The 72089-nt window shown below is 40.4% G+C and overlaps 3 protein-coding genes across 4 annotated transcripts; 2 read left to right on the forward strand and 1 right to left on the reverse strand.

Annotated features, from left to right (window-relative positions):
* Window positions 1–12289: 12289 nt before the first annotated feature.
* LOC121991728 (probable sugar phosphate/phosphate translocator At1g48230) lies at window positions 12290–22090 on the forward strand. The gene is made up of 10 exons (XM_042545747.1): window positions 12290–12718; window positions 13898–14178; window positions 15258–15365; window positions 16967–16998; window positions 17065–17115; window positions 18041–18102; window positions 18189–18450; window positions 20911–21176; window positions 21262–21359; window positions 21627–22090. The coding sequence occupies exons 2-10, from the start codon at window positions 14092–14094 to the stop codon at window positions 21768–21770; spliced, it is 1110 nt and encodes a 369-aa protein (XP_042401681.1). The 5' UTR covers window positions 12290–12718; window positions 13898–14091; the 3' UTR covers window positions 21771–22090.
* A 13272-nt stretch (window positions 22091–35362) lies between these two features.
* Window positions 35363–40688, reverse strand: LOC121991729 (probable phospholipid-transporting ATPase 7). 2 transcript variants are annotated; one of them, XM_042545749.1, is made up of 11 exons: window positions 40518–40688; window positions 38341–40190; window positions 38146–38256; window positions 37755–38031; window positions 37590–37678; window positions 37399–37486; window positions 37087–37296; window positions 36881–37006; window positions 36667–36765; window positions 36388–36579; window positions 35363–36222 (listed from the first exon to the last, which is right to left on the reverse strand). In XM_042545749.1, the coding sequence occupies exons 2-11, from the start codon at window positions 40152–40154 to the stop codon at window positions 35563–35565; spliced, it is 3666 nt and encodes a 1221-aa protein (XP_042401683.1). In that variant the 5' UTR covers window positions 40155–40190; window positions 40518–40688; the 3' UTR covers window positions 35363–35562. The 2 variants fall into 2 exon arrangements, with proteins under 2 accessions (XP_042401683.1, XP_042401682.1); XM_042545748.1 differs by having other exon boundaries at window positions 37087–37326.
* A 2777-nt stretch (window positions 40689–43465) lies between these two features.
* LOC121989874 (dof zinc finger protein DOF1.7-like) lies at window positions 43466–44662 on the forward strand. The gene has a single exon (XM_042544178.1). It carries the CDS (start codon window positions 43809–43811, stop codon window positions 44361–44363), a length of 555 nt encoding a protein of 184 aa, XP_042400112.1. The 5' UTR covers window positions 43466–43808; the 3' UTR covers window positions 44364–44662.
* Window positions 44663–72089: the final 27427 nt, after the last annotated feature.

Here is a 72089-nt window from a genome sequence, read left to right on the forward strand (position 1 = left end):
CTCTTGGAGCTAGATATTAATTAAGTGAGTTGTCAGTAATTTACTTAATTAGTGGACATTCGTTATCTTAAACACAGGGAGACTAACACACTCATGATAAGAAGAAGCCCATAATGTAATTTGGGATTGGTGCGGTAGTGCGATAATAACACTCTAGTGGAATGAGTTATTATCGATGAACTTGAGTTGTGTGTTCGGGGCGAGCACGGGATACTCAAGCTCATCGGAAGGCCAAAACCAATTTCTTCTCTAGGTCCCTGTCGTAGCCTCATTATAGCTTCAAGTCCATCCAAATATAAGTCCATCTTGGTGTCCAAGAAGGGGGTCGGTCCAATGCTTGGTAACCAAGCAAGGGTCGGTCACATCCTCTTCCAATAGGGGTCGGCCCTATTGTTTGATGAACAATTTAGTAGGGGCTGGCCACATTAATCAAACAAGAAGGGTTGTTTTGAATTTTTAAAATCTTCTCTTTGTAGAAAACTATAAGTTTTAAAAGAGATATTTTAATTTTAAAAACTTTCCTTATTTGACTTAGGTCACATGTTTTAATAGAGAGTTTTAAAAGTTTTAAAACTTTTCTTTTTTAACCATCCTCATGGTTTAGGAAAAAAGGAAGATAAGTTTTAAAAATTTAAATTTTCTATCATCATGTTAAAAAATAAAATTTTATAAGAGAAGTTTAAAATTTTAAAACATGATTTTAATTTTTAGAACTTTCCTTTTTTAACTCCTACTTTAGGAAAGAGAGCTTGTAAAATTTTATAAGAGTTTTTCTTCTTGTAAAATTTTATAAAAAAAATAAAATTCCTTTCCTCTTATGGGGCCAGTCACCCTTTCTTGGTGCTCAAGCAAGGTGGTCGGCCATATTATAAAAAAATAAAATCATCAAATTAATTTTTGGTGATTGATTCAATCAAGAGGAAAGAAAAGGAAAATAAAAAGGGAAAAGGAAAAACTAGAGGAAAATTTTAATTTTTGTAAAAATTCTTCCCTTATTTGCCTTGGGCAACAAATATAAAAAAAAAGGAGTGAGGAGGCTTCATGAGACACAACTCTTATTCTCTTGCTTGGAGATCTCTTGGTGGTCGGCCCTCTCTCTTCTCCTTTTCCCTTTGCTCTCTTATCCTTAGTGGTGGTGGTGGTCGGATTTTAGAGGAAGAGGAAGGAAGATTTTGAGTGATGTTCATCTTGGAGGATCGTCGCCCACACGACGTCCAAGACGAGACGAGGAATACGGCAGAAGATCTAGAGGTCATTAGCATTCAAAGAAAATGTATAATTAGCAATTGTTTTCCGCATCATGCTAGTTATATCTTTTTGTAAGAATTCCAAACACAAGAGGCATTAGATCTAGTTTTTCGAATTAGTTTTTCGAGTTTGTGTTTTCTTCTTTTTCGAATTTGTGATTCGATTGTTTTTTTTTGTTAACCTAGAGTTATTTAAGAAAATTAAATATTAGCTTTCCTTAAAAGACTTTGTCTAGGCGGTGGTGGTTGCTCCCATATCCAAGAAGGTCATGTGCCTCGCCATGTAGTCATAGAAGCCAATTTTGGAAATTAATATTTAATGGAATTAATAACATAGGTGGATTTGAATCAATAGTGTTAACTTCCGCTTACGATTCAAATCTAAACCATTAAGAATAGATAAGTTAAATTTGGAATCAATGATTTTAAGTTCTGTCTGTGATTCCTAATTTAACTTCTAAAGAACACAATAGGTTATTTAAGGAAATGTTCAACACTTGTACAAAAAAAAATTTTATATAATAAAATCGGTACATTTTTTTAAGACTAACCAACAGATAGATCTCACCTTTTAACCTCTACTTTCACTTCCTAGTTTACTTCGTTTACAATTGTTTGTGAATGGCCGTTTCAAGACTATTTTGTTTCTTTAAGATAAGGTTGTCAACGAGCCAAGTTTTCATATTGTTAAAGTTTGTTTGATTAAGATAGTCGAATCCAAAATCAGCCAAACTTTTAAAATATTTAGTTTTTGTTTATGAGCTTCAATTCGCTTCAAATTGATTTCAAATTGATTGATTTATTTAGATATTATCAAATTTTTCAATTCATGTTTATGATTTAAATTTAATTTATTTAGAGGTTATCAAATTTTTAATTTAAGTTTATTTAATTTTATAAATTTTATATTTTTAAGGTTAGTGAGCTTTCTATTACAAGTTTATTTGTTTGTTATGAGAATATTTTTTTAATCTATTTATAAGTTTTATTGAATCCATGAATTTTGTTTGGGGATATTTTTAGTTAATATTATTTATGAAGCATTTATAGTCTTTATTCATCAACATTATTTCAAAATTTAGTTTAAGAAATAATTTTATTCAATTGATCTTATATTTATTCAATCAAAATAGATTCTAAGCACTAAATTTATTTATAAACCATTTAATTTATTTATAATCCTTTTAGAATAAGTATTGATTATAATTCTCTTATGATATATAATATTAGTAGTCGTCCGTGATTTACCTCCTCCGTATTGGCCTTGGGACGGATTGGCGGGGGCGCTGGGGGCGAGCGTATTCACCTTTTACCACAATAATAAAACAATTGTTGATGAAAAATTCGGGGAGTTACTATCGGGTTTTGTACTTTTGGATTTACTCCGTAGATGGATAAACGAGAAGAAGGCCGCCTAAGATTAGTTGAATTAAAAAAAAATGTTAATTATGCCAGATAATGTTTAATTTGGGATGATCAATTCAGTCTCACGAGATTTTTCATCGGCCACTTACAAGGACGTATATTGACGATAGAATTCACACATATTATTAATGATAACATATGATATATATAAATATCATTACAAGTGAAAATAGGAAAATACATAAATTAGGAAAACAATAAGTATTTCCTAATAATAATTATTCTCTAATAATTAGGAAACAAATAACTATTTTCTAATAATAATTATTCCCTAATAATCAAGAAATAAATAATTATTTACTTATAATAATTATTTCCTAATACGCCCTCTCAAGATGGTGTCCCAGAAATGACACCAATCTTGCTGCAAATAGCAAACAACCGAGGTCGAGAAAGCGACTTTGTAAGTGTATCAGACAACTGATCCTCAGTAAGAATATGAGTAACTCGTAGTTTGGATACCTGCACCAGATCATGAACAAAGTGATAGTTAATAGCTAGATGCTTCATCCGAGAGTGAAAAACAGGATTAGCTAAAAGATACGTGACACCCAAATTATTATTAAAAAGCACAGCAAGTGTGGTAATCGAAAGAAATAGATCTGTCAAAAGTGACTTAATCCATTGGATCTCAGTTGTTGCAGAGGTAATGGCACGATATTCAGCCTCAGTCGAAGAGTGTGCAACCGTGCACTGTTTGGTCGATTTCTAGGAAACCGGATTAGCACCTAGAAAAATAATAAATGCACCCGTAGAATACCGATCAACTGGATCTCCTGCCCAATCTGCATCAGAGAAACCATGAAGAGTAAAAGGTGTATCTGCAAGAAAACGAATGTCAAAATCCCTAGTACCATTGAGATACCGAAGTAGACGCTTCACAGCACCCCAATGCGTCTCTGAAGGAGCATGCATAAACTGTGAAAACTTGTTGACCGCAAAGGAAATATCAGGACAAGTCATACGAAGATGTTGTAAGCCTCCAACCACTTGTCGGAACTTAGTCGTATCAAAAGATGAAGACCCATCATGCAAAGTAAGACGAGAGCCAGCAGCAATAGGAGTGGAGATTGGCTTGGAATCAAACATGTTGTGTTTGGAGAGAAGATCAGTGACATACTTTTGCTAAGACAAGAGAAGACCATTTGAGGTTGGGTGAACTTCAATACCGCAGAAGAGGGAAAGAGCCCCTAGATCTTTAATCACAAATTTTCCATGAAGTTTACCTACTATAACGTCAACAGAAGAAGCATCACTCCCTATAATGATTAGATCATCAACATATACAAGAAAATATATAACAGTATCATCCCGAGAATAAACAAATAAGGAGGTGTCAGCTCGGGATGTGATAAAGCCAAGAGAGACCAAGAAAGTGTGAAGCTCCAAATACCAGGCGCGCGGAGCCTGCTTGAGGTCATGAAGCGCCTTATGCAAACGACACACATGATCCGGAAACTCAGCACTGCGCTTACCCGAAGGTTGCACCATATAAATCTCCTCTGCAAGATGACCATTAAGAAACACATTGTTTACATCAAGTTGGCGAAGACACCACCTCTGATTCCTAGTAAACTAAGAACAATGTGCACTGTTACTGGATTAATAATAAGGCTGAATGTATCATGAAAGTCAACACCAGGGCACTGATGAAAACCCTTGGCAACAAGGCGAGCCTTATACCGATCAATTGAGTCATCAGAATTACGCTTAATGTAAAACACCCGGACCCACTTATTACCCACAAGATCTTGATCTTGCGAAGGTAGGACAAGAGTCCAAGTCTGATTACGGAGAAGAGCATCATATGTTAGAGTGTATACTAAAAGTCTAGCTTTTTGTATAAACATATAAGAATCACATTAGTCAAAAGTCTACATTTATATGCTAAGTGTAGTTGTTCAATTAATTTATATTGTAAATAACATGGTGTGTGGTGTCACACACAGAAGATCATGTTATCAATTCTTTATAAATTATAAACAGTAGGTCACGACTAAGATGGATAAGAACAAATCATTGGAATAGTCGTAGTGTAATTTGGCATTAATTTATCTTGACTATAAAATTACACTAGTACACTCTGAGTGTATTGAGCAGGATCATTTAAGGTAAGTTCTTTTTATACTGACTACATAAAAGAACAAGACATTTGTTATTATGGAAGTGTGTGCTTTTAATCCTGATATAATAACAAGCGCATATATTTAGTATTTATTTCTTTAATTTATCAGAGGATGTGATTTAGCTTGATAAATCAAGAGGCCTGATAAGTTGGGAAATAATATTATTTATAGTGTGTTTTGTTGATTACAGAAGGAAACTGTGTCATAGAAATCTAGGTTGATAATGTCCCCAAGAGGAGCTCATAAGGATTGTCATGTAAACCTTGCAGGTGAACTTAGTCCGACATGATGATAAGGTTGAGTGGTACTACTCTTGGAGCTAGATATTAATTAAGTGAGTTGTCAGTAACTCATTTAATTAGTGGGCATTCTATATCTTAAACACGGGGAAACTAACACACTCATGATAAGAAGGAGCCCATATAGTAATATGGGATTGGTGCGGTAGTTCAATAATAACTCTTTAGTGGAATGAGATATTATTGATGAACTCGAGTTAGGTGTTCGGGGCGAACACGGGAAGCTCAAGTTCATCGGGAGACTAAAACCAATTCCTCCTCTCGGTCCTTGTCATAGCCTCTTATTTATAAAGTGTTATACCCACTCATACCCACCTTCTTACCCACCTTAAGGTGGCCGGCTAAGCCTAGCTTGGAGCCCAAGCTAGGGCCGGCCAAACCAAGGTTAGATGGGTCAAGTAGGTGGCCGACCCTAGCTTGAACCCAAGCTTAGGTGGTTGGCCACAATAAATTAAAAGGATTTTATTTTTTAAAATATTTCCTTATATGGAAGCCATGGATTTAAAAGAGAGTTTAAAATTTAAATCTTTCCTTTTATAACTTTCTACAAAAGATTAAGAGAAAGGTTTGATATCTTTCCTTATTTGTAGTTAAAAGGAAGATTTTAATTTTTGATAAAACTTTCTCTTTTTTTTAACCATCCTCATCGTTTTAAAAGAGAGTTTTAAAATTTAAATCTTTTCTTTTATAGCTTTCTACAAAAATTAAGAGAAAGGTTTGATATCTTTCCTTATTTGTAGTTAAAAGGAAGATTTTAATTTTTGATAAAATTTTCCTTTTTATAACCATTCTCATGATTTTAAAAGAGAGTTTTAAAATTATAAATCTTTCCTTTTATAGTTTTCTACAAAAGATTAATAGAAAGATTTGATATCTTTCCTTATTTGTAGTTAAAAGGAAGATTTTAATTTTGAAGAAAACTTTCCTTTTTTAATCATCCACATGTTTTAATAGAGAGATTTTAATTTATAAAAATTTCCTTTTATAACCAACCATGAAGGAAATTTTTAAAGAGAAATTTTTATTTTAAAAATTTCTGGAAACAAATTAGGAAGTTTTAATTTTGTGTTTAAAACTTTCCTTCTATGGAGGACATGTAGGGGTCGACCACATTAATAGAAGAAAAGGAAATTGTTTTATCAATTAAATTTTTCTTTCTATGGCAAAGAAAATAAGGAAGTTTTTATTAAAACTTTCCTTATTTGTCAAGACCAAGGAATATAAAAGAGAGGGTAGAGGTGCCTCACCTCATAACATATCTTCTATTATTCCTCTCTTCCTTGGTGGTGGTCGGCCCTCTCTTGTTCCTCTTCCCCTATTCTTCTTCTTAAGTGGTCGGCGGCATTATCTTCTTGGAGAGATCTTGGTGGTCAAATTTTTCTTGGAGAAGAAGAAGAGATAGGAGGAATTGTTTCCTAGCATCCCTTGGAGGTTGGTTGGTGGCCGAAGTTCTTCATCTCTAGGAGATTGTTGGTGGCCGAAACTTGCTTGGAGAAGAAGGAAGCTTGGGTGGATTCTCGTCTTGGTAGATCGTCATGCACACGACGTCTGAGATAAGAAGAGGAATACGACAGAAGATCGTGAGGTCTATAAGTTATAAAAGGTATAACTAGTTATTAGTTTCTGCATCATAACTAGTTCATCCTTTTATTTAGATCTTGAAATACCAAACACAAGAGGCTAATGAATCTAAGTAATCAAATTTATGTTTTTGATTTTGTGTTTCTTTTGTTTTTCGAACTTGTGATTCGATTGTTCTTTTTGGTTAAACTTAGGGTTACTATAAGGAAATTAAATATTAAATTTCGTTGAAAGGCTTTGTCTAGGAAGTGGTGGATGCTCTCATACCCAAGAAGGTCTAATGCCTCGCTATGTTTAACCTGGAAGTCGATCTCTGAAATTAATATTTAATTGAATTTGTAACATGGGTGGATTTGGATCAATAATGTTAAGCATCGTTTGCGATCCAAGTCTAAACCACTAAGAACAGATAAGTTGAATTTGGAATAAATAATGTTAAGTTCTGTTTGTGATTCCAAATTTAATTTCTAAAGAACACAATAGGTTGTTAGGAATGGTTCAGGACTTGTACAAAATTTGTGTACAGGGGAACCGGTACGATATTCCGAGTAGCTACCAACATCATACTCTTCATGCATGGCCTGTACCCAATTTGGATCTTTGAGCGCCTGCGTGACAGAGGAGGGTTCACAAGGTTATGGAAGACTAGTATGAAGAAGATATTTTGGATTGGGTTTGTAGATGGCATTTTTGGAGCGAGTTTGCATGGGATGTTGTTTAGAGAAGCGAGAGAGGGAGAAAGAGTCGGTGGGCTAGAGGGTCGGTTGCCACTAGGCAGCGTGGAATACCCAATAACAAGAGGTGATGATGGCGGTGATGATGGCAGCGGTGAAGAAGTCACTTGCAGACGACTACGGTTAGTGGCAGATTGCGGCATCAGTGATAGAGGGTCCCATGAGAGAACTGGTGCAGCAGAGAGCTCAGAGTCAGTATCTATTACTGTGGAATCCAAGGAGGAGGTGATGGCAAATGAAAAAATATGCTCCATAAACTTAACATGACGAGATACAAAGACTCTTTTGAGAGCTACATCACAGTATAGGAAGGCACTCTGGGTGAGAGAATAGCCAAGGAAGACATAAGAGGTTGACTTGGGATCAAGCTTGTGGTGAAAGTAGGGGCGCAACCACGGAAAGCATAGACACCTGAAAACTCGAAGCTTAGAAAGATCAGGAATGGTGATGAACAATTTTTCAAAAGAGGACATATGGGAGAGACCGACCTTAGGCATCCGGTTAATCAAATAGACTATCGTAGCAAAGGCATAAGGCCAGAAAGTGAGTGGAATAGATGCTTTGTGCAACCAAGTGAGACCAGTTTCGACTATATGGTGATGATGATGTTCAGAGTATCCATTGTGTTCAAGAGTGTGTGGAGGAGTGGTAAGATGACTAATACCATGAGTAGTAAGAAAGGAGCGAATGACTAAGAATTCACCTCCATCATTAGTGAATACTGTTTTGATAGTCATCGAGAACCAATTTTCAACAAAAGTTTTGAATGCAATAAAGGTAGAGTATACATCCGATTGATTACGTAAAGGATAAAGCCATATATACTTTGTAAAATGATCAACAAAGATAACATAATATTTGAGTCCATCAAATGATGATATAGGAGATGTCCAAACATCAAAAAAGATAATATCCAAAGGAGCACGAGACGAAATACTAGATTTATGAAAGGGTAATTTATGACTTTTATTAATATTGCACGAAGTGCATGAAAAATTAGACAAAGTTATTCGCAAGAAACGAAAGACCCAAGGATAAAAAAAACATCACAAAACATCTAATGATGGATGACCTAAACGACTACGCCATAAGGAAATGGATGACGAGACAGACATAGAAAAGGCGGAAGGCGATGATAGTGTAGACATAAATTTTGGGCAGTGATAGACACCATCTCTATGGACCCCGCTGACCAGTGTCGCTCTTGTACAACGATCCAACACCTGAAAATAGGAATTAAAGAAAAGAAATGTAACATGATTAGTAGCATAAAGTGCTACGACAGAAATCAAATTTTTTGACATAGATGACACAAATAAAACATTGGAGAAAACTAAAGGGAAAGATGGAGTAGAGAAAGAGAAAGAACCAGTGTGTGTAATAGGTAGTCTAGAACCATCACCAATGACGACGCTATCATTCCCAGAGTAAGGCCCATGCAACGAGAGAGTAGCGAGATCAGTGATGACATGATGAGAGGCGCCAGAGCAACAACTCATTCTCGAGAATCAGACGAAGGTGTATAATGAACGACAGTATGTGCAAACGGCGCTCTATACGTAGGACGCGGAGCACGCAGAGGAGCCGGCGGAAGCAGAGCAAGCATCGAGGCAGTCATATGACCGCATTGGCGAGCAGAGTGACCTTGGACACCACAAATCTGACAGCGCCCAAGATAACGATTGGGACTGGACACAGCTAGATGTGTAGGAGGACGCGCAGATAGCCCAAGAGTAGACATGCATGGTTGATGGGATATAGGCGGAACCTACTGGCGACCACCACGATAGTTTGAATACCGATTACGAGAATTCCCTATCGAAACCACAAGAGTAGTCATTGGCATTGAAAATGGAGATGGTGTTGAGACTTTTAACTGGGCTTCATAGCTGAGGAGCTGCTCGAATAGCTTATCAAAGTAATAGGAACGTCACAAACTTGCAGAGCATGTGAGATATTGCAGTAATCTTGGCTAAGACCATTCAGGACACGAATAGAGAGTTCATCAAAGTCAACTTTGACATTCATAAGTGCAAGAGCGTCAATATTTCTTTTGATATTCTGCTATAATCAGTGATAAACATGTTACCCTGTTGATGGCTGGCAAGATTTTGACGATGAGTCATAATCCTGCCACATGAGGGAGTGACGTAGGTTCTCTCTAGTGTCTACCATGCGTCTCTAGATGAAGTTGATGAAGAAATAAATTGCATAAGAGTAGGAGACATCGAACCTATAATAGCATTGAGGAGAAGTTGATCTTGACGGAGCCAGAGAATATGATCAGGATTCGCCTGAGAAGCGTGACATCTGTAGACATTATCTGCGTAGGGGGCAGGGACGTGAGTCATCAACAAAACCCAGTAAGTCATATCCAAATAGAAGAGACGTGAACTACAAGCGCCATGTAGAATAATTGGAGGTGGTGAGTTTCAACGATGCATGAGCATTGATGTTGAGAACCACAAGAGAGACAGAAGAATCAGGAGTATTTATAAGAGATAGTCGGTGGGTGATATCATCGTCAACAACCATTGTAGAAGGCGGCTGGAGCCGACGGTTGATGTCGTCGGCGGCAGCCATTGTAGAAGGCGACTGGTAGGTATTGTGGAGAAAAGAAAGAAAGAAAGAGAAGAAAAAAAAGATTGATGTTAAACTTAGAGCTCTGATACCATATTGACGATAGAATTCACACATATTATTAATGATAGCATATGATATATATAAATATCATTACAAGTGAAAATAGGAAAATACATAAATTAGGAAAACAATAAGTTTTCCCTAATAATAATTATTCTCTAATAACTAGGAAATAAATAACTATTTTCTAATAATAATTATTTCCTAATAACCAAGAAATAAATAACTATTTACTTATAATAATTATTTCCTAATAGTCAAGATTTAAAATTATCCAGGGTTGATTGTTGGCGTTGGTGTTTTGGCAATGATAGTTGAGGCAAAGTTGTGACGACAGGGCGGAGTCGACGTCGCTTGTGGCAAGGAGAGCAGTGATGACAAAACTATCAACGGGGATAGCAATGAATGTGATATCATGGTAGTCAGGGAGGAAGGTAGCAACGATAGGGTCGCAGTTGCGGCTACGACAATGTCCCACGAGATAGCGCGCTAATAAGGAGAATGTTTGTCATGGTTGTGCTAGTAAGTCACGGTTAGACGCATGCAAGGAGGGACAAGGAAGACGGCAACACTGACTATTACACGTAGGGAGGTGAAGCGACAAATAAGGGAAAATTTAGATTTAATTAAAATTTTTGACAATTCAATAGGTAGAAATGAGGACCGAAATGAAATTACTATAAATCATATGGGCTAAAATAAAATTAGGATGAGACTGAAATAAAATTTTACTTGTAAATTTTTAAAAATGGGTTGGGTTGGAGCCCACTTAGCCCAAGGGTGGCTCCGCCCCTGGCCACTTGGATAAATCAGAAAAATACACATGGAAGGATGCCCATCCTAACAGCTAGTATCAATCTATTCCTAGGTCAACACGGAGGAGATAAATCACGGGTGGTTATTAGCAATTAGTGCAGGGAGCCAAGGCTACGTCGAGTTTTGGCACTACAGGCCACTTAGCAATTAGACCTCATGTGGTAACACCTCATATCTTAACCATCGCACCACCCCGAGGGGACATATTAATTGAATTCAAAATAATAATAATAAACCTAGTTAGCCTCATTAATTAATCTTGGGGTAACTGGTCCGACCCCATGAAAGTTTCCACATGCCACTAGGGTAAATCGAGAAATGCACGCGATGGGCAACCCAGAAGTCCAACAAATCGAGAAATGCGCACGACAGGCAGTCCAGAAGTCCAACATCTTTTGATTGCGTGCCCCATTTAAAGGAAAAATTTCTGCAAATACATCATGTTAGGGATAGAACCGCGAGTACCTAGGTGACAACTTAGATGTCCTACTACGACACTATAGCCTCATGGACCAAATTAATTGAATTAAAAAAATGATAAAACCAGTTAGTTTTATTGAATATCCCTGGGATGACCAGTTCGATCCCACAAAATTTTTCCACCGGCCACCAGGGAAAATCGAGAAGCACGCGCCGCGGATTGTCCAGAAGCCCAACATTCATTGGTTGTACGCCCTATTTGGAGGAAAAATTCTTACAACTATACTATAGCTGGGAATTAAACTGCGAATACCTGGGTGAGAATCTGGATGTCTGATCGTAACTCTATAGTCTCGAGGACCAGATTAATTGAATTCACAAAAAAAAAAAAATCAAAGATAATAACCCTCGTCCCCAGGGTCCCACTGTCAACACAAATAAGGTAAATCATGGTAACTATTGAGGTAAATGGGTAGCGGGGCCGAATATTTTCACTACAGGAATGCAGGGGTATTATTTATTGCCAGCCCTATGAATCAAACTCATGACCTGATCTTGGTACTAACAATATACATACCACATAGCTGAGCCCGTGAGAGTAGATTAATTGAATTCAAGGTAGCTAAAAGGTGAATACGTTCGCTCCCAATACCTCCGTCAACCTATCACAGGACCAACACGTAGGAGGTAAATTACGGATGACTACTAATCTTTGGAATAATAACTAGCACATAAGGAGAGGTAATTATCTCAACTTTATCGAGATTCGAATCTCAGAACTCATGATAATAATATTTCATATGTTAAGCATTGGACCATAGCAAGAGGACAGATTAATTGAATTCAATAATAATAATAATAATAATAATAATAATAATAATAATAATAATAATAATTTCCCGTATGTAGGGGTCCACTTTGGGTATTTTAAAATACTAGTCCCGATTTAAATAATTGCTCTTTTATAAACCGGAAGCAACTGGACCGCCTCCGCCTACGCTTCCTGGGGAAACCGGCGGACCAACCCGGCACCGACCCTACGCTTCTTTCACAGTGGTGCGCGTGCATTGTTCCCTGGCCATTCGCCTCCGCCTCCGCCTCACGGACCTCTCTCGTCGGAAGCGGTCACGCGACGCAGGCGCTCTCCTCCGTCCTAGGGTCGCGGTCATGGGTGTCGATGAGTCAATTATTGCTCCTCCGTTCTCCGTGACGTTGTAGATCTTGTCTCCTTTATTTCTTTCCGCGTCTCCGGATGAGGTGGCCCTCACAGGTTTCATGTTATGCTCTTTACGATCTTCTGCCATTCTTTTACCAGTCGAAGCAATCACATTGGTGTTATCCCGATGTGAGATCCCTGCATTAGGTTCAGTTTAATCGCCGACGTGGTTGAAGATGTCGATCGTCTTTCTATCGAATTGAATGCTAAGGTTTGAGATCTGCATGTTCTAGTTTTCGTACACGTTTTTTTCTTCTTTTTTATAATTAGGTTGCGCTGTTTTATAGCGCCATTTCACTTCCAATGATTCAGGACAGGGAACTCCTTGCATTTTGTGTTAGGGTTCATTATGAGATTTTTGTGCTATCATCCTAGTTATTAAGCGGTTGGTTATTTTCTATCTTGTTTTTAGAGAGTTTCTTGAATATTCTGGAAGTCACTGGTCTTGGTTGTCTTTCGACGTAGTTATTAGGCTTCTGTCAAGGTGTTTACTAGTTACTACTTTATGAAAAGAAGTTTGGTTCCAGTATTATATTTGGTTTTGAAGATGAAATCGTTAGTTACTGTTTCTGAGCCCTAAATTGCCTTTTTACTTGGCATTTAAAGTAATTAAACACACACACGCAAAAAAAAAAACACACGTCAGTACTAGTGGATTGTAATTAAGGGATGTGGTTTCCAATTTGATCAGTGGGTTGGTTTGTGAGTTTTTGTCCCGTTTAAAATTGAATGGTTCTGTAACCATATCTCATATATCATCTAGTTTTTTTTTCTTTATTATGAAGCAAAATCACAAATAATTTTTTTTTGTGAGCTTAGTGTATCTGAACACCTTTTAGTGTAATTTGAAATGTTTAGCTTCAATTGTCCAAGGACCAGTAACAACGATTCCTCGTAGTAGTTGGATTACATTTAAAGTTTCTTTCACAAAGATAAAAGGTATCTAAACTTCAAAATTCAAAATACTAAATTTTTTATATATCCCTATACTATTGCAAGAGGGATAACATATCGAAATGATGAAGTATATGTCCAGCACGTGTAGAAGCCTATAACAAGTGATTAATCAGTTCTCACTAATTCACAATAGCTAAGAAACAATAGTTGAAGGTGAGCTGGTGGAATGGTTCATGTGGTTGTATTTATGTGTTTTATTGTTAATGCACTTACTTTATGATCCATCACTTTAACCATTCTAGAGTTTTTGGCAGAATACATGAGCATGCATTTCATATTCTCAATTGTTGCTAGTAGTATAGTACTTCCATGTGTAGATCAAAAGTTTCTTATTCAAGCCAATAAATGTGATGCCTCATGCTTTGTTGTATGATTTAATTTATTCAGTGTGCTGTTTTGCTCTCTGTGGCTTACTACCTCTGATCATTTTCAGGTGTTCTGTATTTCTCGAGTAATACTTGTTGCCTGGAATAGTTAGCCTAATATTCATGCGCATACAAGGTTTTCAATAAAGACTGGCTTGCTAAATCAGTAAACATATCAATGTGCATAGCTCCTCCATCCAAGTTACCAACTAATTAAGCCTATCCGAACCCAGAAACTAAACTTCTAAAAGAGTAGGCGAGCATGTTGATCAGCAAACAACTATTGCTGACTTACCTTTATCTTCTTATTTACATATGCCTCTCATCTGGAGTTATCCTGTATAACAAGGTAAATTGTTTTCGTCTCACGAGTTACCTTATTTTTTTTTTTTTTGTGAAAATTAATGAACTTGAAGTAATTTATGTTGTTCTTAGCTATGTGTTATAGAAGGATTTTTATGGAATTTGTGCACATATACAGTTTCCTTAAAAAAGAGTAATTTCCTTATATCATATATGTGTTTTAGAAGTTTTTTATGGACTTTATGCAAATATATATTTTCTTCTTAGCCTATCAATGATGGATTTACAGCTATGTCGCTAAACAATTGGATGCAAATATGGTAGTATTTTGGTATATTATCTTTTTGTTCTCACTTTTTAGTTTTATCATTATCACAAATCACATGCAAATTTTGTGCTTGGAGTTGGACTCTTTCATAAATTAATGTTTCGTATGTCAGTTTATGTCAAACATCACATATTTTCACCTAGCAATTAATTTCTACTCTAAAGAAGATTCTTATCACCAGGTAACCTTACCTAGCACCTTGAAGTATGAAGAAGGTTCTTATGTCTGAACTTTATATATCTCTCAAGTACTTAATTCCACTTATATATATTAAGGTTTCACATTACATTTTATCCTTAGGGCATAATTTGGGTGTTGCATTTCAATTCCAAATGCATGGAAACTGATATATCCTTTAAAATCCATGTTTGATATCTTTCCATGAGATTTTATTTTTCATTAAATGGAATTTTAGGTGAGAACACAACCTCCACTAAAATGTTCAGTTTCTCAATAGCACGCCATTACATTGTTGCCCTTCTTGATATTCTCTCAACAAGTCATATGCATGATTGTTTTATTTTCTTGGGGTAATGATGGCCATGGGAATATGAATCCTTTTATACCAAACAAATCCTGAAACATTATATATCAAGTTTTTAGATAATAGAACTTCCAAGCATTCCTTTTGCACAGTTTAAATTTATTGTAAAGGTAGGAACTTTGTCTCTAGTTGCTGAATAGCTATATTATTTTGAAATGTTAAGCATTGTTATAGTGACAAATAGGCTCAGTTAACCATATCCAATTTGAAATGGTTTTCTTATGTATATAATTTTTCTTTTTGATATTTTCAGTGGGTATTATCTCCCAAGTATTTCAAGTTTCCCTTCCCCATAACACTTACTATGATTCATATGGGATTCTCTGGTGTAGTAGCATTCTTCCTTGTTCGTGTTTTCAAGGTATGTATAAAAGATGTTATTATTTATTGCACATCTAGCTATTGATTTTCTTGATTTAACTGGTTCCCATCCTATTACATCTATTCTTGCTAAGATTTCATCCTTTTACATTTTATCTTTTTGCTATTTAATTTTGTTATTATTGTGATACACTATCCTGCTTTTCTTTGCTCTATATATTTCTTCTTTATGAACTTTACCCAGTTTTCATTGAATTTTACATGTTAGTTTAGACATTTAAATTTTTGTAATCTGTTGCGATTAGTTTTGAAAAATTAATGGTTTAAACATCCAAACAATACAGAAAGTCATGTCTCTTTCAAAAATTGAGGTCCAGTGGCTAGTAAAATATGTTTCTTACTCTTCTATTAGTATTTTTTAGCTCTCGAAGATGCAAGATCCCTTTTGACTGTGGGCTACATGATGCTTTTTCAGGGAACAAAAGACTTGATCTAATCAGTAGAAAAAACCTCTTGCATATGAGAAATGACTAAATACAGTAGGTTGGGTTCACCTAGTAAGGATTGCTCGGAGCAATAATTAATATTCATCATGGAAAACTACGGGATTACTTTCAATAGGATGCTACAAGAACTGATTCTCCCATTTGATGCATGATATTTTGGTATTAGGTAGATAATGATAAGTCAAGATGGCAGTTATATTTCTGTAACTTGTTATACTAAAATTTTAATTTAATTTTCTTTATAATTGCTATAGTTTTTATTTGAAGGAAAATAAGTTAAGTGTAAGGGATTATTGGATATGAAGGCATTTGAGTTGATTTTGAAACATTTTAAAGCGTGGTGAGTCTTGGCATGACACGATATTGAAATTGTGTTGTTCCCGGAACTTGGCATGGAATGGCACTTCAGATCTTACTAGACTACTTGCCTAGTTTCATGGGATAATTTATTTAATTTATGCTGGGCATCATACTGACTCTCAGTGTGCTACACTGTTGATTTTTTATTCATTTCTTATTTGTTTTAATTATTATTTTTCAGTATGGTATGATACTGTAATATTGTAACAAATCTGAAGTTTCCCCTTATGATAAAAAATTTCAATCCTGCCTCATAATCTGAGATGGCTAGGATGCTATTGGCTTTGATTTTGCATCCAGCCATGTTTTCAAATGCATTTTTGATCTTACATGTTGGAGGTTATTAATGTATGAACAAACATCCAAATCTTGGGTCATTCAATATTTCTTTGCCAATTCAAAGAAGAAATGGTAGGAGTAAGGAAAAACATGTCAATGAAGAAATCTGAAGCAACTGCAATGCATGCTGTCCTGTTGATGAAAGACTTGATGAGTTAGTAGTATTTCTGCCATCATTATAATCAGAGTCATAACAACTCTCAACCTTTGACTATGTGCATATTTCTTGTATTCTTGTTTCTTTATTTCTTATTAATTTTAGCAACTTGTGATATGGAAATTCTGTTTGACAGAAGTACCATGATCAGTTTCTGCACAAAAAAATGTCAATTTTTCTACTATTGAGATCATATTGCATTGTATTCGAATTCAGAAATTCATTTTTCATGATTCAGATGACAGCCAGATTCACTTTGATTTATTTGTTGATTGGCAGGTTGTGGCACCAGTTAAGATGACTTTTCAACTGTAAGGGTTTGAAACTCGCATGTCTACTCATTGTTCCTTCTTTAATATACACTATTAATCCTGCAGATATGCGACTTGTGTCATTCCTATTAGTGCGTTCTTTGCTTCGAGTCTGTGGTGAGTATTTTTGTTGTTATTTCAAGAATGATTTGCTTTCCAGACTAATCAAACTTTATTCAACTATTTGTAAAACAGTATAATTGTATCATCTTATACCTTGATTGTGGCCACTCAGATATCATTACTATTTGGGTCTTGTTTTATTTTTGTTTGGTTCATTATTAATCATTAATAAGGCTTAGGAATAACTTTTGCATACAGCTTATTTCTTGTTTGATTATAGAATTTTCTTATGCTAAATGAAGTGAATTCAGTTGTATGCTGATAAATCAATGCCTATTGTTGCAAATTGCCATTTTCGGTCTTAATATGCATTTGCTATTTTTGTGTATCAAGACTTGAAGTTTGTTGTTCAAAAAGTACAGACTTGTTTTTGTCATATACCTTTTTCACTTGTTTGGAAAATGGTTTTTTGGACCATCATTTTGACTATTTTCTTTCAGTTTTGCCTCTGAATTCTTTATTTAATCTTTTCAGCAATACAAAATTAGCATAGCATATTTTATGTCCACATCACTCTTTTTCGTAGAGGCTAAAATAATTGGCGAGGAAATATATCATTAAACTGATTTTCTGCTTTCTTTCTCCTTTGTTGATTATTCATGGTGTTATATTGTTTGACTATCTTTTGGATATAAACCTTATGGATTTCTAATGACTTTTTTTCTCCTTTGTTGATTCTTCATGTTTTTATATTGTTTGACTATCTTTTGGATATAAACCTTATGGATATTTAATGAATCAAATTGATAAATAACCAAACTTGATACTAATTTAAATTCAGCATTAGCTTTAATTGCAATCTATCAAAGAAGTTAATCTTTTGAAAATCATTAGTCAGTTTCCAAAGATGAAAATCAATTAAAAGTAGGCATAGAATAATTAGCAATTTATTTTGAAAGCAATTTTGGTTCTTTTATAGGTTTGGAAACACAGCTTATCTGCACATTTCAGTTGCCTTTATTCAGATGTTAAAGGCCTTGAGTGAGTTACCCCTTACCCTTTCACCATTATGTTTTGTCAACTAAAATACTGCACATGTAACTGTTCTTGAATTTGAATTCTTGCAGTGCCAGTTGCCACATTTATCATGGCCGTTATTTGTGGAACTGACAAATTAAGATGTGATGTTTTCTTGAATATGGTACTGGTCAGCATTGGTGTTGCAATCTCATCATATGGGGAGATTTACTTTAATGTAGTTGGAACAGCTTACCAGGTCACTGGTATATTTGCAGAAGCATTAAGGCTGGTTTTAACTCAGGTTCTCCTCCAGAAAAAAGGCTTAACTCTAAATCCTGTTACAAGTCTATATTACATAGCACCCTGCAGGTATGTTATTCCCATGAATCTACTCATTGATTAATCATTGGGTTTTTTTTACCTTGTAAGCCTCACTGTTAACTGTAATTTCATAAAAATAAGTAGGAAGCATAGCTTCAATTCTTGTGAGCACAGCTTCAATGGTGAGAATGCCATTAGACTAGAATGATTTGTAACTCATGGAATCATGGATGGTTTTATGCTTTGCAGATGTTTATTGGGTAATGAGGATCAGATGGTACAAAATAGATTGAATTGTTATGGGCATTTTCAAGGGTGACCAACAAATTCTATAGTTAGAAGAATTGAATTATTAGAATAGAAGATATATTGTGTAGACTGCAACCAAACAATATTTCAGTCAATGTAATAAAAAATAATTAAATTAATATATATATATATATTGATACGGTTGGCAATGGAGGGGCCCAAGAGGAAAGGGTGAGAAAGGTCAAGGCCATATAGCGGTCAAAAGTCAAGAGGACATGGCGGTCAATAGTCAGGGTGATTCAGCAGTCAGGCTGACTAGGCAGTCAGAGGCAAGCATGTGGGGTAGTCAGAGGCTAGGCAGACTTGTTGATCAAGGAGGCAAAGTAGTTGAAAGACAAGGGGAGACGACAGGCGGAACACCGGGGTATAAGTCGGGATCGGCAGAGCTGGGTAGAGGCAGCCCGATTTACAGGCCTGCGATTCGAAGGCCCGGAAGTGCAAGTCACAAATCATAGATCGGAAGCGTCAGAGCTGTGCAAAGACAGGCCGATCTACGGGCTTACGGTCGAGGGCCAGCAAGTACTCATGGGTCAGGATCGGCAGAGCTGGGTAGAGGCAGCCCGATTTACAGGCCTGCGATTCGAAGGCCCGGAAGTGCAAGTCACAAATCATAGATCGGAAGCGTCAGAGCTGTGCAAAGACAGCCCGATCTACGGGCTTACGGTCAGCGGCAGAGCTAGGTAGAGGCAGCCCGATTTACAGGCCTGCGATTCGAAGGCCCGGAAGTGCAAGTCACAAATCATAGATCGGAAGCGTCAGAGCTGTGCAAAGACAGCCCGATCTACGGGCTTACGGTCGAGGGCCAGCAAGTACTCATGGGTCAGGAGCGGCAGAGCTGGGTAGAGGCAGCCCGATTTACAGGCCTGCGATTTGAAGGCTCGGAAGCGCAAGTCACAAATCATAGATTGGAAGCGTCAGAGCTGTGTAAAGACAGCCCGATCTACGGGCTTACGGTCGAGGGCCAGCAAGTACTCATGGGTTAAGAGCGGCAGAGCTGGGTAGAGGCAACCCGATTTACAGGCCTGCGATTCGAAGGCCCGGAAGTGCAAGTCACGACTCACAGGTCGGAAGCAGCAGAGCTGGTCGGAGTCAGCCCGACTGGCAGGTAACGCTTAGAGGCGGGATCTGGTCGAGGGTGTGAGGTAGATGCAGATCGCGATAAATAGGATGAGCTAAGCTGTGCAGGAGTCGGAGGATCACAACTGTCCGTCAAGGGTAATCATTGCATACCAGTGAGATGTGCGAAGGCGGAGGTTCCTAAGCGAAAAGATGCTCTCATAACCAATAGCAGCTTGACAGATGTCCTTCACTACGAGACAAAACCCCTGTGTAAAGGCGGAGGTTCCTAAACAAGAAGATGCCTTCACGACCAATAGCAGCACGACAGGTGTCGGGGATATACGACAAAGCCCAGCGTCTAACGTTTTCTGAGAGGGTTGCAGGTTCTGGAAGCAAGGCGGGTGCATAAAAAGGAAGAGATTCCTCGTACGCGGTACGCGCTCTCTCGTCATTTTTTCCACAACTTTTCATTTTCAGTCTCTCTGCTTTTTCTGGAGAAAAAGGACCTGACTTGAGCGTCGGAGGGCCTGATCCGGGGACTTTTTCCCTGGGTTCTGATCTCTAACGTGGGGGGGGGGGGAGATCGTTTGAGTGTGTGCAGGGTCCTGCAGCATCGTCAGCCACCCGTGGGAGCCGGATCGCTCACGACTTTCCGTCAACAACCAGACCACCACGACCAGCCTCCGTCCGACTCAGCTTCCGGACAGGATCATATATATATATATATACAAGAATGCTAGCCATCACATCTCATGGTGCACACCTTATGAGCACCAAGTGTTTTTTTTTTTCTTTATTTTTTTTAGAGCTTAATGTTTAAGGTTTAGGATTTAGGTCATAGTATATTAGTATTTAAGCTAAAGAAATTAAAAACAAAAAAAATTATACATGGTGCTCACAAGCCACAAGGTGTGTAGGCTAGCAAATCTATATATATATATATATATATAATATGCATTTTGGGTAAATTCTGAACAGATAATGTGATGAGACTAAAAAATAATTTTTAATTCTTTGTTTATGTGTGAATATTACCTCCTTTTTCATGGGACTAGTATCTCATTTTGTTTTATATATTTTTTTTCTCTTTGAAAAACTTACACTTGTGATGATTATTACAACTGTATTTTTTATTTGCAGTTTCTTGTTTCTTTTTGTACCTTGGTATGTATTGGAGAAGACAGGGATTGAGATTTCACAAATCCAATTTAATTTCTGGATTTTTTTCTCAAATGCTGTCTGCGCATTGGCCTTGAACTTCTCTATATTTCTGGTCATTGGTAGAACTGGGGCAGTGACTATCAGAGTTGCTGGGGTTCTCAAAGACTGGATTTTGATTGCCCTTTCCACAATTATCTTTCCTGAATCTACAATTACGGGTCTTAATATAATTGGATATGCTATTGGTAAGCTCTGGTTTCCCTGCTCAAAATCTTTTACTGCTGCAGTTCGTTTCCTTTTTGCCTCTTCCTAATTTTTCTATTTATCCAGCCCTTTGTGGCGTTGTCTTGTACAACTACTTGAAGGTAAAGGATGTCAGAGCATCAAATCAACTTCCTACAGAAAGCACCCCCGAGAGGATGACAAAGGTTAGAACTTAGAAGAGCTAAAGCACAGGGCTTACCTCCATTTAGAATACTCATGTTATTAAGGTAGCATACAGCCTAATATGCATAAAAATTAGGCATCCTACTTTCCCTTTCTATTTAAAAGTGACTATGTTGAGCTAATTTTGAACTTGGATAGTAAAAAGCGGCCTACCTTGTCGTCTTCAAAAAAAAAATTATAGGATTGGTAGACATGCCAGTTATTCAATGATTTCTTAGATGCATGTGGGGTTTCAACTATTTGTGCAGGATTGGAAGCTAGAGAAGCAATCAGATTTATTTGGCGATAATGTTAATGTGAGCGGGAATGATGCTGTAGTAACTTCATTCATGGTTGACGAAGAAGCGCTGCTCCTCCAGCCTACGAGGTTTTCCAGTTTGAAGTCAACATAGTATATATATACATCAGGATCATTGCCGATGAATCGACTAGTTGTTTTCTCTGGGTCTTTACGGCTGCATCTAATGGAAATGAAATATACCAATGTCACTGTACTTGGTTCAAACTGTAAAAGAACTGCTACAAGTTTTGCTTGAGTTGGAGGTATAATAGATTATGGCTTTAGCTGCGGGCAAAATGTCCTGCTTGTGTTGTGCAAAAGGAGGCTTATGGCATTGCTCCTGTTAATTTCTTAAATTATTTTAGCAGTTTAGAGAGAAATTCTTAAATTGTTGATAATTGTAGTTATTCACAGTGGAACATTCATATCATCTGATCTTGTCCGAAAGTTGAGGTGATGGATATTGGAGATGTGGTGCTTCTATTGATCGGGCGTGGACCTCCGATGAGACTAGCTTGCAAGCATAAAGTGTCAGTGCCGAGCCACGGAGTGGTTCATCGACGATGACCTTCCGACGCTCAAGTCAAATCTCCGGTGAAAGCAGCAAGTAAGCAAAGAAACAAAAGTGGTAGCGTAATTCTAGCTACAGTAGAATGAACATACCTTCGTTGAAGTTTGTGGTCCTTTATATAGGACTCCCAGGGGTGTGTGTGCACGCTCCTCGAGGTGTACATGCATCTCCAAGTTTTCCCTGATAGATGTGTCAGAAAAGTGTACCTGACACCATACCTCAACAGCTCGAACATATCTTGACAAGATAGTGGAAGCTTCCGTCGTACGATTCTCTGTTTGATCATGCCGTCGACCATGTTGTCTGTCTATGGCACGGGTCTCGAGGAGGATATCAGTCGATCCTACCTTTGTCTGCTAGTGGGCCGAGCGGGTGGGTCGCTCGGCCAGCTTTTCTCTGCTAGTGGATCGAGTGGGTGGCCGCTCGGTCAGCTTTTGTCTGCTACTGGGCCGAGTCGGTGGTTGTTTGGCCAGCTTTTGTCTTCTAGTGGGTCGAGCGGGTGGCCGCTCGGTTACTTCCGCTGTCTAGGCTTGCGGGGTCGTGTTTCCGTTTCATTGGCTGTGATCTAATCTTTGGCCGATCGAAATGCCCGCCTGGCACATGTCCTGTCGCTCGGCACATGACTTGCCAGTCGACGCCTGATTTGGTGATAGTCTTTTAAGCGTCGGAAGCTCGGTGCAAGACCGAGCTGTAATAACGTCGGACTGGTCATTCCTTACTCCAACCGACTGATGGGGTCGCCCGGTCGGACGCTAGCCTCGGGTGTTGACCGTCCGGACTTTGACCTTCCACGTGACGCTGACCTCCTGCGGGGCGGGGCCCTACCTTACCACCAGATCACATGCCTCCCCCTCAAGTCTAGTCGAAGAAGGTTGCAAGTCTGACTGACTGGACAAGTAGTCTGGAGATCGGTTGGCCGATCAGCTATGAGGCTAGTTGGACCCCGACCGGTCTGTGCAGGACTGATCTTCTGGGCCGCTCGGCGTTCTAAGGGTTTGCACTTGGAAGATTCTTCCTTCGGCGTCTTTGGATGAGTGTGACTCGCTCGGTCAATGCTAACGTAATCCGAATCTCTTCGGAATTCGTACAAATCATCCCCATTAAGGTCGAGCGCACGTTCACGCCTAATGATGACGCTCATTAAATGCCGCCCTGTGAGAGCGTGCCACGTGTCACCATCGCACGTCCGAGGCGACAGACGTCGATGTGACATTTGGTGGTTTGAATTCAACGGCTGGATCTATGCTCTGATTCTCGTAACCTAGATCAGACGGCTCCGATTGGCCGAGCCCAACCTTTATAAGGTCGCGACACCACCTTCGTCCCCACTTTGCGTCTCCTTTCCCAACGGTTGTCGGCGACCTTGAGTGACCAGTGCTCCAACAATCCTGCGCTCCTCGGCGGCGACCCACTGTCCTCTGCGGCCCCCTTTCTCTTCCCTGTAAGCCTCCCCACACCTTTCTGTCGTTAGTCTTTCACTGTCCTTTCTCCGCCACACTACTATTCCAGAAATCGTTTTGCGTTTTTCCTTCCTTCATCCGTCGAGCTTTCTATTTTTTGATTTTCCGGCGATGGCGAGCTCTTCTCAACCGTCCGACCCCGCTCCTGATCTCTGGTACAACACCATGGAGACTCGGTTCGACGCCGGCGACACTGCGAGCCTTGTAAATGCCTTTGACTTTTTTTCTGATCACGAGCTAATCCTGACCTCCCCGTCCGATCAGCCCCATGACCCGTCGACCGGCACTGTCTATTTTTTCCGAGACCAGTTCGTGGTCGGTCTTCGATTCCCCATCCATCATTTCATAATTGAGGTCTGTAACTACTTCCACGTCCCTTTAGCGTAGCTCGCCTCCAATTCCTTTCGCCTCTTGTGCGGCGTGGTTGTGCTGTTCAAGGTGCACAGTATTCCCCTAACATCTCAGGTATTCCATTATTTCTATTATCCCAAGCAATCCGAGCTGGGCACCTACCTCTTCCAATCTCGGGTCGGTTTGGTCTTTTTTGACAAAATGTCATCTTCCAATAAACATTGGAAAGATTATTTTTTTCTACTTGCGACTCCCCGAGCGGCCGAGCTTCCGCACCAAGTGGCAAGTCTGACTCCCGCCTCAACCAGACTTGAAAAAGTATCGGGGCCGGTCGGGCTAACATGCTGGCCGGCCAAAAGTTCGACATTCACAGGCTGTTGTCAGAGGGGGTGATGTATATGTTCGGGTTGAGACCCATACGAATGAAGCTTCCGAGCAGCCTAGGTATGGAATTTCGCAGCCTTCTTCTTTCGAGTCTAACTGATTGATTCTTTTTTTTACAATTGACATAATGATGCGTGCCCGGGCAGCTGGTCTGATGAAGCTGAAGAACACCGAGATAGAGGTGGCAGCGGTAAAGGAGATGGCGAACCTCGGCCTGACTTCGGTCGGCTCTCATGAGGGCAAGAGCGAGGCAACGCCAACTGAAGGAGGAGGCGCCGCCGATCAGACGTCCCACATCGAACTGACGGTGAACCCCATCCTTTCTGAGACGCAACCTGCCGCCCAGGCCGAAGGCTCGGGGTCCTCTGGCGATGAAGTTCCCCTCTTCAAGAGCAAGAGACATCGCATGGCCACCCCATCCCGTTCTGCTGCCTCGGTGGTGCGTTCTTCCGAGCGGGGAGGCACTTCCTCTGAGGCAGCTCCCGAGATAGTGGAAGTCATTTCTTCCGACCGGACCCCTTCACTGGCCGATCTGCCGTCAGACCCAATTGTTGCCCAGTCAATCGCGTCTCTCCCTCCAGCTCGGCGGAGGATCCTGTGATTCGGCATTCTTTCGGCTTCAGCCGGTCAGTCCTCTAGTCCCGCGCGGTCGGCTCAATCGGCCCCGAGCGGCCGCCGATCTGTGACGGCCATTCTCCACCTCCCAACGGAGGAGTTCCTAGCGGCCGACGATCAACCGTAAACTCCCTAACATCAGATACTCATCTGTGGGCCGCTCGCCAAGGTTTGAGAGGAGGCCAGAGCACGCGCCGCAACAATGCCGCCCGGGTTGCTCGCCAACATCCACCTGCAGATGTCCACCAGGGTATGTATGCAATGATCAATTCATGGTTTTACCTCCGTTCAGCATTAACGTTTTTCAGTTCGGCGGCAGTACTAGGTGGAGAGCGTGGCGATGTGCCGACGCCTAGCGCTTGTGGAGGATGAACTCAAGAAGCTCAAGTTTTCCGGTGAAGCATCATCATCCCAGGGGGCATCCATTGCCCAACTGCAGGCGGATTTGGAGAAGGCCAATAAACTCCTGGAGGTCGAGAGGAAAAAGTCTGTCGATTAGGCCATCATGCTGGGTCAGCTCGAGACTCAGGTAAAAACCTATGACAAGAAGATCGAGCAGGCTGCTAACAAGAATAACCGAACCATAGCTGACCTAGAGTTGAAGAACCAAGAGACTCGGAAGTTAGTCGAGAAGCTCAAAGAGGTGGAGAACTTTTTGATCGCCGAACGGGACAGTCGTTCGGCTAGGGAGGCTGATCTCCAAGGGCAAGTGAGGACCCTTGAAGGTTCTCCGGAGTCTTCCTGCACTGCCCTGAAGACTTACCAAGATGTCAAACCGAACCGCTTCGAGACCATGAAGCAAGAATATCTCCGCTTGGAGAAATTCACTGATAAAGTTGTTAACCGGGCCGCCCGGAGTTTCGAGCTGGCCATAACTGGGACGTTCAACCAGTTGCAAGCGAACGGACATATCTCAGGCTCTCTGACTGAGCGTCATCGACCGGGCTCAGCTGAATGACTTGATGTCGGACGAAGTCTTCGACTATCTTGAGTGAGGAGGGATTTTGTAACCTACTGTCGCTCGGTAGCTTTTGGTTTATTATCAATGAAGTCATTTTGCAGTTCTTCCTCACATGTTTGTTTGTCTTATCACAAAGCTTTTGACTATATAGCCCCGAACGGGCGTCATGCTCGCATTTCAATTATTGATAGATTCATCAAGGCCATACCTCTGGGTTTTAAGGTCGTCGCTTGACTCCGGGGTTTAACGTCGCCGCTCGACGATTTAATGAAGTCTCGAGTTTAAGATCACCGCTCAACCGTCGGTGGAGACCTGAGTTTAACGTCACCGCTCGACAATTTGATGGAGTCTCGGGTTTAAGGGCTCGACAGTCGGTGAAGACCTGGGTTTAACGTCGTCGCTCGACGATTTGATGGAGTCTCGAGTTTCAGGTCGCTGGTCAACCGTCGGTGGAGACCTGGGTTTAACGTCGTCGCTCAACGATTTGATCTCGGGTTTAAGGTCGCCGCTCGACTGTCGGTGGAGACCTGGGTTTAACGTCGCCGCTTGACGATATGATGGAGTCTCGGGTTTAAGGTCGTCGCTCGACCGTCGGTGGAGACATGGGTTTAACGTCGCCGCTCGACGATTTGATGGAGTCTCGGATTTAAGGTCACCACTCAACCATCGGTGGAGACCTGGGTTTAACGTCGTTGCTCAACGATTTGATGGAGTCTGGGGTTTAAGGTCGTCGCTCGACCGTCGGATGAAGACCTGGGTTTAACGTCGTCGCTCGATGATTTAACTTGTCATTTGGCACGAAAGTTAGCAACCTTTTGCTTTTGATTTCAGTCCTGCACTCAAAGGGTGCAGGGATAAAGAAAATACATTGATTACATCAGCGCACCTCTCATCCAGCTCGGTATGGCTGGAGATGGTTCACACTCCACGGACGTTCTAATCATTGTCCTTCCTCATCTTCTAGGTAGTAGGCGCCTGAGCGGAGGTTTTCCACGATCTTGAAGGGTCAGACCCATGGAGCTTCCAACTTGGTAACATCGCCGACCGACTTTACCTTCTTCCACACAAAGTCGCCGACCTGAAATGATCTTGGGATCACCCTTCGATTGTAGTTCTGCCTCATCCTCTGTCAGTAGGCCATCAGCCGGACAACGGCTTTAGCACGTGCCTCATCCACCAGGTCCAGCTCCAGGAGTCTCCACTCGGCGTTGTCCTCATCATAATGTTGTATCCGGTCAGACTCTACTCCGACTTCAACGGGGGTGACCGCTTCGCCGCCGTTCACCAAGTGAAAGGGGGTTGAGTCGTGTGCGTAGGATTTGCAATATCTCCTGATTGTTGACTTCTGCCTGCCAATTACTCTGAGGATATGCTACCGAGGTGAAGGTCTGCTGGATGTCATACCCCTCACACCATTCCCTGAGTTCTTGACCAATGAACTGTCTCCCGTTATCCGAGACGAGCCGGCGGGGGATGCCGAACAGGTAAATAATGTGCTGCCAGATGAACTTCTTAACCATCTGTTGAGTTATCCTGGTCATCGGCTCGACTTCAACCCACTTAGAGAAATAGTCGACCACGACGAGTAAGAACTTCCACTGACCTGTCGCCATTGGGAAGGGTCCCACGATATCCATGCCCCATTGGTCGAACGGACAAGACATAGTAGTTTTCATTTCCTCGGTTGGCCGATGCGAGAAGGTGTGATACTTTTGACAGGACAAGCAGGTGGCAACTGTCCGAGCGGCGTCCTCCTGGAGACGCGGCTAGAAGTATCCGGCCAGGAGGATCTTCCTTGATAATGAGCGGTCGTCCGGGTGTCTGCCACAAGATCCTTGATGCACCTCTTGTAGCATGTAATCGGCGTCTTCTGATCCGACGCACTTGAGCAGAGGCTTGGTGAAGGCTTTTTTGTAAAGTTGGTCCCTGATTAGAGTGAACCGACCAGCTCTTTTCCTCAGTAAATTGGCCTCTTCCCGGTCGGAGGGTGTAGCTCCTGATCATAGAAACTCTATTAGCGTCGTTCTCTAGTCGCTTGGGAAGGTGAGCTCCTCCATCCGATCAATGTGGGCCACCAAGGACACTTGCTCGATCGGTTGTGATATGACGATCGGAGATAGAGAGCTGGCTAGTTTGGCCAGTTCGTCTGTAGCTTGGTTCTCCTCACGGGGGGATCTTCTGTATAGCGACCTCTTGGAAGTTGACCTTCAGCTATTCAAAAGCCTCAGCATAGAGCTTGAGCCTTGTGTTACTTATCTCGAATGACCCGACCAGCTATTGAGCGGCTAATTGCGAATCTGAATGAATTAGGACTTTGAGGGCTCCGACGTGCCGAGCGGCCTGTAGCCCAATTATAAGCGCTTCGTACTCGGCTTCGTTGTTGGTAGTCCGATAATTCAGCCGAACGGATAGCTGCATCCGCTCTTTCTGGGGGGAGATCAGTAGTATGCTGATCCCGCTCCCCTGCCGAGTGGACGACTCATTCACGTATATTTTTCATATTAAGTCGGCCTCAGGGTTTTGTACCTCTGTGACCAGATCCGCTAAGGATCGTGCCTTGATGGCCGCTCGGGACTGATACTGGATGTCGAACTCGCTGAGCTCTGCTGTCCACTTGATCAGCCGTCCGGAAGCCTTAGGATTGAGGACTCTCCCCAGAGGACTATTTGTCATCACAATGATAGTGTGCGTGAGGAAATACGGGCGGAGCCTCCGAGCGGCGAGCACTAATGCATAAGTAAGTTTCTCGAGACCAGTGTAGCGGGACTCAGCGTCTTTTAATATATGACTTAGGAAATACACTGGTTGTTCTTCGCCGTTCTGCCGGACTAGTGCCGAGCCGACAGTATGCTCAGCCGAGGACAGGTAGATTCAGAGTGGCTCATCGGCAGTTAGCTTAGCCAGTACATGCAACGAGTTCAGATACGCCTTGAGTTCCTCGAATGTCCGGTCGCACTCCTCGTCCCACTGAAATTTGGTGGCTCGGCACAATATCTTGAAGAAGAGCAAGCTCCGGTCGGATGACTTGGAAATTAACTGAGACAATGCAGTTATTCGACCGGTGAGACGTTGGGCTTCCTTTAAGTTTCTAGGGGGCGGCATATCTTGTAGCGCCTTCACCTTGTTAGGGTTTGCTTCGATTCCCCGTTCGGTGACGATGTAGCCCAGAAATCGCCCGCTCTTCGCGCCGAACAGACACTTGGATTTAGCTTGCTCCCGTACGTCCTCAGCGTCTAACATGTCTCCATGACATTTGTACATAGATCAGTAGCTCGGAGGGACTTAATTAGTATATCATCCACATATACCTCCATATTACGGTCGATCTACCGTCGAAACACTTTGTTCATCAGCCTTTGATATGTGGCCCCAGCATTCTTCAGTCTGAACGACATCATATTGTAGTAGTACGTACCGTCGGCTGTGATGAAGCTGACCTTCTCTTGATCTTCCCGGGCGAGCTACACTTGATGGTATCCTTGATATGCGTCCAGCATGTATATTAACTCGCATCCGGCAATGGATTCCACCATCTGGTCGATCCGAGGTACGGGGTAGAAGTCCTTTGGGTAAGCCTTATTGAGGTCTCGGAAGTCGATGCAGACCCTCCACTTGTTCCCGGGCTTGGGGATTAACACCACATTGGCGAGCCAGATCGGGAACTGAACTTCACGTATGTGGCCGGCCTCCAGGAGCTTTTGTACCTCAGCTCGGATGATCAAATTTTGTTCGGCACTGAAGTCTCTCTTCCTCTGGTTTACCGACCGAGCGTCCAGTCGGACGTGCAACTCGTGTTGGGCGACGTTCGGGGAGATATCGAGCAGTTCATACGTTGACCATGCAAACACTGAAGGCATGCGATCAGTTTAGCTTTCCGCTCAGCCTCCAGATTGGTGGCAATGAAGGTAGTTGCTTTCGCTCGGCTCGGGTGGATCTGTACTTCTTCCTTCTCCTCGTAAACCAAAGTAGGGGGTTTTTCAGTTACGGCGTTTACCTCCAGCCGGGGTGCTTTCCGTACGAACTTCGCCTCCGTCTTGACCATCTCGACATAGCAACGACGAGCGACCAACTGATCACCCTTTACCTCTCCTACCCGATCCTCCACCGGGAACTTGATCTTCTGGAAGAAGGTTGAGATGACCGCTCAGAATTCATTGAGGTCGACCAAAAATGGCGTTATAGGCGGAGGCGGCGTTCACCACGATGAAGTTCGTGGCCCTCGTCCTTCGGAGCGGCTCCTCTTCAAGTGATATGGCTAGCTTGATTTGGTTGATCGGCTAGACCTCATTGTCGGTGAACCCGTACAGTGGGGTTGTCATCGGTAGCAGCTCGCCCCGATCGATTTGGAGTTGATCAAACGCCTTCTTGAAGATGATGTTGACCAAGCTGCCTGTGTCAACGAATACATTGTGAATGGTATAGTTTACAATTACCGCTCGGATAATGAGGGTGTCGTTGTGCAGCACTTCGAATCCTTCGAGATCTCTGGGCCCGAAACTGATCTCGGGCCCGCTAGCATTCTCCCTGCTGCAGCCAACGGCGTGGATCTCCAACCACCGAGCATAAGATTTTTGGGCTCGGTTGGAGTCTCCGCTGGTTGGTCCGCCAGCTATAATGTTGATTTCGCCTCGCGCCATGTTGCTTCTGTTCTCCGTCTCCCGAGTGGACGGCCTGCTTTGCTCACGTGCGACTCGGTCAGGCTCGGTGTTTCTTCAATGAGGTTGCTGCGATGATCTCCTTACTTCCTCTCGCCCGTTCGGCACCGTGGTGCCCGTGTCGCCGGTCAAGAGAGGGAGACCGGCAACAATAACTTCTGGGCGCCGGTTGGGCGATTGAGTTGAATCCGCGATAGTCGCGGGTATTGTGGGTTGCGGACTAATGGAAGGAACATAACATGGGGTTCCATACCTTCCCTTTTGGTTTCGGATGCCCGGAGCCCACGTGCTGAATTGAATGAGGCCTTGCTTCCTGGTGTAGCCATGTCCCTTCGGCTTGGGGCGTGCATGGTGGCTGATGGCTGACCAGCGGCCTTCGTTCGGTCGGTGCTGACGGCTCAGATGGCGTTTCCTTTCTTCTTGCCACCTGGGCCTCTTCCACGTTTATGTACTCGTTGGCCTTCTTCAGCATGAGGTCGTAGTCCCGAGGTGGCTTTTGGATGAGAGATCGGAAGAAATCTCCGTCCACGAGCCCTTGAGTGAACGCATTCATCATGGTCTCGAACGAGACCGATGGGATGTCCATGGCCACCTGATTGAAGCATTGGATGTACGCTCGGAGGGACTCTCTGGGACTTTGCTTCATTGAAAATAGGTTGACGCTCGTCTTTTGATAGCGCCTGCTGCTAACGAAATGATGTAGGAAGGTCGTTCGGAAGTCCTTGAAGCTTTGGATGGACCCGTCCGGCAACCTTCTGAACCATCGTTGTGCCGAGAGAGAGCGTGGTGAGGAAGACTCGGCACTTAACTCCGTTTGTGTACTGATGAAGAGTAGTAGCATTATCAAACTTACCAAGATGGTCGTCCGGGTCGGTCGACCCGTTATATACTCTAATCGCCAAGGGAGCGTAGTGCCTTGGTAACGGATCTTGTAGGATTGCCTCGGAGAATTGGCGGTTGATCCGCTCGGGCGACGAATCAACTCGGGGCGCCTTGCCTTTCCTTGCGTCCCTCACGGGTGCCTCATCTGAAGAAGAGTCCCTTCCTTGATGGGCTTGAGCAATCTCAGAGGGTGTTTGAAACAAGGCTCGATGGAATGGAATAGGCGCGGGCGGAGCCTTCCCGTGAGTACCGGTCGACCCTTTATTCTGCTCCCAGATGGACAATTGCTCCGGTCGATCCTCATGGGCCGCACGGCCTCCCGAGGCCGATGTTGCTTGTTGAGCTAGTTGACCGGCTAGCGCTCTTTGGTGCTACTGCTCGACTAATTTTGTCGCTCGCGCTTGTACAAGTGCATCGAGCTCCTCTTGAGTGAGCGTCACCGTGTGGAGTCGTCAAGCTTCTTCCATCCTCTCGGCTCGGATGCAGGTGCGTTCCCACAGACGGCGCCACCATCTATCAGGTCCATATTGCTAGGAAATCCACGACGAACCGCCGGCTAAGGAAATCCACGACGATGAGATCCACTAAGGCCATGTATATCAGAATCACCGCCGACACCGAGTCCAGCAACCCCTCCACCATGTTCATGTTAAACGATGAGGTCTGTCCTCTCGGGGCGGTCTAGTGGCTAGCACATGAGGTATTGCCACAATGAGGTCTGGGGTTCGAATCTTGGCAAAGTCGAGGTAAATGCCTCCCTTATGTGTTAGTCATTATCTAAAGGCTAGTAGTCGTCCGTGATTTACCTCCTCCGTGTTAATCCTAAAATGGATTGCCGAAGGAACTGGGGATAAACGTATTCATCTTTTACCATCACGTTAAATGATGAGGCCACACCCGCTCCAGCGCATGCAAAAACACACATCTGTTAATCGCAAGATCGAAAGTTTATCACAAAATCCTCCCAAAAAAATCGATTTTTACAGGAAACAGCATGAAATCTGCCGGTAAACCATCTGATCAACACCGCAGGCTCGACTTTCTGAGTTAAACCGGAATTCAATTAGAAAAATAAAGTTGACTTCTAATATCGGTTCCCATCAGAATAAACCAGAACCATACCTGGAAAAAAATGACATGGTGATGGATCACTCGTCTGCCGTGTTCAGTGTTCTTCTGATTTGGGCGTTCGATCTAGGATCGACTAGGCAGAAATTAGTTTGGAGATGCGTCATCCAAAAGGAGATGCGATCATGGTCGGCGGGAGAAGGAAAATTCGGCCGTTAATACGGTTTGTCTCAACGGTCATGCGGGAATCTACGGGCGGAGACATGGACAGCTCACTTCGTCACCGTCCCTTGGATTTCACACGTGGCAATACTGGAGTAAGAATGTCCGAGGAGCCGCTTTGGATTTTCTCCGTTGGTGAGCCATGTGGGCAGAGTCGTACCTGTGTACGACGGGGCCTGAAGCGCATACTAAAAAAGTGACTCTTCTGCTACGATAAATAATAATAAAGTTCAATTTACAAATAACATATATATTAAATATATAAATAAATTAAAAATAAATATATTACATCAACAAAAAATAATAAATATTTAAAATAATTATATAAACACTACTCGTATAACTATTTTAGAGATAAAAACAATTATCAAATCTGCATAATTCAATTGTCGAACTCTTTCTTTCTCAATAGATAACATTGGTAGCCCATTTAGTGTATCCTATAATACTGATACCAATGCGGTAGCTACAAACAGTAGCAAGAAGACAAGTAGTAACCACCATGCAATTAGGTCGCAGTTCGCACAAGCGACTGAGGTAGCGTGTGACAGCCCCGTGCTATGCAATTAAGTCACGTGAACAAAGGTCAACTGCCAACCCGCGTCGAGTGAGATAGTCACTATGAGAATCGACGCGATTAGGTCGCACAAACGATCCTTGTTGCATGATTATGTTACAATTAGTGTCACGTGTTGCAAGACGAAGAAGATGGTCGAAGAAGAAGATTATGATTACCTCTTGTTCCGTGGATCCGTGCCTTAGTAGAAAGAACGCCGAAGAAGAAATCATGTGCAAAGAAGAGCAACACCGAAGAATAAATTATGTGCAAATAAGAGTCATGCGTCACTGTATGCCTCGGAACCGTGAGAATAGGTTTAACGACCATTTAGGGTCCATATCTCTCATTTTTTTAATAAAAAAATGGGCCCTTCATTGGGCTGGGCCCTGAGGCGATCGCCTCTCTGGCCTCATGGAAGTTACGGCCCTGCATGTGGGGCCCAACAGATGGGTCGGCTTTTGTTCGTTAGTGACACAGCGCTCTAAACTGTAAACGACTTTCACTTTTTAATGTTTTTTTTTTTTTGAAAATTGAGGTGTTCCAACTTCGCATAAATAAATTTAAATTTTCTTTTAATTCACCGATTATATTTTTCATATATTTAGAACTCGACTTCTAGAATTATTTTTAACTTTTTTATGTTGAAATCAACGGCTCTATCATCTCTTTTTATAATTTTTTAATAAATTAGAAAAAATTAAAAAGACTTTCTTCATTATAATTTTCATATTAAAGTGCTCATTAAAAAAAAAAGAGGTTAAATATATGCTTAGTATGTTTCTCATTTTGATAATTCTTTTATTCTAATGCTATTATAATAGCTATGGTATAACTAAAGCAATTAAGCCATAACTACTATAAATAGCTCAATAATTTTTTTTTAAAAAAATAATGTAGTTAAAATTATTATATATAAGTACTTTTATATCATATAGTTTTACTAACTTAATTACAAATTATTTAAATTTATCAAAATTACTTTAATCTAGTCTATTTTAACATGATTTTAACCATATTTAAGTGATTTTTGATAAAATTTAATTAATTTTAACTAAGTTGATAAAAAAAATTATTTATATAATATTGTAACAATTATGGTTGCAACTGTCATAACACACATGACTAAAGTAAAAATATTTTAAAGATAAAAATATACCTTGGGACTTTTTCACTTTTGAAAAAATAAGGATGCTTTTTTATGAAAATGATAATTAAAGTCATCTTTTTTTATTTCTTCTAATAAATTTACCATCTAAATCTATATTAAATATTAATTAATTATATTTGCCAACTCAACTACATGTTTATATTATTTATGGTACATAGTCCAAAATATTCATATCTAGCTTCTCAAAAATTCAAACTAATGCACAATAATGCCTTAGAAAAAATATAGATCCCTTAGTGTTGGTCTCATGGATATAGAAATAGATAAATATAGATATATAAACGTTAGACACATGGTAAAATAAATTTCATGTCGTCAGTTCTGAGAATACCATAATACCTTAGAGAAGTCATAGTGTGAGGTCAAGCAACATAACCTTTCGTACACTAGAGTCTAGAGCACTTCTAATATTAGTTATTACAAATTCTAAGAAAAGACAGTGATGCAACTATCGACAATAACTACGATTGATATTGAATCAAGGCATGACTCAAGAGAGGACACAATGTGTTTGATCACAATTAGAAGCCAAAGATCATGCTCTATGGACTTTGCTGTGAGATGATACAAAGCGCCCCGATTTCAACCGCTAGCCTATTGTTGCGAGCACTCCTTTTGGCATGAGTGAAAAATCAAACAAACCCATGCTCGAGACGGCCTAGTCATATGGGGTTGTGTTCATCTATGGCACAATCAAGTTAGTCTACTGCCCCATTTACGATTAGGTCGTGCTGAGCCAGGGCATGTTGTGGGTGGAACTAAAATATTTAGTCACTGAAAATATCTTTGCGAGTGATCAACAATGTGCTATACTAAAACTCCACAAATCTTCAATTTAACATGACTATATATGGTACAATTGGATTTATACTTTCAGGGGACAATCAACTATGTAAACCATCCCCAAGAAGAATATATAATGTGGACAAACAAAATAGGATCAGAGAGAGCAAAAAACCACAAAACTAATGGTCGAGGAATAAAATTAGATATCAAATTAAGAAAGTATCACACACTATGCAAGGGCAATGATGAGACTTTTCTCTGTATTCTTCCTTTGATCTGCCTGATCTTGGCATCCACCCTTGCAGTAAAACCAATGTGAGTCTTCTGTCTTGCTTTAGATTTCTCTCTCTTCCACATATGAGAGTCCTCCAAATCCTTTTTGTAGTATTTGATCTCCTGGATTACATGGTGATCCAATGGATAGAAGGTCCTCTGGATGGAAATATGGAGAAGATATGGAATGTTGCATACTGCAGTAACTAGAAGAGTCACAGTCCAGAAAGTTGGTGCGGATCCAAGGGCTTCTTGGAGTATTTGGAAGGCATTCCCGGAGATAACTGGTGAAGACATTCCATAGATAAACAAGAAAAGATACCATGTGACAATACTGCCGCAGACGAAGAGAATCTGAATCCATGTGAAATGGCTCATAATAAGGGAAATTTGCACATTTACAGCCCAGATGATGCAGGTGAACATGGTGGCTCCAACGGCAGCCATGTCAGCTATCTGGCCCTCGGCTCGGAATGCCCCAAGGCGAAAGATTTCAATGTTGAGGAAATGTATGATGATGGATGAATAAAGACCATTAAACATCCAACCAATAATCCTGTACCAACCGAAGAACAAGTTTCTAGGTCCTTGCTGGTACAGTGCTGGGAACTGCAACATAAGCAGCCAATGTTGTATCAAACTGACGAAGAACAAAATTGATGTACGAGATGATCATATGACAGTTATGCATGTACAAGATTGATTCACAACATAAAAAAGGGAATTTTCTTGCATTGTCAACTAGTCTAAGAGTTTAGAGATATTGAAACATACCTGTAAGCATACTTCAGAAGATACATCTTGCTCGAATACTCCCAATGTTATTACCGGCAATGAGGTCAGAACTACATTAAATAGAATCATGTACCAATCATCATATACAGACTGACCGGAGAAGCCAGTGTATGCTTCATAGAAGAATATTGTCAGCCCAAATGCTATGTTTTTATAGAAGAAATAACAAATCTGAAAAATGATCCAAAACAACTTAGTTGTAAGTAGAAAACAAACCATAAGAGAAAAAGTATATGCTGATCTTTCATAGGTTCTCACCATGAGTGCAATCCTCTTATAGCACCAGTGGCCATGTACAACAAGAAGTCGTTCTAGGAATCTGAATTGGGAAATGGAAAAGTCACTAGCCATCACAGCCTGCAAGAAATCATGAATTTATAAACATTTTGTGATTATTCATCCAATAATTCTGTACTTCACTAACATGAATCTGATATCTTAATACATTAAAAATAATCAGTCATTTCCAAACCTGCATCCCTTCTACGCCACTAATACCAACACCTATATCAGCCTCTTGAATCATACCAACATCATTGGCACCATCACCTATAGCCAAAGTAACTTTTCCTGTACCTTCTTTTACCAATCTTGTCACCTAGAAAAAGAAGTAAGCAATAAGCGAAGAATGCAGGTGATGATTCTAGGATGAATTTTAAATCACATGATATATGGTACCAATGCTTTCTGCCTTGGGGATACACGACAACATATCACAGAAGCACAATCTACTGCTAGACATAGAAATTGATTCTTTAAATCATCCTCTAGGGCATATGTCAGAGTTTTCCCATCAATTATCAGAGCAAATGCTGCATATGGATCCTTCTCCAGCTTGATCATTTGGAAGGCATTTGTTATTTGCATCATAAGGTTCTCTTTTGCCGCCTGATCAGTCATCAAATGTAAACGCACACCCTATCATAAAATTAAATTTCTGCATAGAGAAGGACAAAGAGATGTAATCCAATGCATATTATAAAGATATACCTTATTTGGATCTTGTGTTACTAGTTCAGCATTTGCAATTGATAAATGTATCTGTTTCATGCCTTGCCTAAGTAAACTGCACGCAAATCTGTAAAGAGAAATACAAATTTACTTTCAAAGAATGGCAGATAAACAATTGATGAGTAGAGAAAGATAGGCCTTCAACTATGTGAATTATTAAGAAGGCATACCCAATATTGATTGCAGTTTCAATCTTATCACCAGTCAAAACCCAAATCTTGAGACCAGCTTGAGCTAATTTATCTATACACTGAGGAACCTGTACAACATTGAACGGTCAAAAGAATGGGAAGTACAAGTAGACTGATACCGCCAAAGCAAGACACAGTGCTTACTCCTTTTTGTAATTTGTCTTCCACAGCAGTTGCACCTACAAGAATCAACTCTCTTTCCATCATATCAGACACCCGATCAACTTGTGCTTCCCGATCTGCTCCAATGGTTGTTTTTGCTTTTATAAACTCATTATTCCAAGAAGAATACTCAGCTTCATCAAGCACCCTATATCCCAGTGCTAATGTTCTCAATCCTGATTCCCCATATTCAGTGAGATGTTTGCTTGTATCACTCTCATACATTTTCCCATTTTTGGAAAGTCTATCAAAAATTATACTGTTCAAGAAAAAAGTTTGAAGCATCAATATAACAATATTCATATATACATCCCACATGAGTAAAATAAATAAATAATACTGAATCAAATGGATATACGACAGTCTGACATACCTGTCAGCACCTTTGCAAAGAAGAACAATTTGTCCATTCTCATCGCGCAGAATAACAGACATTCTTTTCCTTTTGCTGTTAAATTCCAGTAGATTGAGAATCTTGAACTCCCTGTGACAATTTAAATTTGTAAGGTGAATTAATCTACATAATATGGACACTAAAACCTAATGGAAGAGAAAATTTGAGTATGACCTCTCCACAGGTTCCTCAGAATGAGAATATTTTTCTCTAATGAACACACTAGATTGCGTCCTCTTACAAAATTCAAAGCCAAATTCCCTTGCTGCAACAAGGAATGCAGCTTCATCTGGTGATTCTGCTTCATAGTTGAAGCCACCAATTTCCTTATTTTCTTCAGGAATTGCTGTGTGACACAAAGCGAGTATTCGAAAGAAAAGAAGAATAGTACTTGCAGTAGGCTCCTTTGTCCAGTTTCCATGCATCAAACGATCATCTTCAAAACTAAAACCTTTTATGGAAGGTTTGTCCATCTTCTCTATCATACAAGTAATCCCTTGTTCCAACTCAATATCTGATGATCCATAAGGAGGCGAATTCCCCTCCCATGGATCATGAGTTCCAGTTTGATGCTCAGGAGTGCCAGAAGCTTCTGATGCTATCTGCTTAGCTGCGGCAATTTCAACTTCACTAGCACGTACACCATATGAGATTCCGGCAATGGAACACTTGAGGAAGTCCATTTGATTGCAAGTTAGAGTGCCCGTTTTGTCTGAAAGTACGGTATCAACTTGCCCAAGCTCCTCATTCAAATTTGAAGTCCGTGCACGTGCAGGCTTTCCAATCTCCTCATCATACATGAGAACATCTTGGTTGATGAATGTTGCTTGCAAGACCTTGACAACTTCGATAGAAACATAAAGTGATATGGGAATCAGATATCCATACAGAATCAAAGCTGTGACGAGATGAAAAACACCAGATACTGCTGGTCTTGATGGATCATACATGCTAGTGGTAATATTAGGCTGCAAGTACCACCAATTCGGCATTCTATATTTTGTCAAAATAGCAAACCCAATTGAGCTAACTAAAGATATGAGAACAAGAAGACTGAAGAGAATATATATGATACTGTCCATTTTCCTCTCAATTCTGCTTCTCTTACACGGTGAGTCAGTGGCATTCTGCATAACTTTGCTATCATGGCCAGTGAAGATAACCACTCCGTATATGTAACTGGTATTCCTAAGTTTCGAATCTCTAAGCAAAATCTGGCTCGGATCAAGCAAATACATCTGTCTTTCATACTCAAAATTACCCACAAAAGTGTAAAGGCTGGGATTGGGGTCTTCACATTTTATAGTGCCTGTAAAATCCTTGAAGGCCTCATCATCTTCCAAGGACAATGTTACCTCAAGTGATCGCTTAATCTTCAAGTTAGTCTCACCATCCAAATTCATGGTCTCCACATAGCAAATCCCATCTTCATAGCTTGAAGAAAGCAGTAGGAGGTCAGCTGGAAAAAAATTATCTTTCTCAACCTTGATGACATCCCCCACACAAATGTCCTGCCAATGCTTGTTGACAAACTGCCCCTCCCCCTTGTGAACATTGCCTCTCCGGCGGTTGACCTTCATGTCTTGTATAAATCTCTTCCAATCTTCCAGCGCTTCCTTCATCATGCTCAGCCCGACCACAAAGGCGAGCGGGGCAATCATGCTCATCGGAGTGAAGGGGGAAATAGGTGTGAGGGACAACATGGCAGCGAGGAGAAAGTAGATGTTGGCCACCCGACGGAATTGCTCGAACAATGCTTTGGGGAGAAAGGTGACAACGTTGTATCTCGTGGTGGAGATATGGTTGCCCGCGTAAAAGAGATCCATTTTCTTGTGGAGCTGTGATTGGTTGCAGTGGACAATACGGGAGTAACAGGTACCACTGAGAGAAGCTTGATCGTCGTCGACTGTCACTGTCGCCCGGGCACAAGCGAAGGTATAAAGCAGGCTCCATTTGAGACGATCACGTTTCCTAACTCGTCGTCCCATTGCTCCCCTCTCTTGCTGGCTGTGGGATTCTTTCACCTAACTCAATAAAAAGACAAACGTGCCTCCATTAATATAAAGTTCGAAGCTTTTAGGGTCTATTGATTCATGAAACAATGCCCACTAGATTTCAGCAGCCGAAGCTCTACCTATCGCTTACAAATCCGAGGAAAATGCTCAATGCTAAATATTCGACCACAATCTTCGTACTTAATCCCAGAACCATGAAAACCGAAAGGGGAGAAAATAAAATAAAAAATTTCCGAAGATTTAAAAACAATAACAAACACCCGATTCGACTTCATGCAAGAGAAGAATCCAATAACAAATGATGGCAAAAAAGAAGAAGAGATCGAATGCACCTACTATTTTTCGCCGAGCTGATCCGAGGTGCCAACTTCTCCCCCTTCACGAAGAAAAACGCCGAGGGATTAGAGACTAGAGGCAATGAGAGGAGACAGAGATGATCGAATGGAGCTTCTGCTCCCCTCCCAACCTCCCTCCCACCCTTTCCCTCTTTCTCTCTCTCCTTCTCGACGCAACAGGAGGAATTTCCGGCTTTGTCATAGGTTATAACTTCAAAGCCCCCCAAACTACTGAACTTTCCTATTTATATACTTTTCACAAATTGTTTTTTTTATTACCGTAGGTGATTTCTCTTGTTTTTATTTTTTTCTTATTTCGATAATTTATGAGCATTTAACTTTTTTAAATTTCCCGTAAATCATACTGTGATAATTACTAAAAAAAAAAAAAATACACTAAGGTAGCGAGGGATTTTAAGAACGAGGGAATAGATTTATTCTTATGTTTAATTGATAGAAATACAATCAAAGATTTTGTAATAAAATTTAAAAATTTAAATATTGATGAAATTTATTCTTTTCCTTGGGTTTTGATAGAAATAGAAATAAAAATTAAATTTTGGATAAAAATATTTTTAATATATTTATTCAATTTTTTTTTATTTCACTTTCTCTCTTCTTTGTTATCGAACTTTCTCTCTCTTTATTTTCTCATCATACTTTCTCTTTTCTCATTCTCTCTCATCACACATTCTCCCGATTCCTGACTAGAAGAAAGTTAAGTCAGGATATTCGATTCCCGATTGGTAGTTGGGATGTTCGATTCTTGATGGGAGAAGACCGGATGTGCAATTCTGGTAGATCGGGATGTGCGATTCTCGATTGGAGAAGACTGGATGTGCGATTCCAATAGATTGGGATGTGCGATTCTTGAAGTTCAGATGTGTGATTCAGGAGGTAACTCTACACTTGGTAAGTAGAGGTAAGTCATTGGAGAGAGAGTGATCAAGTGATGACGTGTCTCCATTCGAAGGGACAATAGGCGTCGATCCGATTTAGGTCCATTTCAGAAACATAAATCGAGACCTTTTGACTAAATCCTGATCTCGAGGAGATCGGATCTAATTATTACTCTTTACTATAATTGTGTTAACTCTGTTTTTGCAGGTTACACCTTGTATTATTGGACTAACATATTTTGTAGGGCAAAAGGAGCACAAAGACCTCAGGTGAACAGTGTCCGAAACACCTTCCAGGTGAAGGAAGGCGCCTTCAGTACTGTTGAAGGTGTCTTCCACAGGATAGATCTTGGACCTCGTCGTAGATAAGGCACAACAAGGTCGAGATCAGATTTCTTAGGTTGGAGGTGCCTTCAAGGTCCTTAAAGGCGCTTTCCACAACCCTTATAAGGGTTTCTCGACCCAAGCTTCAAAAACAACTGACATACGAGTTTTTACGCGTTTAAACGACTTTTCGACTACTCCGACTTTCTACTACTGCTATGTTATGACTCTGCTATGCCCGACTGTCGTCAAGAAACTGGCCAAACATCGAGCTTGAGCCGACAAACTGCATGCATTGTTTGGTAACTAAAATTTTATATAGCATTTAATTTCTATAAACTGAAGTGTAGCGTGTTATATTTTTCCGATCATTTTGTACTCGATTTCCTCTTCCGGTGATTCCGAAAGAGACATTTAGTGGATTACTCATCGATAGGTCCGTGAGACCTAGGTCTTGGAGTAGAAGTCGTCGAAGACTCCGAACCTAGTAAAAATCGCTTGCGTTCATGTCTTTGACTTGCTTTTCATTTTTATTTTTTCCACTGTGTTTTTACTTTGATTTCAAATCGAAAAATAAAAATTAAATTTTTGAAAATCATGTGATTCATCCCCCTCTCACGTGCAACTTGATCCAACATGACCATCTCAAAAAAAGTAAAAATAGTAATGAAGAGTATATTTGGACTCCTTGTAATTTTATAAATCTAAAGAACCTAAAATTGTTGCAATTTGAGTTTTTAGGTCGATCAATAGATTTTGATTGAAATCTATTGATTGACTTAGAAACTTCATATTACAACTATTTTAGGTTGTATGACTTTCTAAAATTATAAGAAGTCCAAATATACTCTCTATTATTATTTTTGACTTTACTAATGGTAGTCCAGAGATTTAAAAAAAATAATTTATATTAAATAAAATTCCATAGATGAGAGAAATTTTTTTTTGATTGTTTTTCATAACGAGAGAGATTACATGCATACATAATTATTAGGACATACGTTATAATGAAAAGTCTATTTAAATTCTTTGTAATTTTAGAAATCTAAAAAATTTAAAATTGTTGTAATATGAGTTTCTAGGTTGATCAATGGATTTTGATTGAAATCTACTGATTAATCTAGAAATCTCAGATTTCAACTATTTTAGATCGTATGACTTTCTAAAATTATAAGAAATCCAAATTTACTCTCTATTATTATTTTTTAACTTTACTAATGATGATCTAGAGATTTTAAAAAAAAAAAATTGTATTAAATAAAATTCCATAAGTGAAAGTGAAAAAAAAAGATTTGATTGTTTTTATATGGAGAGAGATTGCATGAATACATAATTATTAGGAAAGATAAAATAAGAAAATTAGATATATTAGTATAATTTTAGTAATTATAAAGTATGATAGTCAATTTAAAAAGTTAGGTGCTCTTTTGATAAATTGTCTTTCTTATTTTACTATTGAAATATTTCTTTTATTAATAAATAATGATTAAAGGTTTTATTTATGTTAACTCTAAAATGTAAATAAGTTATTAAACATATTTTAAAAAATGATTAATATTAATACTTCAATTTTCCAGCATCAAACCAAACACAAGTCCGGTCTAGGCCCAAGCAAGACCGGCCTGGATCAGATTTAGCAGCCATCTGGGCCGGTCCGGACTGGGCCTTGTTCAAATTAACGCGGGATATTCATTTTGAACGAATTGCCGAGGTGGGGCCCATCACGGAGCACAGACGTATCCGCCCCGCGGATGGCGGCGGGGCGCTCGCTAGCTGGCTCCGGGAACCGCGCCGTGCATTCGCCGCCTACTTCGCCCTCATCGCCGCCTCACGGGACGGCGAGACGTGGCCGTTCGCTCGACGACTGTTCCCTGATCGAATCGTCGGCCCTCGAGCCGAAATCTCTCGGGACGCCACGCGCTGCAGTCGCTGTTTCCCAGACCAGCAGCCGCTAGGCCGTAGCTGAGTGGCAGGCCTACCGGCACAAACCCCTACAAAACTCTTCCAAGATCGCATTTTGCTCAAAAAGGTCCGACCTTTGCACAAACCCCCACCGCACCAATCCGGCCATGTTGCGGAATCCGGCGAAGGGTCTTCTTTCTCCGCCGTTTGCAGAGCCGGAGGAGCACCTGCGGTGCCCTCGGTGCGACTCCACCGACACCAAGTTCTGCTACTTCAACAATTACAACCTCTCGCAGCCGCGCCACTTCTGCAAGAGCTGCCGGCGATACTGGACCAAAGGCGGCGCCCTCCGCAACGTCCCCGTCGGCGGCGGAACCCACAAGAACTCCAAGCGCTCCACCACCTCCTCCTCCTCCTCTGTTCCCAATTCCAAACGCCACCACCGTTCAAAAGCGGAGCTCATCTCCGCCCTCTACCCGTCACTAGAAGTCGACCCTCGCCTGATTGGTGGCGTGCCAAATTATGCGAGCACTTCCGCTGTCGGCGCTCATGGGCCGGAGTTGCAGAGCTCGATTGGTGACGCCGCCTTCGAGAGCATGTCGTTGCAGGCGGCGCTGTCAAACTGCAACAACTTGTGGGGGTTCCAAGTTGATTCTGAGTGCCGGGATGGAGCGTGGCCTGATCTCTCCACCTACATCAATCCTGGCTCTGGTTTGCAGTGAGAAAGAAGAAGGTTTAGCTCACATTTCTGTTTACAGATTCCTGCTTTCTTTCTGGAATAGTTAGCATAGAGGATCTGAAATAACTGGTAATCAATTGGCCTTTAGTTTTGTTTCTGAGCTGCAGTTCCATGTGGAAGTGTTGGATGAGCTTGGAAGTTTTGCAGATTAAGGTTGATCTTGATGCCCAGTGATTGATCTTAACTAGCTTTTCTAGTTGTTTTTTTTTTCTGTTCTCTTTTCTGAATTCTTGATCTTTTGGAAGAAGAAGAGTGTTTGATCTTCTCCTGCAGAATGGTTTGCTTCACCTGTGAATTTCATACTTTTATAGCTATTTTTGCAGCTGTGCTTGATGTTGGGAAGAATTTATAAGAGTTTATCCTTCTTACTTCTTTGCCAAATGAGAAGTTAATTGGGAAAAATCAAAGGAGTGATTTTTTTTTTAAAATCACAAGTGGAGCGATTCTAACCGTTAGATTTACCGATATTCAGGTTACTGATAGTCACGAACTAATAATTCTTATATTATTTATATCAGTTATGATGCAGACCTATTTTGTTTATATAATTTGTTGATCAATTTAGAATTGTATTATTTTATAGGGGGATTAGTGCCAATGGGATGAACCGTGTTTTTTTTATATATAAAAATTGAAATTGAGGTATTCATGATTATTAAAAAAAAAAAGGCCCTTGTGTATTTTTGCCAAGTTAATTTTTATGATGCAGCATACTCTCCATCGTTAATTAAAACTACTTTTTTTTATCAAGAATATTTTAATTTAATCAAAACTACTTCAACAACTTAAGACAGTTTTGATCAATAAACTATACAAATGCATAAATTCTTGAAATAAAAAAATAGAATTAATGTTTAAGTTTAAGTTATAAACTAAAGAATAAAAGGTTTTTTTTTTTTTTGAAAAGATTTACCACTTAGGTATGTTTGGTTGGGGTTTGTCTCGACATACAAGGTTATCTATTTGGCACAGAGAATTGACTATTTTTAGTAATCATATATGCCTGCTAGCATCAATACAAACAAGAATGAGATTATCTCGGCCAGTACTGAGCATATAGTGAGCACAGACTGTATAGCTACTTGGATGACTCAGCATGGACATGGATATCGAAGCGAGCAGACTACGGGCAAACACTACAGAGTACCGACTGATGTGTAGATATGGAGGCAGTGGGCGTCGAGGCATTGATGGGATTGATGGCATTGCAGGTAACTGCGGAGAATGATACTGTGAGTCTACATGACATTGATTGTGTGGGAGGATGGTACGATGATCGCACATCCATTGGTTGTATTTTGGTTATACCCTGCGGATGGTACAGTGAGAGTACACGGCATGTATATGGACATCCTTAGGGTTCATACCTCTGATATCTAGCTGGATCTGATACTTCAACAGTTGGATATCTTTGGACATGTATAGTTGTACACCTTTTCTTGAGGATATATAATTTATCTTTCATAAAAGAAAAATTAAAAAAATGAATGAGATTACATCCGATTTTGGAAGTTTTTCTTGATTCTGAGGTTATCGAAAATCCAAAGCAGTTGTTCCTTCGTGGAAGACTCGCTAAGGTCAGAGGACTCGTCAGGGCTGCATGAAAGACTCATTGGGGCCGAAGGACTCACCGAGACTGGAGGTGGCAGCAAGCGACTCACCAGTCCCATGAATAGTACGTCCTACAAGTTGTGCCCGTTGTCATTGTTCCAGCAAGATGCTCACCCTGTTGGTCCTGTGCGGTCGGTAAAGGAAAGATGAATTGCCTACAAGTTAGAATTAAACACTTCTTTTGCTTTCAACTTTAGCAAAGGCAAACACATATTAGTTCATCAAAATAAATAACATAAAAAATAAGAGAAGATTCTAAGTTTACTTGGTTTGCAATCGGGAACAAGGGTGGAGCCACCCTTGGGCTAGGGTGGGCTCTAGCCCCACCAAACTTTAAATTTTACTAAGAATTAGGAAGGAGAGGGGAGGCTGAGAAGAAGGGGTTGTACCTTTGTTGGCGATGAAAAATAGAGAATGAGAAAATATAAAAATGAAGGAAAAAAAGGAGAGAGGAGTGTCCTATTGAGTTGTTGGCATGTGAAAGAGGGTTGACATAAAACAGTGGGATGTTGCACGTACATGAAAGATATGAAGAGGAAAGAGAATATATATTTTTTTTAAAAAAATAAATTTATTTTAAATGGATCGTTTAATCTATTACCTGATTCAACTATAATTTGGTCAAATTAATTATAAATTAATTCTGATTTGAGCCAATATAATTTTAATCTTCATGTCTATCCATTGAATTTAGTTCAAATATAATCTGATTTTAATTTAACACCCTCATTTTGTATTCAATGAGTTGGTTTATTTATTTTTTTTTATTATTTTAACAAGTACTTAACAATTGTTGCAATACTTAAAAAAGAAATACCTAATGTTCTTGGTCGTTATGACTTGCATATCCACAATATACATGTATAAGAATATGATGGTGCTAGAAATATACGTGATGATCTTACAATGAATTATAAACTCTTTTCTTAAAAGATTGTTCATGTGCATATTATGTACATTTTTCGTTCCTCGCCTTCAATTAGGATTAACTAAAGCTATTGAAAAAAATATTCATTTGATTATTCCTTTTAAAATTGAATTTCATTTATAACCTCATTAACACATTCCCATTTCCTAAATATCATACTGATATCATATTGAGTTACATTGTTTAAAGAATTAAAGTTGTTCATATGACAAACTATTGGTGAATTTGATACAGGTAGAATAGGTAATCAAATTAGAAATTTATTATGGTTTGGAAAGATTAGTTCGAGTTCAAATTTTGACTTAATTTGTTGCATGATTGATATGTAGCTCTCTGATTACCGTGTTAGACAACATAGTAGATGAAGAGTCTTATAACTCAATACATGGTGAAGTTAGTAATTTTTTGATTGCGATAAAGTCTTTTGATTTCATATTCATATTACATTTGATGTAAAAGATAATAAGGATAATAAATATACTTTATCGAGCATTGCAAGAAAAATCTCTAGATATTTTAATTGTTTTCGTTTCTATAGCAACAATGGAACAAGTATTTATAACTATGAAATTTGTTATAATAATTTTAGATGGAAGAAGAGCTTTTAGTATATTATATAGTTATCTATATTAAATGAGAGTTGGTTGAAATAATTATTAACAATATAATAATTAATGAGTTTGATTTTAAGAAGAATTAAAAAAAATATAATTGATCCTGTCCGAAAGTCAAAGAGACGGAAAGCTGGGGATGTGGCGCTCACGCTGACCTCTTGTGGACTCCGCTCGGACCTGCAACACAGACTACGTCAGTGCCGGGCCAGGGAAGGGGTCCCCGGTGTTGGTCCTCCGACGCTCAAGTCAGTCACCGACGATAAAGAATAAAGCGGAGCAACAAGAAGACTGTAGCACAAACAGTGAATATAGCATACCTCCGCCGATGATTGGACCCCCCTTTATATAGAGTTCTGGTAGTGCACGTGCATGCTTCCCAAGATGAGCACGCTTATCAAAAACTTTCCCTGAAAAGACTTGTCAGCAAAGTATCCCTGACACAGTACCTTAACTAGGGCTGTAAATGAACCAAGCGTTCGTGAACAAGCTTAGTGTTTGGCTTGGTAAGTGCTTGTTTTTGTTCGTTCAATATGCATAAGGTTAATTAAACAAATAATCTTGAACAACTTGTTAAGCTAAACAAACAAGCTTGAACACATATGTGTTCAACTCATTAACGTTCGTGAACAACGTTCATGAACAATGTTCACGAACCATATTTATTAATAAAACTCTTTTCAATATCCTAAATAAATAATAAAATAAAATAAAATAAATAAATTTAAATTATCAAATTCAATAACCAATCAAACAACTAAAAATTTCAAGCAATCAAACAAGCTTGAATTGAGAGCTTGATAACATCTAACGAACCAAACTCAAGCCAAACTCGAACCAAGCTCAAGCCAAGCTTGAATTGAGAGCTTGATAACATCTAAACGAACCAAGCTCAAGCTCATAAAAAATAAATCAAGCCAAGCTTGAACACTCATTTAAAAAACTTGGTTCATTTTAAGCTTGGCTCGGCTCGGCTCGGCTCGGCTTGGTTACCTTATCAAACAAGCTTGAACACCCCAAAGCTCGGCTCGACTTGGCTTGTTTACAACCCTAACCTTAATAGACCGAGCATATCTCTGAAGTGACAGTAGAAGCTGTAAGACCATTAGATTCGATAGAGGGGGGGGGTGAATATCGATTCGAAAATCTTGAGTTAAAACGCAGCGGAAAAGTAAGGAAGTAAAGAGATGAACACGGTTGATTTTTACTTCGTTCGGAGCCTGTGACGACTCCTACTCGAAGGCCCGTACTCCTTGAGTACTTTCGTTGGGCAATTCACTAGCAATTCGGATAATTACAATTTATGTACAAATATTGCTAATGAAAGAAAAACAAAGCTATACCGACAACTAATGAATTAAAAGAAAACCGGAGTGAGTCGTCGGAGCTTTGTGAACGTCGTTGGAGCGCAGAGTAGCAGAGTGATTGAACTCAGAGTTCTCAGAAAACAGATATGTTGAAGCTCCTGCCTGGGGCTTCTTTTATATGCTGCTCCGGGCGCCTGGATCCCTTCCGGGCGCCTGGAATGTGACGTAACACTCCCAACCAGCATGCTCCAAGTGTCAACGTCGTCCTGGGGATAAAACTTGCCTCCGGGCGCCCGGATCCCTTCCGGGCGCCCGGACCTCCGGGCGCCCGGACCTCCGGGCGCACGGATCCCCTCCTAGCTCCCGCACCTGTTAGTCCGAGGCAAATAAAAACCCTGCAGCACAGATTGTAAGCACATTTTTATAGATACGCTAAGTAATAAAAATTAACAACAAGAGTATGACTTAGATTCCGTCTTTCCGAGACCGGAATCTAGTCACGATCTCGACTTAGAAATCCGAAATGGATCTAAGCCGGATCGACGCCTAATGTCCCCTTCCCGGGAACGCGTCCTCACAGTCACTCCCCTCCAGTGACTTACCTCACTTACCTGCCAGACGTCCGGTCAGCCCGTCGACCCGTCTGGACTTCTTGCCAAGCGTCCGGTCAGCCCGTCGACCCGCCTGGGCTTCTCGCCAGCTATCCGGTCAGCCCGTCGACCTAGCTGGACTTCTCGCCAAGCGTCCGGTCAGCCCGTCGACCCGCTTGGACTTCTCGCCAGCTATCCGGTCAGCCCGTCGACCTAGCTGGACTTCGTGCCAGACATCTGGTCGGCCCGTCGACCTGTCTGGACTTCTCCTGCACACTTTATCAAAGTGTCAGACAACAACAGACTAACTTAACCTGATTTGTCATTCATCAAAACCTGGGTTAAATCGTTAGTGCTAACCGCACCAACAATTTTGATGGAATGACAACCTGGTTAAGTTAGTGAAAACATATGCAAGAAAAAACAAGCATTTAAAGGGTTTTTAAGTTAGTTTGTATTTTCAATTCTGGTTTAGCTAACTTAACCACCTAACTCTCCCCCTTTGGCATTCATCAAAAAAATAAGCAAGAGTAAACAAGCATAGTGTGGAGTTACTGTAGAAAGTTATTAATTTAAGAAACAACTTATTTTGGAAAATATCTACGTTTGATTCAAAATTCAAAGATACTGATAAAAGTGTAATCTTTAAGCCCAAATTAAAAGATAGGCAAGTTGCCTTGGGGGAGTCAAGTTGAATTTTGAAAAGTATAAGTTTAAAGTTAATCAAGTTTAACATTTCAAAAGTGTAAAATTTTTCAAATCAGGTTTTTCAAATTAGATTTTAAGTAGCATTTACTTTTCAAAAGGTAAATTCTAATTTTCAAACACTAAGTTGAATTTAGTTTTCAATTTTGATATTTTCAAAACAAAGCAACATTTTTAATTTTTCAAAAGCAAGTAAAATTTTAGTCAAAATAAATTTGCTAAGTTTGGAAAGTTTAATTTTCAAGCATATGTTACAAAACTGACTAAATTTAAATGTAATAATTTTTAATTGAAAATCAATTTTAAAAATTAGGTGGGATTTTTAAACTTCCAAACTTTTAATTAATTTCTCCCCCTGAACCTGATATCTAAGATAAAGCTTTTGAAAATATTTGCTAAGAATTTTTAATATAAGATTTCAAAGTAATTGGAGTAGAATTTTCAAAAGAAATAAAAAAACGCTTTAGTTAATCCTCCTGAATTTGATACTCAAATTTACATAGCTGTCTAACCAATTAGTTACTAACTAACTATCAGAAAATAGCAGTTTTCACTTGGTTAGTCAGATTAAGTTGATTATAAGCAGTCAGTGTTTGACTTGACTGATGAGCTTAATCTGATTAATATCTGAGTTGTATATAACGTCCAGACTTATGCCGATGCACTGATATAAGCATCTTAAGTCCAGACAGTTGACCTATGCATCTCACCCCTTTCTATGTTTTTCAAACACAAGCAAGGTAAACCTAAGGTGTTGGTGAGATGCTCAAAACTAATCCTATGGGTACATGCTTTATAAGGATTCAAAAATTAATCTAAGGCCAAAACTGTTTTTGAAAATCTAAAAATGGAAAGTTTTGAAAACAGACAAGTTTAACCTATAATTTGATGAAACCATTTTTGAGAGTATTTTTGAAATTTCCTAGTCTATTGAGCACATCCCTAATTGTCGTCATAAGTTGCTAAATTCACTTTCAGGGAGTGGTTTTGTAAAAATGTCAGCTAAATTTGATTTAGACTCAATGTACTTGAGTTCAATATCACCTTTAGTAACATGATCCCTGATGAAGTGGTGCCTAATTTCAATATGTTTGGTTCTTGAATGATGCACAGGATTCTTGGTTAAGTTAATTGAACTTATATTGTCAATTAATACTTTTACATTTGTGATATTTAAGTTGAAATCTTTTAGAGTATGCATCATCCATAATAACTGTGCAACACATTCGCCTATAGCTATGTATTCTGACTCAGTTGTAGATAGTGCAACACAGTGTTGCTTTCTACTAAACCAGCTGACAAGGGATGGACCAAGTAGTTGGCATCCACCACTTGTGCTTTTGCGGTCTAATTTGCATCCGGCATAATCTGAGTCAGAATATCCTATTAATTCAAAGTTGTTGGTCCTAGGATACCAAATTCCTACATTTGTGGTTCCCTTGAGGTATCTAAAGATTCTTTTGACTTGAGTCAAATGAGATTCTTTAGCACAGTTTGGTATCGAGCACACATACTAACTACAAATAAAATGTCGGTCGACTTGTAGTTAAGTAAAGTAGACTACCTATTACACTCCGATAATGTTTTAAGTCTATGATTTTCCATTAGGATCATCATCTAGGATTGTGTTTACTACCATAGGTGTTTTTATTTCTTTAGTATTTTCCATTCCAAATTTTCTAAGTAACTCCTTAGTATATTTTTGTTGATAAATATAATTTCCTTCATTTGTTTGTTTGACTTGTAACCCTAGAAAATAAGTTAATTTTCCTACCAGACTCATTTCGAATTCGTGTTCCATTAGGTTTGTAAATTCGTTTAAAAATTCTGAGTTTGTTGAACCACAGATGATATCATCTACATAGATTTGAGCTATAAAAATATCTTCTTTTATTGATTTCACAAATAGTGTTGGGTCAACTTGACCTTGGTTGAACCCTTTAGAGATTAAGTAAGAGGTTAGTCTTTCATACCATGCCCTAGGTGCCTGTTTAAGTCCATATAATGCCTTTTTTAATTTGTAGACATAATCAGGGTGTTCTAGGCTTTCAAAACCAGGTGGCTGACCTACATAAACTTCTTCTTTTATTAATCCATTAAGAAAGGCAGACTTGACATCCATTTGGTATAGTTTGAATCCTTTATGGGTTGCATAGCTTAGTAACATTCTAATGGACTCTAGTCTAGCTACCGGGGCATAAGTTTCATCATAGTCAAGTCCTTCAACTTGACTGAACCCTTTAGCAACTAACCTGGCCTTGTTTCTAGTAATTTCTCCAGTTTCACTTAACTTGTTTCTAAATACCCATTTGGTTTCTATTATTTTCTTATCGTTAGGTGGAGGTACTAGGTCCCAAACTTCATTGCGCTCAAATTAAGCTAATTCTTCTTGCATAGCTATGACCCAGTCTGGGTCAAGTAGGGATTCAGCTATAGTTTTGGGTTCAATATTTGAGATTAACGAGATTTGACTTAGGTTTCTGAAAGATGACCTAGTTTGGACCCTAAGGTCTGGGTCACCAATTATTTGATCAGTAGGATGGTTTGGGTTGACTCTTATGGTTCTAGAAGGTTGACTTTCTTGTAGTTGTTCTTCTTCTTCATGATTTTGGGTTTGGTTTGTTCCTTCAGAATTGATATGTTCATGAACAGGGCCAACTGGTTGAGGCTGGGCTTGTTCTAGGTTTTGATTGGATTCTTTGAATTTTACATTGGTGGTTTCCTCAATTCTTAAGGTAACTTTATTATAAATTCTGTAGCCTCTGCTATTCAGAGAGTACCCTAGAAAAATTCCATTTTCTATTTTGGAAGTGAATTTACCTAAGTGTTCTCTAGTATTTAGGATAAAGGCTGGGCAACCAAATACCTTAAAGTGTTTTATATTAGGTTGTTTGTTGTAAAATATTTCAAAAAATGTTTTATTGTGTTTTTTGTTTAGTGTTGTTCGGTTTTGTACATAGCAGGCTGTACTAACAGCTTCTGCCCAAAAATATTTAGGTAAGTTGTATTCGTTTAGCATAGTTCTAGATGCTTCAAGTAAAGTTCTATTTTTCCTTTCTACAATTCCATTTTGTTGGGGAGTTTTAGGGCAAGAGAATTCATGATGGTAGTCATTTTCAAGGCAAAATTTATCAAAATTATGATTTTTAAATTCTCCTCCATTATCACTTCTGATTCTTTTAATTTTTATGCCTTTTTCATTTTCAATTTGTTTGCAGAAATTTGTAAAAATTTCAAAGGTTTCATCTTTATTTTTTAAGAATTTGACCCAAGTGAACCTAGAATAGTCATCTATTATAACTAAACAGTATAGACTTCCATTTATTGATTTAACTCCATGGGAGTCAAATAGGTCTAAGTGTAAAAGTTCTAGGACTGAGTTGGTTTGGGATTCATTAATTGGTTTGTGGGTAGATTTTGTTTGTTTGCCTTGTTGACAAGCATTACATATCGTTAAATCTAAGTTAGGTAATTTTGGTAAGCCTCTAACTAGACCATTTAATTTACTTATGTTTCTGAAATGTGTGTGTGACATTCTTCTATGCCATAACCAGGTTTCTTCTTTTTGTGTTAAATAACACTTGACTGAAGAAGTGGTTAAGTTAATGGCATAGATATTGTCTTTTCTAAAGCCTTTTAGGCTTATTGTTAGATTATCTAGATGTTTGATCAAACATTCTGTGGATAGAAATTTTACCTTATACCTAGTGTCACATAATTGACTTATGCTCAGAAGATTGTATTTAAAATTTTCAACAAGTAGAACATTTGTAATTATGAAATCTATTTTTAATTCAATATTACCTATACCAATTACCTTGAGTTTACCGTTGTTTCCAAAGGCAACTGTTCCTAGGCTTTTGTAGGTTAATTGAGTGAACTTGGTGTGATCTCCAGTCATATGTTTGGAGCAACCACTGTCCAAAATCCACTTGGTTTCCTACAACAAGTAGGATTTTTATGTTAGTCTTAATTTATCAATCATTATTTAAAAAAAATCTTAATTTTAAAATTTTAAAATTAATTTAAGTTTAAAATTTTGAAGTTAATTTTTAAGTTAAAATTAAAATTTTGAAATTAATTTTTAAGTTAAAATTAAAGTTTTGAAATTAATTTTTAAGTTACAATTAAAATTTTGAAATTAATTTTTAAGTTAAAATTAAAATTTTGAAATTAATTTTTAAGTTAAAATTAAAATTTTGAAATTAATTTTTAAATTAAAATTAAAATTTTGAAATTAATTTTTTAAGTTAAAATTAAAATTAATTTTTAAGTTAAAATTAAAATTTTGAAATTAATTTTTAAATTAAAATTAAAATTTTGAAATTAATTTTTAAGTTAAAATTTTGAAATTAATTTTTAAGTTAAAATTTTGAAATTAATTTTTAAGTTAAAATTAAAATTTTGAAATTAATTTTTAAATTAAAATTAAAATTTTGAAATTAATTTTTAAGTTAAAATTAAAATTAATTTTTAAGTTAAAATTAAAATTTTGAAATTAATTTTTAAAGCCTTATTCATCTCACCTGAACTATATTATCAATCAGGGAATCCTATGATTTTGTGAGATGAAATTGGTTTGATTACAGACTTTTGGTTTAACTTGTGTTAGATTCAGACTTAGCTTTGGTTTCCACAAATAGGCATTCTTCGGATAAACTTCTAAGCTTGGTGAGTCACAAGGACATCATTAGAAGTAACCAACCTTTCGAGGTTTTCCGAATAGTCCTATCCACGGAACTTAGTACTAAATCTTGGTCTAACTGGTTAGGATTCGTTTAAGGGTAGTTTCGGTCAGTTCCACTTGGCCAAATGCACCAGATCGAAACCATATCTTTCTAGACATGCGATGCCCAAGTTTCCCTAACGTACTATCATCCAAAAATTTCACCAATACCATGATTCAAGTTAAACTTGGTCTCTAATTCTAATTGCCCTGCCGGGTTTGTTAGTTTTGGGTTACCCTGTCGGGTAAGTTAGTTTTGGAGGTGCCAGCTATTCTGGAGCCTCCCCCTGAATTATTGGCCATTAATTTAAGTTTTAATTTTAGGCTTGTATCGATTCTTTTTATAGTTATATTCAACTTGGTGATAATCTAAATTTTGTTGAGTTTTGAATTTTGATTTTAATTTAGATTTATATTTTAGTTTTTGATCTGATTTATTCAAGTTTATATAATGTATTTTATCTTTAGGTATATAGAATTGATTAAGTCCTACTTGCGTGGTTAAGCACGCTTTCGGACCCAAGCTTGTTTAGTTGCTTTGTGTTGGGTTAATAATGATTTAAAGGTTTTGTTTGAGTTTGACTTATATCCAAGTCCGGTTTTATTATAGCATGCCTTTTGGTTATTTAGAATTAAATCTAAATTTTTAGATCTTGTTGTGAATTTTTCCAACATTTCCTTTAACTTATTAAGTTCATTTTTTAATGATAAATTCTCCTCCTCAAGTGTTCGATCTTGAGTTGGATTCGAATTTTTTAATTGTTCCTGGAGGTTTTGATTTTCCTCAAGAAGCGATTTATTTTTATTTTCCAATTTAACTAATTTTTTATTCAAACACGAGATAATTCTAAAGAATTTACGATTTAAGTTTAGGTATACCTCTTTGGAACCTTCGGAAACGAGTACGGACTCGTGGCTCGATTCGGGTTCGGACCCGTCTTCCGATTCCTCTGATTCGCCTTCAGTTTCAGCTTCGCGAGCCATCAGCGCGAGGTGACTTTGGTGCTTTTCTCCTTCCGATTCATCTGAGGAGTCTTGATCGGAATCTTCTTCGGATTCGGGCTTATTCTTCTTTTCTTTAGAGGAACCTGCAAATAAAGCTACACCTTTCTCGACCCCGGCGTTAGTTTGCTCATGAAGTTCTAATTCACAAAAGAGTTCGTCCAATTTTAATTTAGATAAATTTTTTGAAATTTTGTAGGCATCTACGATTGATGCCCACAAATTGTTTCGCGGAAAAGCATTTAACGCGTACCTGATTAAGTCTCGGTTCTCCATTTGGTGGTCTATCGCGTGGAGACCGTTGAGGATATCTTTGACCCTCGCGTGGAGCTGACTTGCCGTTTCTCCTTCCTGCATTTTTATATTAAAAATTCTATTTAACAGCAAATCTCTCTTTGTTACCTTCGCATCGCTTGTTCCTTCGTGCAGCTCGATCAGTTTATCCCAAAGCTCCTTAGCGTTTTGATGTGGTCCGACCCGGTTCAGTTCTTCTCATGTTAGTCCGCAGTGCAGAGTATTGATGGCTTTGTTTTCAATTGATGCCTTTTTCTTCACATCATTTGTCCAGTCTTCAGGGTCTAGTATGTTCCCGGAGTTGTCTACTGGAATTTTGTAAGCCCTTGTGACGCTCATCCATTGGTCGTAGTCTGTCTTCATGTAGACCTCCATTCTCCTCTTCCAGTACGAAAAGTCATCCCCGTTGAATAGAGGAGGACGTACTGTGCTGAAGCCTTCTTGTTGAGACATCATAACCTACACACACGAAATTAACTGGAAAAATATCCCAAGACTTCGTCTTGGATTAGCAGTGCGGGAGAAACAGAAACTCTAAGTTGGTGTTGCACCAATTTAGATTTTAAATGCAAAAAAAAATCTTCCAAAAAGATAATAATATCAGTTTTTAAAAAAAATTTCACCCCCTATCTGTTTGGTGGTTGCACCAAATCAGAGCGGAACCTCGCTCCGATACCACTTGTAAGACCGTTAGATTCGTTAGAGGGGCGGGGTGAATATCGATTCGAAAATCTCGAGTTAAAACGTAGCGGAAAAGTAAGGAAGTAAAGAGATGAACACGGTTGATTTTTACTTCGTTTGGAGCCTGTGACGACTCCTACTCGAAGGCCCGTACTCCTTTAGTACTTTCGTTGGGCAATTCACTAGCACTTCGGATAATTACAATTTACGTACAAATATTGCTAATGAAAGAAAAACAAAGCTATACCGACAACTAATGAATTAAAAGAAAACCGGAGTGAGTCGTCGGAGCTTTGTGAACGTCGTTGGAGCGCAGAGTAGCAGAGTGATTGAACTCAGAGTTCTCAGAAAACAGATATGTTGAAGCTCCTGCCTGGGGCTTCTTTTATATGCTGCTCCGGGCGCCTGGATCCCTTCCGGGCGCCTGGAATGTGACGTAACACTCCCAACCAGCATGCTCCAAGTGTCAACGTCGTCCTGGGGATAAAACTTGCCTCCGGGCGCATGGATACCTTCCAGGCGCCCGGACTTCCGGGCGCCCAGAACCATCCCGGGCGCCCGTGTTAGGACCAAAAGTAGCTAGAGGGGGGGGTGAATAGCTCGTCGCGTTCGCTCCGTGCTTGGCGTTGCTTGTTTCTTCAAAGATATGGCAGCGGAAAATACACAAACAATCACACAACGCTAACACGGTTGGTTTACTTGGTATCCACCTCACAAGAGGTGACTAATCCAAGGATCCACACCAACACACACACCCTCCACTAATAAAACTCTCCTTTATGGTAACTACCAAGGGCGGAGAAGCCCTACAAGACTCTCAGTACAAGAAGAAAGGAAAGGGAAACAAAATACAAGCACAAAGCTTACAATGAGTACAGAAAACCCTAACCCTAGCTTCTCTTCTTGCCTTTGATCCGCCTCTTGACTTGGAAAGCTTCCAAGATCCTTCAAGAACTGGCGATCTGATCTTTGAGAGCGCTGTGGAGGAGTTGGCGAGAGATCTGGAGTGAATCGGTGAAGCGATACCGAAGGAATCGTGCGCTTGCGGCCTTTATCGACGCTAACGGTCGGATCCCGATCGATTCGAATGTTCCCAATCGATCGGGGAGGCTTTGGATCGATCCACGGATCGATCCAGAGCGCCTCTGTGCTATGGAAAAACGCCTGGATCGATCCACGGATCGATCCAGCGCTTATCGTGCGAAGCAACAGCGTCCCAATCGATTCACTGATCGATTGGGACATCTGGATCGATCCACGGATCGATCCAGAGGCTCTCTGTTCGCTAGAAAAGGCCTGGATCGATCCACTGATCGATCCAGATCCTGGATCGATCCAGTACTTGGTTTTTGCCCAAAACCAAGTCCCAAGCCTACCAAACCAACATCCGGTCAACCTTGACCTGTTGGTACATCATGCCTAGCATCTGGTCACTCCTTTGACCTGCTAGGACTTCCCACCAAGTGTCTGGTCAATCCCTTTGACCCACTTGGACTTTTCTATTCATGCCAAGTATCTGGTCACTCCCTTGACCTACTTGGACTTCCATCAGATGTCTGGTCAATCCCTTTGACCTATCTGTATTTCCTCGTGCCAAGTATCCAGTCAATCCTTTGACCTACTTGGACTTCCCAACACCAGATGTCCGATCATCCTTGATCCATCTGGATTTTCCCTTGCCTGGCTTCACTCACCAGGACTTTCACCTAGCTTCACTCACTAGGGTTTTCCATCTGCCTAGCTTCACCCACTAGGGCTTTCACCTGGCTTCACTCACCAGGACTTCCATTCTACCTAACATCCCAGTTAGGACTTCCCAGTCAAGTATCCAGTCAACCTTGACCTACTTGACTCTTCTTCAATCAATTTCTTATTGTCAAACATCTAAACTCAAACCAAGACTCAGCTTGGTCAACCAGGTCAACCTTGACCTGAGGGATGTTGCACCAACAATCTCCCCCTTTTTGATGTTTGACAATACCACAATAACACTTACAATATCACATGTAAGTTAGGCTAATCCTATAGCCTCAATCTTCATGCCACTAGGTAATGAACACATAAATTAAGCTCTTCATTCTCCCCCTAAGAGGGCACACTCCCTCTAGGTAATGAAAGCCTAACTTACACCCATTCACAGGTCCTTTCATTCTCCCCCTATTGGCACACATCAACCCATCTTTGGGCACACATCAACTCATGCCCCAATTTTGGGTACACATCAACAAATCCATTTGTTGACGACTCTCCCCCTGAAGAGTTGCTCATCGTTGTTCACAACATCACTCGTTGTGATCAACACGATAATGAAGATCCCATACCCTTCATTTATCCTTAACTTCTCCCTCAATGTAGACAAATACCCAACCTTGAGCATTTTCTAACCACTTGAGTTTCCACTTGAAATAATGAGGATATCCACTCCCCATTTCAAGTTCAAAAGCTCATACATGAGCATTTTCTTCAAAAAAAAAAAAGGTTAACCACCTTCCAAGGTTCATTGAAAAATAATTTTTCATGTCTTTAAAGAGTCCCTCCCCCTAAAGACATGGTGGTAACTTCTGTCATTGCACCAACAATGACTTGGAATCCCTAAACCTTTAGGAAACCCAAATTTAGAAGTTTTGAGGTTCAAATACTCAAAATTTTAAACAAACCTCAACCTAAACTTCAATGAAGCCTTCCTTAACCAATCCATCCTTGTTTTCACATGAAAACACCCTTTGTATGTATACAAATGTATTTTAGGGGTTTTGAATTTGGTTACCTAGACTCAAAGAGGTTCAAAGATGCTGAAATCAGGCCTTCCCAGCCAAAATCAGCAATTTGGATCGATTGGAGTTGGGTTCCAATCGATTGAACCTTTCTGAATCGATCCACTGATCGATTCAGACTACCTGGATCGATCGGCTGATCGATCCAGCGAGCTTCTGCTCGCGGGAGACTTGCCTTCTGAATCGATCCACGGATCGATTCAGGCACTCCAATCGATCCATGGATCGATCGGAGCTCTGATAGTTGCTGAAATTCCATTTCAGTCAACTTCAGAAACCCCTAGAAAATTCTACAAAAATCCAAAAATCATAAAATTTCGTGTAGACATTATTTAGGGCATACTTAATCATGGAAAAATAGTTTTCTATGAAAATACATCATATTTTCAAAGATTGACACAAGCTTGAAAACTTGCTAAAACTTTAGCGTTTTCTTCAAGTTTGTGTCTAACTATTCAATGGTGATTACTATCAAAAGATAGCCTTCACCATGGTTTTCCAAAAGCATTTTAAAAACATTTTCAAAACCAATATCCCATCATGTTCCTTGGGAATAATGCACATGACTTGTACATTAGCTTTCCCAATGATGGGAAAACACATAACTATGTGTTTTGATGAACCTAAAACTCAAAAGAGTGCACTAAATCAACATCTTGAGTTTTATTCATCATCCTAACATCTCACTTGTATCTAATGTGTACTAAAAATACATACAAGTCATCTTATAGGTCTTTGTGAGATGTAGATTTTGATTTTGCCCTTAATCTAGGGATCATGCATATCTATCTAGGCATTTTGGAGATATTAGACACCCACCTAGGATGTCACTTGTTAATAAGTGTTGTTAAATGCCTTTTGTCCTTAATTACAAGGAATTAAACTTAATGCATGATAATGTTATGGCATACATCAAAAAGAAATAATTTTTCAAAAGAAAATATCCTATAACTACATGATGTATGAATGTCATGACATGGTATTTTTTTGGATTTTTCATAATAAAACACGAATGCAAAAATAGACATGATGTCATGGCATATGATGGGCAAACAATCATGGCAAGATTTAGCATAAATAAAATATACCTAGATTAACTATCTAAGTATCCTTAAAACCTTAGCTAAACTTACAACTTAAACCTAGATTGCCCTAAAGTGCTTCAATAAAATGCCAAAGCCTAAATTGGCATTTCTAATTCCCTTGATTAATTTATGCCAGTCGAAATTAAGCATATCCTCAAATGTTGGCATATTTCATTTTTCACAAAAGTAGAACTTTTAAATTAAGGCCCGGATTGCCTTAAATTTTCTAAGAACATACCAAAATCCCAACTTGGTAGTTCTTATGAATTTCCCAATATGTGCCATTTAAGATTAAAATCAATTCTTCCACTATTAGGCACATTTTACTCTTTCAAGGAGTAAATAATAATTCCATTTCATTTTCAAAGGTTAACAAAACCTTGAAAATGCTCCTTGAGTGTCAATTTCCTCAAAGTTGGGTTAACTACCCTTCTAATCGGAGTTGACACTCTCTAACCCATCTATGGGGTAGAGAAAATGCTCCTAGGAACCCAACACCTATTGGTGCTTCTTGGATACTCTAGGTATTCACTAGGGATTACTTCCCTAGATACCTTCCTAGTGACTTTGTTGGGCTTCTTAAAAGCCTTGGTCACATTTTCTAGGTCATTTCTAGGGATATCCTCCCTTGTGACCTTGTTGGTGACTTTCTTAGACTTCTTAGAAGCCTTAGTCACTTTTATTGCAAAAACACTCTTAGGGATGACCTCCCTAGTATTTTTGACTTGACCACTAGACCTAGGGTTTGTTCCATAACTGTATGGAACTCTATGGTAAGAGGGAGCATCCTTCTTAGCCTTTGGTTTGTATCCTAAACCTCTATGGCCATTTGATGACCTTTGTGCTCCTAGCCCTAGGTATTGCTCATTTTGCCCTTTTAGAATATTTTCCATCCTTTTTAGGGTCTTCTCCATTTTATCAAGTCTTGACCTCAAGACTTGATTTTCTATCATTAAATCCTTAGGTTTTGGTCCATGAGCCTTTTTGATCTTGGGCATGTATCTATTTTCCTTAGTGTTCCCGCCCAAGTGTCTATCTACCTTCCTAACCTTAGGTTGGATAGTTTTGGCATGTAGGGCCACATGCTTTTTCTTAAAGCCCTCATGCTTCCTATTCTTATGGTAAATCGCATTAAAATGATAAAAACTAGAACTATCATGTTTTTTACCATAATGTAAAGGGGTAGGCTCAATAAAAGATACCTTCTTCTTTACCTTGGAGGGTCCCCCTTGACTAGTGCCTCCTTGAGCCTTGATCACCTTCTTCCCCTTGGGGCATTGACTTCGGTAATGCCCCTTTTGATTGCAAGAGAAGCATATAATATGCTCCTTGCTCTTCTTTGTGTTGGGGATGATCTCCTTGGGCTTCACCTTGCCTTTTTGTGCCACTTGGCCCTTCTTCTTGGCCAATTTAGGGCACTTGCTCTTGTAGTGCCCATGTTCCCTACACTCAAAGCATATAATATGATTTTTATTATTAATTGAAATATTTATACCTTTGCTTGTAGGGGTGGCATTTTCTTTGGATCCGGAGGTAGAAGCTTCCTCTTGATCGGACCTTGATTCTCCTCCATTTGACTTTTCTTGACTTGTGGAGGTAGAATCTTCTTCCTCCTCTTTGTCTCTTGACCCGGATGTAGAAGCTTCTCCTTCTTCTTGATCCGGCGTCACCAAGGATTGCTCCCCCTCAATCCTAGAGGTGAAGGCTTCATCATCTTGAATATGAAACAAGGAGTATGCTCCCTCCTTGTTCCCTTCGTTGCATTCCCTTGAGGATGAAGCTTCTTGGATTTCCTCTTCTTCGGAGGTTGAGCATCTCTCAACCTCGGAGTCCTCCTCTTGGTCTTGCTCCAAAGAGTCACCCTTTCTGGATACTTCTTGCTCTTGTACAGTGGAGGGGATCTCTTCATGAAGCTTGGCCAATTTGCTCCATAATTCCTTTGCATCTTCAAATTCTCCAATTTTGTAAAGGATGGTGCTTGGCAATAAATTGACCAAAAGCTTGGTCACTTTGTCATTTGCATCGCACCTTTGGACTTGCTCCGAGCTCCATTTGCTTTTCTTGAGAAGCTTGCCCTTCGAGTTTGTTGGAGCTTCAAATCCTTCCATTAGAGCAAACCATTGCTCTATCTCCATCATAAGAAAGTTTTCGATTCTTGATTTCCAAGAATCGAAGCTCGTGGAAGTGTATGGTGGAGCCACCCTTCTGTCAAATCCAAATCCATCTTGGAATTGCATTTTGAAGTTGAGCTTGATAAAGTCTTGAACTTGAAGAATTTGCTCCAACTTCTTCACCCTCTAGCTTTTCTTGTTATGCTTGACCCTTCCGGCGATGATTCCGGTGAAGAGCGGCCTTGCTCTGATACCACTTGTTAGGACCAAAAGTAGCTAGAGGGGGGGGGGTGAATAGCTCATCGCGTTCGCTCCGTGCTTGGCGTTGCTTGTTTCTTCAAAGATATGGCAGCGGAAAATACACAAACAATCACACAACGCTAACACGGTTGGTTTACTTGGTATCCACCTCACAAGAGGTGACTAATCCAAGGATCCACACCAACACACACACCCTCCACTAATAAAACTCTCCTTTATGGTAACTACCAAGGGCGGAGAAGCCCTACAAGACTCTCAGTACAAGAAGAAAGGAAAGGGAAATAAAATACAAGCACAAAGCTTACAATGAGTACAGAAAACCCTAACCCTAGCTTCTCTTCTTGCCTTTGATCCGCCTCTTGACTTGGAAAGCTTCCAAGATCCTTCAAGAACTGGCGATCTGATCTTTGAGAGCGTTGTGGAGGAGTTGGCGAGAGATCTGGAGTGAATCGGTGAAGAGATGCCGAAGGAATCGTGCGCCTGCGGCCTTTATCGACGCCAACGGTCGGATCCCGATCGATTCAAATATTCCCAATCGATTGGGGAGGCTTTGGATCGATCCACGGATCGATCCAGAGCGCCTCTGTGCTCTAGAAAAACGCCTGGATCGATCCACGGATCGATCCAGCACTTATCGCGCGAAGCAACAGCGTCCCAATCGATTGGGACATCTGGATCGATCCACGGATCGATCCAGAGGCTCTCTGTTCGCTAGAAAAGGCCTGGATCGATCCACTGATCGATCCAGTACTTGGTTTTTTGCCCAAAACCAAGTCCCAAGCCTACCAAACCAACATCCGGTCAACCTTGACCTGTTGGTACATCATGCCTAGCATCTGGTCACTCCTTTGACCTGCTAGGACTTCCCACCAAGTGTCTGGTCAATCCCTTTGACCCACTTGGACTTTTCTATTCATGCCAAGTATCTGGTCACTCCCTTGACCTACTTGGACTTCCATCAGATGTCTGGTCAATCCCTTTGACCTATCTCAGATTTCTCCCGTGCCAAGTATCCAGTCAATCCTTTGACCTACTTGGACTTCCCAACACCAGATGTCCGATCATCCTTGATCCATCTGGATTTTCCCTTGCCTGGCTTCACTCACCAGGACTTTCACCTAGCTTCACTCACTAGGGTTTTCCATCTGCCTAGCTTCACCCACTAGGGCTTTCACCTGGCTTCACTCACCATGACTTTCACCTTGCACTCACTAGGGGTTTCAATCTGCCTAGCTTCACTCACTAGGACTTTCCTTCTGCCTGGATTCACTCACCAGGACTTCCATTCTACCTAACATCCCAGTTAGGACTTCCCAGTCAAGTATCCAGTCAACCTTGACCTACTTGACTCTTCTTCAATCAATTTCTTATATTCAAACATCTAAACTCAAACCAAGACTCAGCTTGGTCAACCAGGTCAACCTTGACCTGAGGGATGTTGCACCAACAGCCCGGACCCTCACTGTTTCCTACCTACAAAACAGTGTTAGTCCGAGGCAAATAAAAACCCTGCAGCACAGATTGTAAGCACATTTTTATAGATACGCTAAGTAATAAAAATTAACAACAAGAGTATGACTTAGATTCTGTCTTTCCGAGACCGGAATCTAGTCACGATCTCGACTTAGATATCCGAAATGGATCTAAGCCGGATCGACGCCTAATGTTCCCTTCCCGGGAACGCGTCCTCACAGTCACTCCCCTCCAGTGACTTACCTCACTTACCTGCCAGACGTCCGGTCAGCCCGTCGACCCGTCTGGACTTCTTGCCAAGCGTCCGGTCAGCCCGTCGACCCGCCTGGGCTTCTCGCCAGCTATCCGGTCAGCCCGTCGACCCGCTTGGACTTCTCGCCAGCTATCCGGTCAGCCCGTCGACCTAGCTGGACTTCGTGCCAGACATCTGGTCGGCCCGTCGACCTGTCTGGACTTCTCCTGCACACTTTATCAAAGTGTCAGACAACAACAGACTAACTTAACCTGATTTGTCATTCATCAAAACCTGGGTTAAATCGTTAGTGCTAACCGCACCAACAGAAGCTTCCTCCGTACAATCTTTTGGCAGCCCATGCCCGATGTCAGCGACATCAACTCCCAAAAGGATATCACTGGATATCCTCAGGAGTGTACTGCTAGGCCGAGCGGGTTAGCCGCACAACTTGAATTCCACCACCCTGGTACCCCGTCTGGTCGACCAGAACCTCGCTGTACCTCACTATGTCTGCTCGACCGAAGGACCACTTTGTTATTGTCGAAGCCCGTTGCAAGGCCAAGCGGGTTAGCCGCTCAGTAGAAGACTGTTGCTAGGCCGAGCGGGGTAGCCGCTCGGCCGAAGTTGAACTCTGCACATCAAACTCTGCTGTCTGGCCAAGCGGGGTAACCGCTTGGCTCGACCTCTGCACATTGTCTCCCTTGAGCGTCGATTGTTTGATTGCTCCCCGTGTCGAAGGCAACGACAGATCGAAGCCTTCTCCCCAATCGGGGCATGCTTCGCCCAACCGACCGATACCATCTACGCGTTGACCGCTTTGACTTTGACCTCCTTTGACCTCCACCGTGACAGCGGGGTGGGACCCTTCATCATCACCGCATCACAAGCCTCCCCCTCAAGTGTAGTTAAAGGAGGCTGTAAGTCCAATTGACTGGACAATTGTCTGAGCAGATTTCCTCCCGATCGGCCTTTGAAGCGTTTTGAAGAACAGTGTCGAACGACCACTATATCTTGAAGATTTCGAGCTCTTAAGTAGCCCGGGTTTACGGTCGGCTGTTCATCGACGCTTGCCTGCTCATTGAGCCATGGGTTTAAGGTCGCCGCTCGACCATTTCTGCGGACTCGGATTTAAAGTCGTCGCTCGACCATTAAGGGAGATTAGACGAACACTAGGGTTTAAGGTCACCGCCTGACCCTTGGTGGAGACTAGAATTTAAGATCGTCGCTCGACCATTGATGGAGACACGCGTTTAAGGTCACCGCTCGACCGTAGATAATGACTCGAGTTTAAGGTCGCCGCTAGACCGTTGGTGGAGACAAGAGTTTAAGGTCGTCGCTCGACTATTGATGAAGACACGCGTTTAAGGTCGCCGCTCGACAAGTTAAAGGAAATAAGCGTTTAAGGTCGCCGCTCGACCGTTAATGGAGACACGCATTTAAGGTCGTCGCTCGATCATTGATGGAGACAAGTGTTTAAGGTTGCCGCTCGACCGTTGCAGACGACTCGCATTTAAGGTCACCGGTCGACCATTGATAGAGACCGAAGTTTAAGGTCGCCGCTCGACCGTTGATGGAGACACGCGTTTAAGGTCGCCACTCGACCGTTGATGGAGACCCAGGTTTAAGGTCGCCGCTCGACTATTGATGGAGACAAGTGTTTAAGGTCGTCGCTCGACCGTTGGTGGAGACAAGAGTTTAAAGTCGCCGCTCGACCGTTGATGGAGACACATGTTTAAGGTCGCCGCTCTACCATTGAGGGAGACACATTTCAAGGTCTTCGCTTTTTATTCAAAGTTTGCCCTGCGTTCAGGAGACATACAAATATAAAAAATACAGTATTCACTCACGCACCTCTCATCCAGCCCTATAGGGTTGAATATGATTCGCGTTCCATGGCCTCTCGAGCTACCTTCCCTTTATAAAATATACAGGTCAGTGGCAATGAAGGTTGTTGCCTCCGCTCGGTTAGGGTGAATCCAAACCTCCTCCTTTTCTTCGTACACCAAGGTAGGGGGTTTTTCAGTGATCGCGTTTACCTCCAGTCGCGGAGTCTTCCGAGCTCTTCTTGCCTCGGACTTGACCATCTCGACATAGCATCGCCAAGCAGCCAACTAATCGCCCTTGACTTCGCCCACCCGATCGTCTACCAGGAACTTGATTTTTTGATAGTAAGTAGATACTACCGCTCGGAACTCGTTGAGGGCTGGTCAGTCCAGGATGACATTGTAAGCCGACGATGCGCCCACCACAATGAAGCCGACGACGCGCCCACCACAATGAAGTTGGTGGTCCTGGTTCTCCTCAGTGGCTCCTCTCCGAGCGAGATGGCCAGTCGGGTCTGTCCGAGCGGCAACACTTCATTGTCCGTGAAGCCGTAGCGAGGGGTCGTCATGGGCAGCAACTCGCTTCGATCAATTTATAATTGATTGAACGCCTTCTTGAAGATGATATTCACCGAACTCCTTGTATCAACAAAAGTCCGATGAATAGTATAATTAGTAATTACCGCTCGGATGATCAGCGCGTCATCGTAAGGGATCTCCACTCCCTCCAAGTCGTTGGGGTCGAAGCTGATTTGGGGTCCTTCGGCCTTCTCTTTGCTGCATCCCACGGCATGAATCTCCAATCGTCGAGCGTATGACTTCCTGGATCTGTTGGAGTCGTCACTGGTCAGCTCTCTGTCGATCATGCCTATCTCTCCTTGGGAAGCATTGTTCCAGTTCTCTTCTTCCCGAGCGGATGGTTTATTTCTCTCGGCCGGGGCTCTTGAGGGATCAGTGTCATCCCTCAACTGATGTTGGTGATGTCGCTCGAGCTCACTTCTTTCTTCCTCTCACCATCCGACGATCAGTGCCTCTGTTGTCGATCGGGAGAAGGAGATCGACGGCGATATTCTCTTGGGGCCGATCAGATGATTAGTGTTAGACTGCGACAATCACACATATTGTGGGTCGCCGACTAATGGAAAGAATAGAACATCGACGCCCACAACTTGCCTTTTGCCATCTTCGGCCTATCGAAAGCCACATGCTGCACGACATGTGTCCTGATCTCCTGGTGTGGTTGCGCTCCTTCGACCCTCGGCCCCTTGGGCGGTTGATGACTACTCGATGGTCGGCACTCGGTCGACGCTGAGGGTTCGATCGACGCCTCTTTTCTTCTGGCTGGTTGGGCTTCTATTATGTTTATATACTCGTTGGCCTTCTTGAGATGTGGTCGAAATCCCTGGGCGGCTTCCTGATGAGCAATCGAAAAAAATCTCCCTCGACGAGCCCCTGGGTGAAGGCGTTCATTATCGTCTTGGACGATACTGAGGTGATGTCCATGGCCGCTTGGTTAAAACGTTGTATGTACGTTCAGAGCGTTTCTTTCGATCCTTGCTTCGGGGAGAAGAGACTGACGCTCATCTTTTGATAGCGTTGGCTGCTGGCGAAGTGGTGCAAGAAAGCAGCTCAGAAGTCCTTGAAGTTGCGTATTGATCCGTCCGACAATCTTCGGAACCAACGTTGTGCCGATCTAGAGAGCACTACAATAAATTTGTCTTTTCGCAGCGCGCAATTATGCTATTCGCAGCGCGCATCGCATGATGCATAATTACAAGCTGTTGAAAGTCATAAGGCATCGGCAGCGCGCACTGCACGCTACAGTTAAGAGCATTCGCAGCGCACGACGCACGCTGCGGTTAAGAGCATTCATAGCACGCACCGCACGCTACGATTAAGGGCATTCACATCACGCGCTACATGTTGCAGTTAAAAGCATTCACAGCGCGCACCGCAAGCTGCGGTTAAGAGCATTCGTAGCACGCAAAATGCGCTGCAGTTACATATAATTATCAACATCGTACAATTATTTTTTTAAATATACAATCCAAATTTAAAATTTAGAAATCATCACAATTCATTCATCACTCAAAATGCAAATACATAATTTTTATTCATTTAATGAACATTTGGGTCAATTTTACAAATGAAACACTAATGATATGTCATTTACATTCAAAGCTAATACATCATTAAAAATAATTGAAAAGGAACCTACTCTCGCACATGATTTTCTACCCTCCCTCTGCTTAGATTCATCATACGCCGAGGAACGTCTGTGCTATCTCTCTTTGTCCTGATAGCTTTTGATATTAGGTCCTATGAATACATGAAGGGCACTTTGATAGACATGGTTGAATTTAGGCTTATTTGGAGAATGGTTGTGAGTTTTCACCCTTACCAATGCAAATTGAAAGAAAAATTAAGTGAACTTCCACAAGCAACTTCTCCATGAAGATCAATAGCTAGATCATCCACTTGGTTAATTTCTTTTTCTTGGAATAGCTGAAACGTTAGAGAGTAAAATTGAAACCTTCTCCAATATGCTCTGGCTCAACAATTCTCCAAATCTAATATGCAATGCAAAACACAAGAAAGTACCTACCAATTTACTCTCCTTGAGCAAGGCACGCAAACAAAAACATAATATACCTTCCTATGCATTGGCCATCAAATTCAAGGTCTTCCTTCATCTTGCAAGATATTGCATCAGCTTACAATGGTTCAAAAATCATCCAAACTTAGCTGTAAGAAAACCAAATCTGACTAAATTGGTCAGCTTGCATATGTTGCATGGCAAAGCCAAATACCTGCGAATAGATTAAGTGAATACATTCCAATAAAAGATGGACAGGAAGTTTGTTAAAGTCTACAACCTAAATGATCTACTAAAATGATCATCTAAAACATAATTAGCAACTAAAACAAATTGCACAAGTAACCGTCATTACGTCTTTCAAAAATTATTTTGGATAGAAACTTTCATTTAATGACACCTTCGTCAATATCATCCATAGAATGTAGAGGTAACTATAACCACCTCAATCAAGCAAGCATACTTGGGGGAATGATTTGATTCTATTAAATTCATGAGCTTCAAAACTAAATCATCATTACTTTTATACACTAAAAATGTTAACTGAAGTCCTTTCTACAATCTATTAGCAAGCATACAAAAAATGTGAAGATAATAGTTTCATGTATGATATTTATACCAAACAGGAATTGTTATTCCATGCCAGCATTACTATATCCAATAGGAAATCACTCAAGGAATCCCTTTTAGAAAAGTATTGGTCAAATATACTATGATTTTTTGCAAATAAGAAAATCAAATTCCCAATTCACATTGGCTATCTTATCCGAGTTTGTTACTTTTCATTACATGTATACATAACATTGGTCTGTGCAATATTACTTATCCTCAAAAAATTCAAATGGTTTAAGCAGCTTATTCATTCCCCGTATAAGAAATCTAGGTAGCTCTGATGGCATGACTTGCTATGATTGAAGGAATTGTAGCTCCTAGTAATGACCACCATGCATCCACCATTTTACTCTGAATTGTTTAACCTGTTGCTATGACTGCTCTTCTTCCCTCTGCTTACATGAAGCGAAAATGTGGTAAAAAGTTTTATCGTCCTGCACATTTCTCAATAAGTTTAAAAAGCATGACAGATAATAATTGAGCAAGGATGCATCAAAATTATGCTCACATTAACTGATTAGAATAATAGATAAAAAGGAATAGAATTATAAATCACATAACCCTTGACCATTGTTACACCAAAGCTCATTTAATAGAAATCCATTGATTTTGATGGAACATACCTTGAACATTTCAAAATAGAAATGCATTAAGATGAACTTTTAGGGCTGGGAATCATCCTTGCCACAATGAATTCATTAAGACATGAAGCAGTTTGACAGTGAGATTTGGACAAAACTCATTAAGCTAAAGAATGTTATTAGGTATACGATAAACCTCTGAAACATTCATCAATGAATGTACCACAGAGTGATCGAAGACATGAATCAACTTGGAATGACAGAACAAAAGAGAGTTAAGAGTTTTGAGAAACATTTAGATATGATTAGATTTCTAAGCTAAATAGTAGTGAAGCAAGCAATAGAAAGAAATGAGGTTCGATACCAGGTTGTTTGGATTCGCCATTAGATGAAAATAACATAGTGTTTACTTAGCATAATTTGTTCATTGAGATGAAAATACAAAATAGTAAATACTGACATGTTCTAAACACTCTAAAACCGAGTTCATACATAGGGATTCAACGGAATCACCCTCCTCAACAACCTTTTGAAGCAAAACATCATGTAAACAAACACAAGTTAAATAGAAAAAAAAAAAATCAAACCTTTCTCTGCCTGCATAGGGCTTCAAAAGGTGCTAAAAAATAAAACATTTCTCTACATGCATAGGATCGGCGGTAGACAAGGAAAACAAAAGATCCCAACGATATACGATGACAACATAATACAAGAAAAACAAAATAAAATAAAAGAAGATACAACCTGAGAAAGACAAGGATTGCGAGAGCGCCAAAAAAGGCTCCCGACGAAGATGTTCAATTCGGTGGAGAGCTTCGGCGGAGACGATTTCGACGAAGAGGGCTTTGGCAGCGAAGCGAGGGCTTCAGCGGAGAGGGCTTCAGCGATCGACAAAGCGAGGGCTTCAGCGGAGAGGGCTTCAGCGGCGAAGTGAGGGCTTTGGTGGAGAGGGCTTCGCCTGAGAGAGGATGGGCGGAGAGGAGTTTAGGGTTGGCGGCAGAGAGGTTTCGCCGGAGGGAGTTCGCGTGAGGAGGTAGCAATTTTGGTTTCTGCTTCGCGTGAGGGTTTCCAAGCGTGAGGAGTATGGTTTGCGAGAGGGTTTGCGGTGCGAGGAAGTTTGGTTGGAAAATAATTGCGGTATGCATGAAAATTTTCAGCGAAAAATAATTAGGGAGACTAGGTGTTTTGGTGAGATGTATTAGAAAATTTTGAAGATTATTAATGACGCACATTGCACGCCTTTAAAATTTTATAATATTTATTGACAGCATATATTTTTGCACGTTGTAATTTATATATGTTTAACAAGTATTAACAGCGCACTCCGCACGCCGTTAATATTAAGTTTTAACAACGCACTCTGCATGCCGTAGAAAAGTTTATTAACAACATATTTTTTTTGCACGCCGTCGTTTGTATAAGTATTATATTATCCGCAGCGCACATAATTAGGTGCGCCATAAAAACTATTATTAACGGCGTGCTCTAAGTGTGCGTCGTTGATGATGTGCCGCGAAAAGTCACTTTTGTTGTAGCGAGGGTGGTGAGGAAGACTCGGCACTTCACTCTGTCCGTATACTAGTGCAGCGTGGCTTCGTTGTCGAACCGATCCAGATGATCATCGGAATCGGTCAATCTGTTATAGGTCCTGATCGCTAGCGGGGTATAGTGCCTTGGCAGAGGGTTTTGTAAGATCCCATCTG

This window comes from Zingiber officinale, chromosome 6B (genome assembly GCF_018446385.1).
Source record: "Zingiber officinale cultivar Zhangliang chromosome 6B, Zo_v1.1, whole genome shotgun sequence".
NCBI lineage: Eukaryota > Viridiplantae > Streptophyta > Magnoliopsida > Zingiberales > Zingiberaceae > Zingiber > Zingiber officinale.

Excerpts from the sequence above, each read along its gene's own strand:
- LOC121991729 (XM_042545748.1), bottom strand. The coding sequence starts at position 40,154 with ATGGGACGACGAGTTAGGAAACGTGATCGTCTCAAATGGAGCCTGCTT. Across the intron at positions 38,257-38,340 it reads TCTGAGGAACCTGTGGAGAG|GGAGTTCAAGATTCTCAATC; the intron begins GTCATACTCAAA and ends AAATTGTCACAG. Across the intron at positions 36,580-36,666 it reads ATAAGAGGATTGCACTCATG|ATTTGTTATTTCTTCTATAA; the intron begins GTGAGAACCTAT and ends ATCATTTTTCAG.
- LOC121991728 (XM_042545747.1), top strand. The coding sequence starts at position 14,092 with ATGTTGATCAGCAAACAACTATTGCTGACTTACCTTTATCTTCTTATT. Across the intron at positions 14,179-15,257 it reads GAGTTATCCTGTATAACAAG|TGGGTATTATCTCCCAAGTA; the intron begins GTAAATTGTTTT and ends TGATATTTTCAG. Across the intron at positions 21,177-21,261 it reads TATAATTGGATATGCTATTG|CCCTTTGTGGCGTTGTCTTG; the intron begins GTAAGCTCTGGT and ends CTATTTATCCAG.
- LOC121989874 (XM_042544178.1), top strand. The coding sequence starts at position 43,809 with ATGTTGCGGAATCCGGCGAAGGGTCTTCTTTCTCCGCCGTTTGCAGAG.